Source organism: Peromyscus eremicus, chromosome X (assembly GCF_949786415.1).
Source record: "Peromyscus eremicus chromosome X, PerEre_H2_v1, whole genome shotgun sequence".
Classification (NCBI taxonomy): Eukaryota; Metazoa; Chordata; class Mammalia; order Rodentia; family Cricetidae; genus Peromyscus; species Peromyscus eremicus.
This window is the reverse complement of record NC_081439.1, coordinates 89,051,996-89,124,084: the sequence shown is the minus strand read 5'-3', so window position 1 is coordinate 89,124,084 and position 72,089 is coordinate 89,051,996. Positions and strand designations below refer to the sequence as shown.

General features: G+C 39.1%; 2 protein-coding genes across 4 annotated transcripts; one reads left to right on the top strand and one right to left on the bottom strand.

Moving 5' to 3' along the window:
• Nucleotides 1-16,335: 16,335 nt before the first annotated feature.
• Nucleotides 16,336-26,215, top strand: Psmd10 (proteasome 26S subunit, non-ATPase 10). 2 transcript variants are annotated; one of them, XM_059250070.1, is made up of 5 exons: nt 16,336-17,118; nt 20,139-20,237; nt 22,450-22,596; nt 22,688-22,775; nt 26,014-26,126. In XM_059250070.1, exons 1-5 carry the CDS (start codon nt 17,005-17,007, stop codon nt 26,019-26,021), a joined length of 456 nt encoding a protein of 151 aa, XP_059106053.1. In that variant the 5' UTR covers nt 16,336-17,004; the 3' UTR covers nt 26,022-26,126. The 2 variants fall into 2 exon arrangements, with proteins under 2 accessions (XP_059106053.1, XP_059106051.1); XM_059250068.1 differs by having other exon boundaries at nt 16,338-17,118; nt 22,688-22,854; nt 26,014-26,215.
• Nucleotides 26,216-36,651: 10,436 nt separating this feature from the next.
• Vsig1 (V-set and immunoglobulin domain containing 1) lies at nt 36,652-67,786 on the bottom strand. 2 transcript variants are annotated; one of them, XM_059250323.1, is made up of 7 exons: nt 67,608-67,786; nt 58,595-58,758; nt 49,265-49,463; nt 43,697-43,852; nt 43,190-43,309; nt 38,719-38,860; nt 36,652-37,180 (listed from the first exon to the last, which is right to left on the bottom strand). In XM_059250323.1, the coding sequence occupies exons 1-7, from the start codon at nt 67,657-67,659 to the stop codon at nt 36,838-36,840; spliced, it is 1,176 nt and encodes a 391-aa protein (XP_059106306.1). In that variant the 5' UTR covers nt 67,660-67,786; the 3' UTR covers nt 36,652-36,837. The 2 variants fall into 2 exon arrangements, with proteins under 2 accessions (XP_059106306.1, XP_059106308.1); XM_059250325.1 differs by lacking the exons at nt 58,595-58,758; nt 67,608-67,786 and adding an exon at nt 52,354-52,454.
• Nucleotides 67,787-72,089: the final 4,303 nt, after the last annotated feature.

Here is a 72,089-nt window from a genome sequence, read left to right as displayed (position 1 = left end):
GCAATCCCAATGAAGTCTTCAAGTAATTGTGGAGATGAAGTCCCAACTGACTATCTCTTGTCACCAAACAAAGCTTCTAGTACTGGGACTGGGTTATATTCAATTGGGTTTTTGGCCAAGCGAGTCCTGTGGAAATCCCCAAACACCTAGGCTGTTGCCAAGACAATAGGTTGCTCTCCACAAACTGACAGCAAGCCCCTATTTCTGAAGACAACATCCATACAACTCACTGAACATGGAGAGGTTGAGCTGGTGAATACATAGAACTTTCACCCCATCTTCCAGTGTCTTTGATGCAGGAAGGTACTCTTCAGGCTATCAAAAGAGAAATGTAAACACCAATCCCGCCACAAAACCTTTGATCTACAATCTGTCCTGCCTACAAAATATGCTAGGACAATGGTGGCACAAAACTCGTGGGAGTAACCAAGCAATGTCTGATGTGACTTTAGGCCCACTCCATGAGATGGAACCCATACTCCACACTGCTTAAGTGACCAAGAACCTGAGACCAGATATCCCAGAGACCAAGGGCAAAACCAAATACTACTTATCTTTTTAAAAGTAACAATAAAATGACTCCTAATGATATTCTGCTGTACTCATAGATCAGTACCTTGCTCAGCCATCATCAGAGAAGCTTCCTCCTGCATCACATAGGACCAAATACAGAGACCCACAATCAGACATCATGCAAAGAGAGACAGAGACAGAGACAGAGAGAGACAGAAACAAAGACACACACACAGACAGAGACACAGACGGAGACAGACAGACTGGCTGACCTTGGAACACTGAACTCTAAGTGGGATGCCTCCATAAAATCTCTCTGCCTCAGAGCTCAGGAAACCCCAGAGAAGATGAGGCAGAAAGAGTATAAGAGCCAGAGGGGATGAAGGCCCCCAGGAGAACAAGTCCCTCCAAATCAACTGAGCAAAGCTCCTGTGAACTCTTAGAGACTGTGGCAACAATCACAGGGCCTTCATGGGTCTGCACCAGATCCTCTGCATATATATTTTAGATTTCAATTTAATGTTTTTATGAGACTCCTGAATGTGTAAATGAATGGGTCTCTGATTTTTGTGCCTTCCCTTGGGCTCTTTTCCTTCTGTTGGTTTACCTTGTACAACTTTGATGTGATGGTTTCTGTTTGATCTTATTACATTTTATTTTGTTATGTTTGGTTGTTATCTCTTAGAAGCCTGTTCTTTTCTAATGAGAGACAGAAAGGGAGTGGATCCAGAAGGGAGGTGAGGTGAGGAGGAAGTGGGAGGGGAAACTGTAATCAGGATATATTATATGAGAAAAGAATCTGTTTTCAATAAAAGGGAAAAATAAATTAAAAAGCCTCAGACATTCACATAAAAAATGTACTTTACTCTTTTAAGATATAACTTTATAAGAAAAAAGAAAATGCTAAGTTTCCACATTAGATTTACTTCCAGAACTTACTAGTGATAAACAAAAATATATTAACAATATCCTTTGCCAATATCAGAAATTACAATATAATGAATTTATTCTATCTTCCTGTATACATACACATCAAATCTAAATGCAAGCAGTTAGGAACTTCAGGTATTAATTATAAATCTAATTATGAGATTTTTCCATTTATATCATTCTAAATCCTAGCTATATTCATGGATTTATTTTGAGTGTGAATCATGGCTTTATTGAACATGACAGCATCAGTTGGTTATTATCAGGGAAATGTATTGAATTTGTTCTTTAATAAAAAGCTGATAGGAGTGGCTAGGATATGGCTCAATCAGTCAAGCACTTGGCCTTGCAATACCTGAGCTTGATTCCTCAAACCCAAGTCATAAAGCACCATGTATGGTAGTTACATTTGCAATCCCAACGTTGGGGAGGCAGAGAAAGGAAGATCCCAGGGACTGGCCATCCTCTCTTGCCTAGTTAGAGAGCACCCAGTCATGACTGACCTTGTCTCAAAGGAGGCAGACAGTGTTTTTGAAGATGACCACTAAGGTTGTCCTCCAGTACCACACACAAGAGCACACACATGTATGTTCACTTACATACACATGTACACCCATATACACACGTGCATAAAAAGTATGTGGGGCAGGCTATTAGGCTAAGGTGGCTCCAGTGTCTTTGATTCCTACCTCAGCAAACCAGGCTCCAACAGAGTAAACAGGAAAATGAAAATTAATTTTAACCAATCAGTAAGGGAATTTACTAATTAGAAACGATCAACTAATCTCTGGGGGCTCTCCATTACAATCAATCAAACATTTACTTTGTCTTACATCCTCTCATGCTCCTCAGTGAAACTTAAACCTCCTGTGCCTTGGAGCTATGTTGTTGTTGGTATTTTGCTCTTTTGGGGGCCCACCACCCAGCTCCCAAATAAATCACACATGGAGGCTTGTTCTTACTTATAAACACTCAGCCTTAGCATGGCTTGCTGCTTGCCAGCTTTCCTCATCTTAACTTATTCCGTCTACCATTTGTCTCTGGGCTTTTCCTGTTCTTTTACTTTTACTCCATGTTGGGCTGTGTAGCTATGTAGCTGGGTGGCTGGGTGGCTGGGTGGCTGACCCCTGAAGTCTTCCTCATTCTCTATCATTCCTAGCTCCCTCCTCTCAGATTTCTTCCTCTATATATTCTCTCTGCCTGCCAGCCCTGCCTGTCCTTTCTCCTGCCTTGCTATTGGCCGTTCAGTTCTTTATTAGACCATCAGGTGTTTTAGAGAGGCACAGTAACACAGTTTCACAGAGTTACACAAATGCAGCATAAACAAAAGTAACACATCTTAAAATAATATTCTACAACAGAGCCACCCAATTTATAAATCAATACCCACTGAAACAGACTCTTCAGAATTTTAAAGTGCTCAAATGTATATTTTAAACAATTTTGCTCCCTAAATCTTACCCAAAGAAATTATAGTAGACTGACTAGAATGTTAAGAGTTAGATTCTATCTGGTCCACCAGTGATAGTCATGTCATCTCAGACCACTCTTCCAAGTTCTAAGATTATCTTTCCCCATCCATAAAATGTTGATAATACTTTCCCTCCTGGTTCTGCAATGAACAGGTAATGAGAAAACTAATGGGAAAGTGATTTATCACATAATCTTAAAGAAATGATAAGATGCCTCAAAGGAAACACATGTACCTGGGTGTGGCCAATGATAACTGAACTTAGATTTCGAAGCTTGTTACACATGTTCAAACCTTGCATTTCAGTTGAGTCAGGCAATACTCAAAATTTAACATGTCTGAGATGTTGAAACAATTATACTATAAGTACTGACAATGGATGCATAAAGGGAAATGCAATTAATAACTTCCTTGCTTGCTTTTTCCAGTTATGAGTTTTAGATGTCTCTTTAGCCATGCAAGAACCATTATATTCATTTCACTCATGAACTTTGAACTGCTTCTGTACTACCCATGAAATATACACAGTACAGTAGGGCCCCTTTAAGTCTGAATTTCACAATAACTGCCCCTGAAGACCATTCTAATTTCTACCCTTTGCCATCTACCATGAAATTGAAATTTAAAAATATTCCTCACTCTGTACTCCTTGTCAACACCCCAAGTGCTCTTTTTCGGAGCCTCAAATGGAAGGTGCCTTTTGTTATATCACATTTTAGAGGATTTTCTTTGATGAGAGGAAGTGATGCAGGCTAGAATTACCTCAGAATACTTCCTGTCACCATTTGCTCTTTTCAGTAGCCCTAGCAGACAACCCTCAATTGGATAGCCCTGTAGTATTAGGTTGAAAGAAGAAAAAACAGAGTGATCTGGTTCCAGGAGCTTCAAGAGCTCGTGTTCCTGGTGATGTAGTTCTCAGTCCCATAATGAAGTCTTCCAAATAACAGCAAGCTTGCAGATATCCAAAGAAAGTACCCAGAGACAGTGAATCCAGACCATCCCAAGAATCCCCTTCAGACACTAAGGCCAATGAAGAAGCTTATTGATGAGCCTAAGTAGATAGGAGGTGGGGGTAATTTTGCAAATGTAGGTTGAAAGCAGCAAAAAGGAACAAGAGTCAAAAATTATAAAAACGAGCCGGGCAGCGGTGGCACATGCCGTTAATCCCAGCACTCGGGAGGCAGAGCCAGGTGGATCTCTGAATTTGAGGCCAGCCTGGTCTACAGAGTGAGATCCAGAAAAGGCTCCAAAACTACACAGAGAAACCCTGTCTCGAAAAACCAAAAAAAGAAAAATTCTAAAAATGAAATATGGGTCTAGGGAGATGGGTTAGTGGGTAAAGTGCCTAACTCACACCATGAAGATCTGAATGCCAATCCTCAGAACCCACGTTAAAACCAAGCATAGTGTCATATGTCTATAGCCTCAGCCTTGGGGAAGAGCAGGAATGGATTTCTGAATCTCACTTGCCAGCCAGTCTAGTCAAATCTGTGAGTTTCAAGGTCAGTTAGAGACCTTGTCTGAAAAAAATAAAGGTGGAGAGCCATTGAGGAAAGATACCCAATATTGACTTCAGGCCTACACACACATACACATGCAAACACACAACACTACACACACATACACACACACACACACACACACACACACACACAGACCTAGCAAGAACACTGGGACAATTCAGTACAAAAGCAAACATGGAAAAAATAAATTTGCCTTAGAATACCGTGGTTCTATAGGATACAAAAATTTAGAGTCATAATAATGAACTTACTCAAAAAAATGACTAAATTATAGTCCATCTACTGCAGCAGTTCTCAGCCCATGGGTCATGGCCCCTTTGGGGGTCGCCTAAGACCATTGGAAAACACAGAAATTTACAGTATGATTCATAACAGCAACAAAATTATATTTATGAAGTAGCAACAGAATAATTTTAAGATTGTAGGAGCCACCACTGTGGTATTGTGTTGCCCAAAATATTGTGTACCTTAATAAACTTATCTGGGGTCAGAGAACAGACAGCCACTAGATACAGAGGCTAGAAAATGGTGGCACTCACGCCTTTAATCCTAGCATTCCAGAGACAGAAATCCCTCTGGATCTCTGTGAGTTCAAGGCCGCATTGGAAACAGCCAGGCATGGTGACTCATGCCTTTAATCTCAGAAAGCAGCCTTTAATTCCAGGGAGTGGTGGTGGAAAGCAGAAAGGTTTATAAGGCGTGAGGACTAGAAACTAGAAGCATTTGCTTGGTTAAGCATTTGGCTGGTTAAGCATTTGGCTGGTTAAGCATTCAGGCTTTTGAGCAGCAATTCAGAGACCCATTCTGGATGAAGACTCAGAGGCTTCCAGTCTGAGGTACAAGACCAGCTGAGGATCTGGCAAGGTGAGGTAGCTGTGGCTTGTTCTGTCTCTCTGATCTACCAGCATTCACCCCAATAACTGGCCTCAGGTTTGATTTTATTAATAAGAACTTTTAAGATTCATGCTACACACCACAACATGAGGAACTGTATTAAAGGGTCACAGCATTAGGAAGATTGAGAACCACTGATCATGGCCCATGCCTATAATCCCAGCACTTGGAAGGCTGAGACGGGACTGCCATGAGTTCTAGGTCAGCCTGGGCTAGAGAATGAAACCCTATCTCATAAAAATCCAAAGCAAAGAAATCAAGTCAAGAGAGTTTTTTTTCAATAAAGAGAATTCTATTCGGGCGATTAAAATGTTAGAAACTCATAATTCTCAGATTGGAGATGTGTGTGTGTGTGTGTGTGTGTGTGTGTGTGTGTGTGTGTGTGTGTTTGTGTGTGTGCGCGCACATATATAATGTATGTCACAAAAAGACAAAGACCATTTTTTTCTTCCCTTATATTAGATATCTAAAGATCTAAGCAGTCAAATTAGTTGAAATAAAACAGAATTGTGTTTGGTGGGGACTAGGAATGAAGGTCAGAGTGATTTTATTTATTCTTAATTCACTGGGAGAGAGGCTATAACTAACACACAATCCATGTTTTCTTTAAGCAACCACTTAAATGTTCTGGTTCTACTAAAACATGAAGTAGACTCACCTTTCTCTGTTCCTCTTACGAAATACAGCTAAAACCACAAGGCATCGTAAATAAATATATTCATCTCCCTTATATGTCTAAAAGGTAGAAAGGACAAGGTATTCTGGTTGCTAGGGTCCTTAGAGCCTAAGTAATACCATGGAAGTGAGTCCTCTGGGTTTTGGGTTTTAGTAATATCTGTTGAACCTTGTGACAGAGAAGTCAATAAATGTCCCTCAAAAAAGTTAGCTATCTCCAGCCAAAAGAACATGAAAGTGACAACCTACAAAGAAAACTTTTATTAGACAACAATTATCCTGTCAAATACAATAGAAATTTAACCCCAATTCTCATCACAAAATGCGATAACTAGATTTCTACCTTCATCTAGCATTAGTTACATATCATCTTCTCCATCTCCCTGAAATAGTTTTAGAAAGACAGAATGGAGATCCAGCACTTTTATCCATGCCAGGAATCAATGACTCCCCCAGTACATCATGGTAGTAGAGACCTTCCTCTTAAAGTCAGGGTAGTGTCAGTGGAGACCCATCGAGGGCCTTAAATTTCACCCCTGCGTAGTAATAATCACATCCCTATCCCTACATTGAGGATAAATGGATCATGAAGAGAGAACTTGACTCCCATCCCTACCCAGCAACATAAAAGTAATTCTCTTTTCCCCTGACTTGTCAAAACAGGAGAATGAAATAAGATCCAGAGAGTCACAATATAAAGATTCAAGGACACAGCACAAAAGTATTCATGATACAAACAACTAGGAATATACCAACTTGAGTGGGAAAAGGCATTTAACAGACACTAACACTGAGATGACACAAATATTGTAATTATTCCACAGTGATTTTTAAGCTACCCATCTTAAAACGATTCAAACAAGCAACTCTCAACACTGCAGAACCAATTTTTTTTAAAATGGAAAGTCTCAGTAAAAAATAAGAGGCATAAAAAAGAAGCACCTTTTTTTTTTTTTAGAATGGAGAAATACAATAATCAAGATGAAAAACTCACTGACTTATCTCAATAGAACAAAAGAAGGTGACATGGTGGGGATCGGGGGAATAATGGTGGAATGATAGAAAAGACTCAATGTGAACAGCAAAGAACAAAGAAAAGGTAAGTTGGAAAAAAGTGAACAGAGATTCAGGGACATATGGAACCATAACAGTACATTAAACATCCATGTCATTAGAGTTCTAGAAGGAAAAGAAAAACAGTGGTGTTTAAGAAATACACAAAATGGGGCTGGAGAGATGGCTCAGAGGTTAAGAGCACCAACTGCTCTTCCAGAGGTCCTGAGTTCAATTCCCAGCAACCACATGGTGGCTCACAACCATCTGTAATGAGATCTGGCACCCTCTCCTGTATACATAATAAATAAATAAATCTTAAAAAAAAAAAAAAAAAAAAAAAAAGAAATACACAAAATGTAATTGGAAAAAAATTCCACATTTCAGAAAAGGGTAATTTATTTTTAAATTGACAGGCACATATGCTTTACATTTATAGTATAAAATATGTTTTGACATATATAAACATTGTGAAATGGCTAAATAAAGCTAATTACCATAAAAATCTTCAAGATTTGGCAAAAAAAATCTGAGCAACAATAAACCCACCAGATACAATTGGGATACACAGAAAATTCTACGTAATAGCAGAATATAAATTTTCAACCTCCCAAGAGACATTCACATAGAGTCCATATCCTCAGTCCTAAAACATACACAAACAATTAGAAATATTTGAAATTATGCAGAATATATCTCTGATGACAATGGGACCAAAGAAAATACTTCCAAACAATTAGAAATTATGCATCCTGTCTCTAAATAATCCATCAGTCAAAAGGGAAGTCTCAAGGGAAGTTAAAAATAAATCTCGAACTATAGAACATACAGACATAATGACAGAAAAGAAGAACAGTTAACAGCTGTCAGGGAATAGGTGATGGGTAGTGACTGTAAACGGATAGCAGAAGAGAGATTTTTATACTGACAGAATAATTCCTGGTTGTGGTATTTGTTAAACAAATCTATATATGTCAAAATAACATGGCCTGGCTGGAGAAATGGCTCAGTTAGAAAAAGGCAAGCATAGGGACCTGAAGTTCAGATCCTCCAGAACCCACACAAAAAGCTGGACTTGGTGATGCTCATCAGTCATTCAGCACTGGAGAGTCAGACAGATCCTGTAACTCAGTGGCCGGCCAGTGTAGTCAAACTGGTGTACTCAAGTCCAATGAGACACCTTTTCTCAAAAACTCAGGCAGAGAGCAACTGAGAAAGCCACTGACATTGACCTCTGGCCTCAACATACACATACACACCCATGCATGTGTACCTACATATATATGAATATGAATGTGTGCATACTCATACACTGTACATATGAATGCACACACCTTGAAGCTATTCACACACATTATTCCACATGTTAATATTCTACCATTATGACAAATACCTGAGAGAAATAACTAACTGGAAGAACACATATGTGTACACACATACACAACTTGAAGCTATTCACACACATTATTCCACATGTTAATATTCTACCATTATGACAAATACCTGAGAGAAACAACTAACGGGAAGACAGCTGATTTTGCTTTCAGAGGTTTCAGCCCATGGTTGGCTGGCTCTGTTCTTGTGGGCCTAAGGTGAGAATGAAACATCATGTGGAAGGGCATGACACAGGAAAGCTTCTCACCTCCTAAGCAACCAGAAAGCAAAAGGATAAACAGGAAGAGGCAGAGATAAGGCATAACCACCAAAAGCATACATCTCCGTTTACCTGTTTCCTCCAAGCAGGCCCCACTTCCTAACAGCCCATTCAGTACACTCTCATCTAATGAATTAACCCTCATGGTCCAATCACCTCTCAACCAGGGAATGGAGCCATCAATACAGGGACCTTTTGGCAGAGGGACAGTTCCTATCCAAAACACAACATTTCAATATCAATTTCCTGGTTTTGATATTGCATTTTAATCTATGGCCATACCACCCTGAATGTGCCCGATCTTATCTGATATTGTATAATTCTGTACAGTGTAATGGATGAGGTAAACATAATGAAGAGCATAGAAAGCCCTTCTGTGTTCTTATAATTTGTTGTGATTCTTTTATTGTTCATAACAAAAACTAAGGAAACCACTTATAAATGACCTAGAAACAAAAATATAAATGCTAAAGAGTGATAAATAAAATGCTTTATCAAACTGCTATAACAGTATCTCAGTTTTATGATGAAATAGATTTTTTAATGGAAATATTTTTTTTTAATTTTTATTTTGCAATACAATTCAGTTCTACATATCAGCCACGAATTCCCTTGTTCTTCCCCCTCCCGCCCCCCTCACCTTCCCCCCAGCCCGCCCCCCATTCCCATCTTCTCCAGGGCAAAGCCTTCCCCGCAGACTGAGATCAACCTGGTAGACTCAGTCCAGGTAGGTCCAGTCCCCTCCTCCCAGGCCGAGCCAAGCGACCCTGCATAGGCCCCAGGTTTCAAACAGCCAACTCATGCCATGAGCACAGGACCCGGTCACACTGCCTGGATGCCTCCCAAACAGATCAGGCCAATCAACTGTCTTACCCACTCAGAGGGCCTGATCCAGTTGGTGACCCCTCAGCCATTGGTTCATATTTCATGTGTTTCCGTTCGTTCGGCTATTTGTCCCTGTGCTTTATCCAACCTTGGTCTCAACAATTCTAGCTCATATAAACCCTCCTCATTCTCGCTAATTGGACTCCCAGAGATCCACCCAGGGCCTAGCCATGGATCTCTGCATCCAGATCCCTCAGTAGTTGGATGAGGTTTCTAGCTCGACAATTAGGGTGTTTGGCCATCCCATCCCGTGACATAAAATAATAGGGACATTCTAACAGTGGCATCAAAAACAAATATTAAAATGTCTCATCTTGAAACACATAAATTATATTTTCAAATAGTGAAAAATCAATTGCAGAAAGCTTGGAGTAGGTTATTCAGGCCTTAGCTGGTAAGTAGTAAGAATGGAGGCGTTTCATGCCAGACAACTTAAAACCTATTCCCGTGGTTGTCCTGGAGTTATGTAGAACTGCATATATTCCCTGCATGGTATTCCCAAGTTCCTATCACTGTTTTCTCATTTCTGCCACGGAAGGAATATTTACAGTGAGTAAACTATTTGGTGATAATTAGAAAGAAATAAATGAGGGATAATTACTTCTCTCTACACAATCCAAAATGGTAAACACTAGCCATAAGAAGCTATTTAATTTTAAATTAAACAAAAATTAAAAAGCAATTCTTAAACACATTTTAAGTGCTCATTAGTCCTGTATGGCTAGGGGCACCAAAGTAGAACAGTGCAGATATAGAGAGTTCGGTTGTACAGCACAAAAATCATGTCATTTCCCCCACAGTTATGCAGGTACAGCCCAGAGCCCTCCGACAGGAATTGTTATTGCATTATCTGGGGTTTGTGTTTATCCATAATTGTATCTTCAGTAATATTTAGCAGTATGTTATAGCAGTTACATGCTAGAGCTTGAGAATAAAACTCTGAATTAGTATGTTAGCTCCAAGTTTTACTAGGCATGCTATTTTACATCTACAATCCTAGTTTTTATTGTTGTTGTCCGTTTGTTTAAAATTTCACTTTAAAAATGCAGGGCCTGGAGGCTACTAGTACCTATCTCAAAGAGTTAGTGTATGGAGACACACTATCTGATACTTGTGCTCCATAGATGCTAATTATTAGCATATGCTTTACTTAAGTCTGGAAGGCTAACTTGCTTGTTCTAGGACCTAGAATCTATGTGGCCAGCAGAAAAGGCAATAGGGAACAGTCAATCATATGAGTAGCAAAGAAGTCAGACCCTAACAGGGCCCCTTTGTCCCAAGATGAACATAAACAGCAACAGTATTGTTCCTCCATAATTTGGGGCCAGCACCACAAAAGACAAGACCTTTCCTGTAAGATCTGTTTATCATCTATCTTTCAAAACATAAAGAAGGAGCTTACACTTAGTGTCAAGGAACTCAGAATCCAAAGTTAACTACCACATCTACCAAATAAAATAAAAGCACATCATACTATCTATAAAAGAATATGCAAACAAATAACTCAGTATGGGATATGCTGGGTGTTGTTCTTTTCTAGGCTTTTTCTAGAAATCACATTGCATTCCTTGATGCATTATTATGATTAAATATCAGTATAACAATTCCTTTGGTAAATACAACAGGCCTCCATAATAAACTGGATAAATATTTATATATCACCTACTACACATGGAGCACATTTTCTACAATGGTCATTAGCAAACTACAGCTACAAGACTAAATTTAGTCCATCTGACATGTTTTCCTTGGAAAGCAAAATAAAAATGATGTTTATATTTTGAAACAGTAAGGGAACCACCTTCAACCACAATTGCTGAACACTGACTGGCATTAAAAATTAGCTTTTGCTGCTGACTTGATAATTTGTCTTAATTCAACCTAAAGTTAGAAAACAAAAATTCTAACTGAAGCAGGAGTAAAGCCATTGTAATGCTTAATATTGTCTGAGCTATCAGGGATGGCAAGATGTTTTATATACTTCTGGTGCTGGGACAAGTCAAAACGATGGAATGTCACTTCATACCCACTATACAGGCTATAATAAAAAGAAAGAAAGATATATATATATATATATATATATATATATATATATATATATATATAGTTAATTGTAGAAAACTTTTCATCCAAATGCACTATTGTGGGAAGATAAAATAGCCACTTTGGGAGAGCCTGACACTCCCTCAAAAAGTTAAATGGAGTTGCTCATATGGCTATGACCCAGATAATCTACCCCTAAATATGTACACAAAAGAAATAAAAGTACATGCCTGAACAGTAACTTACACATAAAGTATAGCAGCCATATTTAGAAGTAACAAAAGAGAATAATAACCCAAGTGGCCATAAACTGATGAATGGATAAACAAAATATGTAACTATCATAAAACAGAATATATTCAATCATAAAAATAAATGGAGTGATGATATAGTTGTATAAATTTTAAAATGATTAGATTAAGTGAAAAAAACAAGCCATAAAAGGCCACATATTTTTATTATCTTATTTGTAGTTAATGCTCATAAAATGAAACCCTATAGACTAATGTTTGTATACGGACAGCAAAGTAAGAATGACAGACATAAAGCTTCCTTCTTAGTTAAAGTGGATGATTTCAAACAAGCTTTGGGTAGTGGTAACACAACACTATAAATGCTTATAATCAATAAATGTACTTAAAAAATTACAGGGTCAGAAATCAGTTTAGTAGTTGTCAAGAACAGTGAGTGGGGGAAAAGAGTGGCCATAAAGGAGCATGTGAGAATTTAGGGGAAGTATGGAAATGTTTTATATCTCGACTTTGGTGTCGGTTACACAACAGTATAGATTTATAACCAAGTACACTGAACTTTTAATATCTGGACACAATGAGATTTATTGCATACAATTTATACCACAATACAGCTGCCTTTAAGCAAAAGTTAAAACGGGAACAGTATCCCTAGTCACACACAAATTTAGAACACATTGTTTTTGAGTTCACACTGCAGTTCTAGCAGCAGTCTTTAGACCTTAAGGCAAGTGGAAAGGTTATTTCTGTAGCCCAAGATCCACTTCCCTGTGCAGTTGAGGATCTTTCACCTAACCTTCAGCTGGAAGTGATTAATCTGCAACGTAATGACATCTCCTGAAGCAAATGTGACGATAGACTTATTTCTCAAGCAGCAAATATGGTCAGTTAAAATCCTATGCTCCTGTATCCCAGTCCAATCATAGAAAAATAGACCTAAAAAGTATCTAACAAGTACACTTCCAAATGACCAAGGTCATCAAAGCAAGCAAATGTGAGAAACTGCCACAAGCCAAAAGCTTCTAAAGATACAGAAATGCTGTGTGATTATACTATCATGGAGAAGACACTGCCCAAAGATAACTAATTAAACTGGAACAAAGTGTGGAGAACAGCTGATTAAAATATACAATGTAAGTTTATCCGTACACTGATAGAGGAGAGAATTAAAATTTTAATAATAAAAGATTCAGCAAATGCTGCGAGAACAATCTGGATAACAACCTTAGCTAACCTGATGTTACACCATAGAGAAAAGTGAACTCAAAATGATTCATAGACTTAAATGCAAAAGAGAAAACAAAATTTCCAGGAGGAAATAACTCATCAAAATCTTAGATTTTGCAGTCTAACTAGGTTCAACACTAAAAAGAAAAAAAGAATAAATTCAAACTTATCAAAAATCAAAATATGAGTGAGGTCTGGTGCTGATACCAGTAACAGCAGCACTTGGGAGCTTGAAGCAGGAGGATCACTATGAGTCCTGGGCAAGCCTGGGTTACACAGTAAGTTGCAGGCCAGCCTGGACTGCAGAGTGAGACCTTGTCTCAAAAAAAAAAAAAAAAATTGCCAAGCGGTAATGGCTCACGCCTTTAATCCCAACACTTGGGAGGCAGAGGCCGGCGGATTTCTGTGAGTTTTAAAGCTAGCCTGGTCTACAAATCAAGTTCCAGGATAGCCAGGACTGTTACACAGAGAAACCCTGTCTCAAAAAACAAAAACAAAACAAAACAAAACAAAATCAAAACCTTTCCCTCCAAAACACATACCATTGTGATACAGAAAAAGCTGAAAAAGCTGAACACAGAGGCACACACCAGTAATAGTGACTCGGGAGTCAAAGGCAGAAGGATTGCAAGTTTGATACTAGCTTGGGATACACAGTGAGACCATGTCTCAAAAAAACAAAACAAAACAAAAGGGGAAAAGACAGACTATGAATTGGGGATAAGTATTTGCATATCATATACAGGGACTTGGATTTAGACTATGGAAATAATTGTTACAACTCAACTATTAAATGACAACCCAGTTTTTGTTTTTGTTTTTGTTTTTGTTTTTGTTTTTGTTTTTGTTTTTTTTGGTTTTTCGAGACAGGGTTTCTCTGTGTAGTTTTGCGCCTTTCCTGGAACTCACTTGGTAGTCCAGGCTGGCCTCGAACTCACAGAGATCCACCTGGCTCTGCCTCCTGAGTGCTGGGATTAAAGGCGTGAGCCACCACCGCCTGGCGACAACCCAGTTTTCAATAAGCAAAGAAGCAGCTCCTTATGTATAGAAGATCCAGCAATGGCTTATAAACACTTAAAAGATGTTTACTACCACCAGCCACTCAATACGGAAATAAACATTAAAACTATAATAGATCATGTCATACCAACTTCATCAGCTATAATCTTTTTAAACAGCAAGGCACACACCTGAAATCCAAGTATTTCAGAGGCTGAAGCGGGAGGATTGTGAGTTTGAAGTCATCCTGGGCCTCACAATAAGACTCTCAAACAAAAACAAGAAGAGCCCAGTCGATAACAAGTGTACGTGAGGATGTGGCGCAACAAGAAGCCTCATGCACAGAATGTGGCTGCTGCCTTGGAAAACAGTTTTGTAACTGCTTTAAAAGTTAAACATCAATTGTCCTATTACCCAGGAATTCCACCTTCAGGTATCTAGAAACAAGAGATAAAAACAAATGTCCACACAATGATGTGTACACTGGTGTCCTAAGCAGCATTAGTCATAGTAGCCAACAACTAGGAGGGAAAAACCAACTAAATTTCCAACAATTGGTGAGTAGATACCCCAAAATGTATTACTCACACACTGTAATATTATTAGGCAACAAAAGTAAGGAAGTACTTACACATGTAACAATATGGTTACGTCTCAAAACTATTATGCTGGGTAAAAGAAGCCAGACTCAAAAGACCACATCTTACATGATTTAACTTATGTGAAATATTAAGAATGGGCAATTTTATAAAGATAAAGAGTACACTGGGCAGGAAGTGGAGATAAAGATTAACTGAAAATGGGCAAAAAAAATCTTACTGGAAGGATCAAAATGTTCTACAACTGATTCATTGTGATAGCTGCATAACTCTGAAACTAATAATCAATTAATACTTAAATAGGTGTATTTCATTCAGTTTTTGTTTTTGTAGTGCTGAGGATTGAAGCTAGGGCCTTGCACATGTCAGCTAAATGTTCTACTGCTGGGTACCCCTAGCCCCAGCTGACTTTTATGCTATGTAAGTTATCATAATCAAATTGTTATACAGGGAGGAAAAGGTAAAACTGGGTAGAGAATATGTAGGAATTCTGTACTATCTTTGCAACATTTGTTCTGAGACAGGGTCTTGCTTTATGTAGTCCCGGATGTCCTGGAACTCACTCTGTAGATCAGACTGGCCTTAAACTCACAGAGATCTGCCTGCCTCTGCTTCTCAAGTGCTGGGATTAAAAGTGTGAGCCATAGCACCTGGCTTTGCAACTTTTCTATAAATCTAAAACTGTTCTGGAAAAATGTTTACATTTATTTAAATCAAGATTAGAACTTATGACCTTCAAGATAGTTCCACAAGAAAGCCTGATGACCTGTGCTAAATCCCCAGAACCACATGACAGAAAGAGAGAATCAACCCCCAAAAGTTGTTCTCAGACTTCCACATGCATGCCAAGGCATGTATGTACACACACACAGAGGGTGGAGGTGGAGGGAGGGAGAGGGAGACACACACAATCAATAAAATAGTCTTTAAAAGAATGTGTTCATGGATTATCAATATTTGGTAGTAGCTTTCCAAATACTTTCCTATAGATTAAAATAGATTAAAAATATTGTTAACTAAAGAACATCTGGAATTGATTTTAATGATAGAAAATATTAACTTTAAACCTCAATTAAGCAAAATAGTACCTCCCTCAAATAATTCTGATCTCAGTATTTCTGTGTTAAAAATATATTCAACTATTATTATATTTAGATTTTCATCAATTAACTTTGTCATAACTTGTCTTCTAGACTTGGTTTTACCATTTGCCCACCAAAAGCCTAAAATATCTATAACCTGGCATTTTACAAGAAGTTTGCTAAACCCTGTTCTATATCACAACAGGAGAGACATAAACATGATCATTTTAAAAAATATATTTTTAACCTATTTTCTAATACCCTTTCAGATATGCTCTATAAAAGATAAGACTTGCATCTCTTCTGCTACAGCACTATTTGGAATTTCCTTTTTTAAAAAAACCCACATTGTTAGCTTAAAATCCTAGCAAGCCTCGATGTAATTGCCATTACCATGATATTAAAGTGACAACATCATACCCCGGTATCCCTAAGGTGACCACAGTTAAGTAGCGATGTCACCAGGCTACGGACTCACTGAGGTCTCTTAGGTATCAAGTGGCTCCTATGGCATCACACCCTGTCTTTAGCATCACTCTGGCACATCACCTCTGTATGGTGTCATGTGTAACCGCTGCTGTGGCAGAATCCTCCTCTGATGCCACTCTGCCGGGATGGCAGGGTAACTAGCCTGTGCTTCTTTCCACTCCTTGGACAGTGGTAGGGAGGGGGAGGGTAGCTACAGTCCGTGGTTCAAGCTCAAGAGGTAGTACTCAGCTCCAACTACTGTCCCTTCCGCCTGCCACTGAAAGTGAGGGCCCAGAGGAACAAGATCTTTAGGATCCCAGAACTCTCTTGCCCCGGTACAGTTTCCGTTTCATGTGGCCGATTTACTGGCCCTCCAACGACCACCCACCCTAGCTCTTTCACACAGTGCCTCCAGAAGCCGCTCCCATTACCTGACTCCATTCTCCAGCTGTCATCCTGGGCCAATTCCACCGGCAACTTGACTACGGCTTTCTCAGAGGATTCTGGGACTTGTAGTTCCACATTGCTAGGAGCCGGAACTGAGTAGCCGGCAAAGATGCCTCCAGGCCCGGAAATTCCTTCAAACTGCATTTCCCAGAAGCTCCGGGCTATTGGACGGGCAACACAGAAAACAGAGAGAACAGTGATTGGAGAACCTCTAGTTCTTTGATTGGTTGTCGGAGCAGGAGCCGTGAATGGGCGGAACTTGAGTTTCACGGAGATCCTGGGAAAGCGAAATGGAGGGGTGTGTGTCTAACGTAATGATCTGCAACCTGGCCTACACCGGGAAGCTGGATGAGTTGAAGGAGCACATTTTGGCCGATATATCTCTAGCTACTAGAACCGATCAGGTAAAACAGCCCGAAGGCCTGTCGCCTAGCCGCGGGCGTCAGTGAAACCCTGCATGGCTTCCCGGACTTGACTTGGTCCAAGGCCACTTCTGAGCTCCTCCCGCCCCTTCCTCCCTCTCATAGCTTTGGGTTAGCTCAAGACTTGCTCTCCAACTCTAGCCCCCAACAGACTTTTTGGAAGGGCGAGGGGGCGGCCGCTTTGCTTGCTGAATTTCTTACGTTTCTAGAACATCTCCTGCTTTTCTCAGAAATGCCCAGGCTTTGAAACACTGAGAGTTTTGTGAAGAAAGCGTTTTATGTGGATTTCTTTTTCTTTAGTTGTAATCCTATTTAATGAACCACGTGTAACTGAATGCCTATTTTGTGCCAGGAAGTTTGAGAGGAGCTGGGAATTTTAGTTAAGTAGAAAAAGTAGGCATAAATGAAATAACGACAAAACATGACTTCTTATGTATTGTAACCCCCCACCCGAAAGAACTTTACGTATTCATTTCAGGATGGAAAGGGAAGAATCTATAGGAATATTCGGAAAGGTTTTTGTATAGAAAGGGAGGTTATTTACACCGTGAAGAAAGAATGGGATTTCCACATCCAGTGGAACTCAGTGAACGGAGGTAAACAAAAGTAAATGGACAGTGGAAAGTGATTCTGTTCTGATCAACAAAATCTCATGTTTTCTACATGACTTTCTAAATCATAGATGGCCTCCTGTTTGACAGACATGGTGTTAAACACTAGTAACACAATGTTTAACACTTCCAAAATCTCCATGTTGTGTCTGTTTTAGAGGATAACTCGAAATGAAGAGACTGTTTTCTTTGGAATTTTCCTTTATTACTCAACAGGAGAATTCCCCTGTGTCCACCCAGTTTGCTTCTGTTATTATCTGGTAATATGGTTCAAATGTAATAAAATGAGTTATATTAAAACTTAATCCACTGAAAATGTAACCATTCTTCAATCAGTCAGTGGCATAAAGGAGTGTTAGTCAGGATTGTGAAGCTTAACACAACAACCATATGCAATTAATTTATGGACTTTATTTGCATCCATTTTTAAACCACCTGAAAAAAGGCTTGTAGGAGACAAGGAATTCTGAATGTGAAATTGGCTATTAGTTGTTTTAAATGAGTTAATGTTAATTTTATTGATCTTACTTCTTTTGTTCTTTAAGATTTGATCTCCCTATGTAACCCAGGTTGTCCATCTACTCAAGAGCCTCCTATACACCAAGTCCTGGAAGGTTTACATTCCATGACAGAGTTAACGTTAATTTTAAAAGTCTAATAATGGTCTTGTGGGTATTTTTTTTATGAAAGCCCTTTTTATTTTGTAGGTGCTGAAATAATTAGAGGTGAACAATCATGACATTTAGGGTCCTGTTTTCAAGAAACCTCAGCAGGGCCAAAGAGGTGGACCAGTGGTTAAGAGTACATACTCTTTTTCCAGAGGACCAGAATTCAGTTCATCTGGCCTCCCCATGCACATATGGTCATGTACACAAACCCACACACATGCACACAATTAAAAGTAAAATTACTCTTAAAAATGGAAACTCAAGTAACAACAATCTAGAAGTAAATACAACAAGATATTTTTCATTAAATCTAGATAATAGACGCATGTGGGTCTCTGTCATATTCCTTCTATTTTATGTGTATTTGAATTTTTCATAAAGTTTAACTGCTCTCTGGGGACATTGACAGGGAAGGCCACAGGTGTCCACAGAAGTGAGACTTCCAGCTGGCTCCCTCCCTGGGCACCAGCAGAAGTATCAAGTGATGGTGGTTCTACCCCTCTCCTTTTCATTCTTTGTTTGTTTGTTTGCTTGGTTGGTTGGTTAGTTGGTTTTGGTTTATTTCGAGACAGGGTTTCTCTGTGTAGCTTTGGAGCCTGTCCTGGAACTCGCTCTGTAGACCAGGCTGGCCTCGAACTCACAGAGATCCACCTTCCGCTGCCTCCTGAGTGCTGGGATTAAAGGCGTGTGCCACCACCGCCCAGCCCTCCTTTTTATTCTTAATAGAGCCTCTACCCCCAACCAGGCCACTCCCTGAGTGTCACAGTCAAGTTGCTTTACAGGCTCAGTGGTAGAGCGCTTGCTTTAACGTGCAGGAGGCCCTAGGTTTGACCCACCGGCACCCACACCCACACACACACACACACACACACACATTATACATGCATACATACAATCAACACACTGTATTACTCAAGGCTAAGAAGTATGGCAATCAACACAAATAGGGACTCTGAGAATCATGATTCCTACCTTGTTATTTAAAAAACACAATTTTATTGCACTGATTCTGTGGGGTATGTTTTTATAAAATAATCTCAACTATTTGTATGAACATTTCTAATTTCTTTCTCCATAACATTCATGTGTTCACCAGATGTAGTGGCATATGCCTGTAAACCTACCACTTAGGAGATGGAGGGAAAGGATTGAGAATTTGAAGCTAATGTTGGCTACATAGCAAGACCCTGACCAAAACAAAACAAAAATTCACATCTTCTTTGTAGAACCTCTCACTTGAAGTTTGTGTGGTAATAGAGATTTCACAGTCACAGAGCTTGGATAAATTATGTGACGCTGGATAAGTTGCTTATGTGAAGTAGTCTTAGTTTCTTTATGTGTAAAATGGGGGATAATAGGAACCATATAGAATGGTGAGGGTCAAAAGAAATGATGCATGTAAAAGTGGCACAGTGTTTCACAGAGACATGATAAACGTCGGAGTTGTACACAGCAAGTCTCCATTTCTGCCACTGTATTGAAACCAATGCTTTTATCACTCTATCCTGCCCAGAATTCCTTACATTTATTGGTGTTATTCACCCATGTTACTAATATCTGGGCCTCTCAAATGCTGGTAAGTAATATGGCTTAAGGTTACCTACCTGAGGACCTGGTGCTCTCCATTTCTTATGTTCAAACTAGAGGTTTGCCAGCATCAGCATTATTCTGCTTATTTGTCTTCAGGAATGTTGATAGCTGTGCTCCCCTGTTTCCCATATAGGACAGCAGGACTGCGTTGCACTGGGCATGCTCAGCTGGTCATACAGAAATTGTTGAATTCTTGCTGGAACTTGGAGTGCCAGTGAATGATAAAGATGACGTAAGTACTAGGCAAGTTTGATAAACCCTGGGTTATCTTTACACCCCAGCCTTGTATTTACTGAAGTCTGAATATTAAGCTCATAAACAAAATTGGAACCTTTATAAGTAGGAAGTTATAGTATGGCCTTAGTGAATAGGCAGGAGGCTAATGATTACATTATTTTAGAATGGTAAGGAAACTGTAATTCAGGGCTTATTATTATTATGAACTCAAAAAGACTGTTAGCATATTTATGTTAAAATTGTTGGTGAATGTTGCCTGACTAATAAAGGCCTAGGTGTATATGTGTTACGTAGAAACATTTATTATAATGATATTGGCTATATTAAGATAAGACTTGTGGGAGCTAGAGAGATGTTTCAGTAGCTAAGTTGCTGCTCTTGGAGAAAGGACCAAGGTTTGGTTCCAGTATGCTGCGGGCCGCAGGAATCTATCATAAGAACTCAGCTGGTTATGGCAAAGTCACTACCTGGAGGAATTCCTCCAGAGGAAACCAAATCCCAAGGAGTTTTTGGTGTTACTTGGCTTGTTGTATATCAGTTGTATTCTGTTATGAAAATCATGTGTGCCTTCATAGTTTTCCCAATTGACTTTTCCCTTAGAAGGGCTAACAGTGTGGACTGATCACTCTCTGGACACACACATTCCAGGAATTTGGAGAACAGCCTTAGGGAAGGCTTTCTCTGGAATTAGTTTATCTCCCTTAGCCACTTTCAAGGACTAACAGGAGACAATGCCCAGGTGGGCGCCCAACTTTCAATGATTAACAGTGATAGCAGCCCACAAACAAGTCTCCTGACTTAAGGTGAGTTCCACAAGGAGACACCGCCTAGAAGAGGTGGACGTTAAGTAATAGCTTTACACAATTTAGCTCGGACCCTCCTTTTATATACCGGGACTTCCAGGACACGGGGCGGAGAAGAGAAAAGAGAATGGGAGAACTAGATGGGTAAGAACTTGAAAGGAACAAACTGAGACGGGGAAGAACTAGATTGAAGGGTTAGAAGAGAGGACAAGAGGAACGAGATGGGAGATGAGAAAGAGCCAGATGGGGAAGAACAAGATGAGGAAGAGCCAGATGAGAGAGAAGGAGATGGGAGAGGAGCTGATAGGAGAAAGAACTAGATGGATGAGAACCTAGAAGGGACAGAACTAGATGAAGGAATTAAGATAGAACCTAGAGGAGGCAGTAGATAAATATAGAGAAATCAGGCAAGAAAGGAGCTAGACATGAGAGCAGAATAGAAGCTGTGTAGAGAGAGAACTGTCACAGAATAATGAAGTGTATGAATTAAGAAGTTTCGTGTACATAGATTCATTTCTTTTCATCAAAGATTAATTATCAGCTGGTTGTAGATTCTTCCCGGACCCTGGGAGGGGACTGTCAAGGGTCTCGACCCCCCTAGTCCCCGATACCAGTACCCATGTCGGGTGGCTCACAACGTCCTGTAATTCCTGCTTCAGAGGCCCTGACACCCCATTTTGGCCTACATGCATATACACACAAGTGAAAAGATAAGACTTGTAAAAACTGGGAATGGAGCCTGTTTTGTAGGCACAGGTTAATTTTCAGAGATGTTTACTAAAGTAATATTTATAACAGAAAATAAAAATTTTAAGGGAGAATGATTGAATAGAGCATGGTATACATACTTTGTGAGTTAACATGCAATCAATCATTCCAAAGAATGGCAGAAAAATTCTTAAGATGCTAAGTAGAAATTGTGGAAAACACACCTCACAGAATTTCATATACTCTGATTCTAGTTTTTATTTTTTTAAGTTATTGTATTAGAATTAGTCTTATATGTCATATCTGTGTTATAGGATTGTGGCTATTTTTAAATGATTGATTTTATTTTTATTTGTGTGTATCTGTGAGAGTATGCCATCTATGTGCAGTTGCCTTTGGAGGCCAGAAGAGGGCATCAGATCCCCAGAGGTGGGATTACAGACCTTTGTGTTCCGTCTGAACCAAAGGAAGGTCCTTTGAAAGAGCAGTACGTGCTCTTAACCACTGAACCATCTCTCCAGCTCATTTTTTCTTTTGTATAAATTTTTGTTTCCAAATTTTCCACAGTGCTTAATGGAGTGGGAGGAGAAGGTTGTTAAATTATCTATACAACTCTATAAACCTCGAACAAATGTTAATGTTCATACCTCTGTCCCTTTTCTCCTTGGCGTTTGTAAAAACCCACCTTTTATACAGGCAGGCTGGTCTCCTCTTCATATTGCTGCTTCTGCTGGCCGGGATGAGATTGTAAAAGCCCTTCTGGTAAAAGGTGCCCAAGTGAATGCTGTCAACCAAAATGGCTGCACCCCCCTCCATTATGCTGCTTCGAAAAATAGGCATGAGGTATGGTTCTGCTGTCCCCGCATTATTTCCCTTTGCGTTCTCAACATGAACAGAAACAGATTCCGCATTGTTTTCTTGTCCTCCTTTCCAGATTGCTGTCATGTTACTAGAAGGTGGGGCTAATCCAGATGCGAAGGACCATTATGAGGCCACAGCAATGCACCGGGCAGCAGCCAAGGGTAACTTGAAGACGGTTCATGTCCTTCTGTTCTACAAAGCATCCACAAACATCCAAGACACTGAGGGTAACACTCCTCTGTAAGTGACAAATAGCAGTCATTTTTATTCTGCTTACAAGTGCAATACAGGCTAAGAGCAAAAAAACAAATTGAAAGGATACCAAAGCATAATGACAAAAACTAAAATTGGCTATCATTTTGCTATCCCCCAAAAATACTAATAGCATTTTTGAATATTTCTTTCCAGTTGTTTATATGCAGATATATATATATATATGTAGCATATAATAGCAAAATTTGAGATGTAATAATTTTATGTTTTCATCTCATGGCACATTGTCAGCATTTTTCAATGTCATTAAATACATTTAAAACATTTATGATGGCTGCATACATGTGCCATGATTTAATCATTCCTGATACTTAAAGAGCTTTGAGCCTTTGACTATTTTAAGTAATGCTGCATTGACCGATTTGTTTAAGAAAATCTGTGCCCATATTGCTGATTGTGACCTTAGGATAGACTCTTAGAAGTTGATTGTTTCAACAAATACACATGCTTCAAGACAAATTGCTTCCAGAGGAGTTGTCTCATTATACCCTCCCAACAGCATCTTAACAGTACCTAGTACCTGCTCATCAGTACTGAATTACCCTCGTGTTGTACACAGTGTGACAGTTCATGGTTAGAACTGACATTTTGTTACTGATTTTGAAATTTATTAATGCCTAAAATTATGACATTTTGTGGCCTTTCTGTTCCCTTTCAGGGGAATTCATTCATTTTGACAGACTCTTTTGTAAAATCTTCTTTATTAATTCTTTGGGAGTTTCACATCATGTACCTCAATTCCATTTACCTCCTGATCCCCCTGTATCCTCCCCTCACCCCTACAGTGCCTCCCACAAAAGAAACAAAACAAAGTAAGCAAGCAAACAAACAAAAACAGTAACAAAACAACAAAACAAACCTCTTTGCTTCTTCTTCTCCCCCCCCCCCACTCTCCAACACTTCTTCATTCGTCCTGGTGGCATTGGAGGCCTCAGTGTGTCATGTAGTATATAGCCCTTTGTCATTTTGACAGACTTTTAAGTGCTCTTGACACAGTAAAAATAGGAACATTATGTCATAGCGGTTGAAAATATTTTCCCAGTCTGTCTATTTATTTGTTCCTGATTTTTCAACTATCACAAGTGACCAGTTACTGTGTAGACAAACCTATTCATTTCCATCACATGTAGAAAGCTTTTCTCTCATCCTGAGATGAATGAAGTATTCACTTCTGTGACTCTTAAATCTACCTGGGATTGATTAATGTGGATAACTTCAGGCCAACCTTTACTTTGTGTTTGTGTGTGTCAGTGTGTGTCTGTCCATCTTTGTTTGTGGTTTTTACATACCCATTTTTCTCCTTTGTTGAATAATGACCTTTTTCAAGTCAGAAATTCTGGGTCTTTTTGTAGTCTAGAAGAAGGCTGACTTTAAGACAGCTTTTGAAAGTATTGTTTTCAAGGGCTGAACATGGTAGCACATACCTTTAATCCTAGCCCTGGAGAGGCAAAGAAAGGCAGATCTCTGTGAGTTCGAGCCAGCCTGGTCAATATAGGTAGTTCAGCCAGGGCTCCATAGTAAGACCCTCTTTAGAAAACAAAAACAAACAATACTGACCAGCGGTGATGGTGCATGCCTTTAATCCCAGCACTTGGGAGGAAGAGAGACAGACAGATCTCTGAGTTCAAGGCCAGCCTTGTCTACATAGCAAGTTCCTGTGGGAGCCAAAGTTACATAGAGAGATCCTGTCATAAAAATATTGTTTTCTTTATTAAAAATAGATTCTTCTCTTATACATCGCAACCACATTTTTCTCTTCCTCTACTCTTCCTTGCTCCCCACTACCTCCCCTCTCCCCCAGATCCACTCCCCCCTCCATTTCCTCTTTATTAAGGAGCAGGCCTCCAAAAGATACCAGCCAACACAGCACAACAAAGTACAATAAGACAAGGCGAAAGCCCTCATAACGAGGCTGGGTGAGGCAGCCCAGCAGGCATAAAAACTTCCTAAGACCAGGCAAAAGATTCACACAAACACCCGCTCCCACTGTCAGGAGTCTCACTCTCACAAGCTAACAGCCAGAACATACACACAGAGGATCTGGTGCAGACCCCAGCAGGTCCCGACTTTCTGTTGGAGTCTCCGTGAGTGAGCCCTGCTCTCCTGGTGTCCTCCATCCCCTCTCACTATTACAGTCTTTCTTGCCCCTCTTCCACAGGGTTCCCCAATCTCTGAGGGGAGGGACCCCATGAAGACCAAGAAAAATAGTGTTTTCTTAATTCTTAATTTAAAAGTCTTTCTTGTAGGCCAAAGCGACTGTTTTTTTAATGAATAGTCTAGCTTATTTCTCCGTGTGTCATTAATCACATTGGCCTGGAAATAGTCTAGGAATTAGATAGTATAGGGTCCTTGGGAGAAAATAGGATTTAGAATTTCATGGATACTGTTCTTCAATACAAGTGCTGCCCCTTTGCAACTACATTAAGTATGCATATTAAGGAACTTAACCATCCTTCCCCTTAATTTCCTTCTCTGTAATTTTATAGTAGTAATTTCTTCCTCACTGGATTACTGTGAGGTTTAAATAAAATGCTGTATAAAGTGCCTAATACTTTGCCTGTCAAACTCTATATAAGTGACTGGCAGAGGTTGGTTTCTTTCCTCAGCAAGTTAACTGTTGACCTCTGTCATCAGAACAAGAACTTTAACAAACTCTGTGACAACTTTTACTGTAAACCAGTGCTAATTGTACCTTGATTCGTCAATGGAGATATACAAATCAAGTGAGATCAGATCTTTCTAAGAGTTTTTCCAAAAGTCACGCATTATTATAGAAGCAGAACGTGAATTGAAGCTTCCCTTAATTCTAACCCTGAATTATTACATTAAAGTGCTTAGAGTAAATTACCATTAATCTCCGTCAAATGAGGAAGTTGTGCCTTAGGCTAGCATTTAGAGCCAACTGTGTGTTTTAGTGGGACCAGGAGCATGATTTATGATCTGGTTTATAGAGCTATTCTAGTTAAGTTTAATTTCCAGTCTTTCCCATGCCAGTTGATTTCCCTTTCCTGATGAAATAACTTTCCAATATCACCACTGTCCAGGGATAAGCAGTTTAGACTGGAAATCCTAACGACTATATAGAACTGGTAGTGACTCATTCATCTTTGTGATCCCCAATTTCAGACACTTAGCCTGTGATGAGGAGAGAGTGGAAGAAGCAAAATTACTGGTGACCCGAGGAGCAAGTATTTACATTGAGAATAAAGAAGAAAAGACACCCCTGCAAGTGGCCAAGGGTGGCCTGGGTTTAATACTCAAGAGACTTGTAGAAAGTTAAGCAGCTCTCATTTATTCTTTGAGGGTTTTGTTGTCCTCACTGTCCTGGAAACTGCACAAGTTTCTGCACAAGGCATCTGGAATGATTGAAAGCATTTGCTCACCTTCAGAATCTTACAACATGTTGTATCGCTCCTGCTCAAGTCCCTGTTCTAAGCTTACAACCCACTGTTCAGGCAACAAAACTCTTGAGATTGTTCTACTGATGTCATTTATTGTTCTCCATTAAAGCTTGCTTAATTTGGAGTAAGTGGTCCTGTGGCTGTCATGAGTCTTGAGCATCCTCCCATCCACCTGCTGTCCTGCTGCGGCACAGAACAAGTCCAGAAACAGGCAGCCAGCTGTACTGTCAGGGGGGTTGAGGCGGGTTCTGTGCAGGTGACACAAAGCCTGACTTGTCTTTCGAGGTCACACAGAGACCTATGCCAAATTTCTCTTTCAACTATGAGGTTAATTTATTTTTGTTATGGCGGGGGTGGGGGTGGGGGGGAGTTCTATATTTTAGTGGACCAAATTTTAAGTTGAATTGTATGTTCCTAAAATAATGAAGAGGAAGAACAACAGCCTATGTGTCATGTACCTTTTTGACTAGCCATTCTCCTCCACAATAAGACATACCGTTTTTTTAAAAAGAAATTAAAAGTATCTATATTACCTCACCTTGTATTGAAAAGAATTGTCAAGCTTATTAAAGTGATATATATCAAAATATGTTTTGATTTGTATTTCAAGTACTACAAAACTTGTATTTCAAGTACGACAAGCAATAAACTTAAAAGAATCTCCCAATTTCTTTCAAGTCAGTTACACATTCACTTAAACCTTAAAATCTTGAGCTAAGATCTATTTTTCAGTTCAAGATAGTTCTGAAGTCAATAAAATTAATGGAGCTTGAACTGCAACTAAAATCCATAAAAAATAGTAATCTTTTGAATTGCCAAGTTAATGTAGAGTGAAAGGAAATTAATAATTATAAACTTGAACTCTATTTAGCAAAGCATCTTAATTGATAAGTAGTCAGCAAATGTAGTCCAAGTGACTCTTTGAATTTTAATTTTGTGCTGCAATTATTGCTTAAAAGATGGGATCTAAGTAAATCTACAAACTTTCATTAATTTGGGGTCAAAGACTTAAATGACCAGTAACTAAAATGAGTCTTTTACATATGAGCTGCATTATTGTTAACAAAACTTTTTGACATGAACATTCTGAGTGCTAATCTTTATTGGAATGAGTAAGGGAAGTATTTTCTTAGGAAAGGAACATTTGTTAAATGTTGGTGGGGAAAATGACGAAATTATTCATTTCTAGTGTGTTTTTTCCCAATAGGATCAGAAAGTAAGTCTTGTCCCATAGGGGCCAAAGTGGGGGGAGGTAAAGGCCTTTCCTTTTTATGAATTTTGAGATTTCTTTAATAAGCAGTACAGATTGAACCAAACTTCAGGAAATTGGTAGGCTCTTAGTATTACTTATTTAATTATATAAACCAGGATATTAATTATCTCTGACACTGATCAAATTGCTGCTTGTTCCTATAGGAAACCAAATAGCAACAAAGCTCATTCAGGTCAGTAGGTCTTGTAATAACAAAATCAACTCAGAGAATAAGATAATTCAATTGTGACACTAACCAAGAATATAATATAGACAAAATAAGTTAATTGAAACAAAATCTAAGATCTTATTTTTATGTGTGGATGCATTTGTTTTGAATCTGGGTTTATGTATGTGAATGAAGTCATTGCTGAGACCATAAGAGATCATTGGATTCCCTAGGGCTGAAGTTAAGTGCAGTGTGAGCTGCTTGACATGGGTGGTGTGAACTGAACTTGGGTTCTCTGCAAGAACAGGACCTGCTCTTAACCACTGAGCCATCACTCCAGCCCTGAAACTGAAAGATATTACATATTTAAGTTTCTATTATAGAAAATATTACATTTAGCATAATATATAAATTTAACATTTCAGTTAGGTTCTATATTGAGGTAAATTTGTGTCTCAATATGATAGGATGTCTTAGTTTATCTCTCTGACCCCCGACTATTTCGCTGCATAATTCCTCAATTACACCAACCATAATGAATTTCTTAACATGGTTATGTCTGGTTCTTGTCTGTTTTCATACTCTTTGATCATTTTTATTGAGCCCTCAAATCAGCCTGTTGGTATGTTGATTATAGTATAAAAAGTTCTTCACTTTGGGGATCATGGCTCCAGCTTTACAGTCCTATTACTGCCTAAAACTTCATGTATTTTTCTGTGTTTATAGTTTTCATCAAACCCTCAAAGGGAGCCATGATTTCCCCCAAAAGTTCCCCTGAATAATAATAACACCAAATCAATTGTCAGAAGATACAGTTCAACAATAGTAATAAGTCTCCATTTTCTAAGATTTTTTTACATCCATTCTCACTTTAATCTTTAAGACAGAAATCATTTCCATTTTGAAGATAAAACATGGAGAACTGCAGAAACAACCAGTCACAAAGCCCAGCTTCCCCAGAACCCAAACTATTTTTTGTGTATATACTCAAAACAATGAACCAAGTAGGTGGTATGCTGGCCTTTTCATAATCACTGGGATTAGTTGTAACACCTACCCTGTACTTTTCTTTAAATTTGCAGTGGCATGCATTTATTGGTTTCACTCCTGTGTTCCTAACATACAGCTCCTAATACTCTCTGGTTTCCTAAGTGCTAAAAGTAAAAGAGCACCTTAATACATAGCTCCTACAGCCTTTTGAATTTCCTGGGAGTCCAGAGCAACTTGTTTCAGTGATCAGATCTTGATGGGCCTCTGGAGCTTCAGGGTAAGTAGAGACTGTTCACTATAATGGACTATGATCAAAATCTTGGAACTTTGGGTTCCACCCTTCTAATACTTCCCCCATCATCTGGCACTGTGCTGTGGAATAATCCTCTTGTACACTGTCACTCAAATTGGTTTAATAAAATGCTGATTGGCCAGTAGCCAGGCAGGAAGTATAGGCAGGGCCACCAAACTAAGGAGGATGGAAAGGAGAGGGACAGAGTCAGGAGTCACCAGCCAGATGCAGAGGGAGCAGGAGATGAACATGCCATGCTAATAAAGGTATCACCACGTGGCAAAGCATAAATAGAAATATGGGTTAACTTAAAATGTAAGAGCTAGTTAGTAATATGCCTGAGCTATTGGCCAAACATTTATAATTCATATTCAGCCTCTGAGTCAGTTATTTGGGACTGGGCAGTCGGGACATGGAAACATCTGTTTACATATGGCGTTCTAATGTGTGGCTGAAATTTCCACATAAAACCTGACAAACCTTAAAAAGGGATTCTAGACACATAAGAATGGAGTCAAGCACGGCTTCTTGGTAGCTGCCTTTTCTCCAGTAAGCTCTGTTTGCTGACAATGAGCAGAGGTACAGCTCCTTTAAGAGACGGCTTCCTGGCAGCAAAAATGGGGCAGCTCTTTTAAGAGGCCTTGCTACCAAACACTGAAATGGTGTTTATGAACAGCCAGCAGCATGATACTTGGTGGCAGCATAGACCTAGAAAGTTCCCAGAGTTGGGGTGGTAAACATGGCTCCCAGAACTGGCAGTAAACATGCCACCACCATGAGACTAGACTCTCAGGGAACCGAGGGGAGAGGAGCTAGCACCAGCACACTATGATCTAAGTTACACAGCAGGTTTTTTGCTCATGCAGAGAGAAATGACTACAGATGTAAGGACAGATTCAGACAAAAAGAGCCTCTAAATGGGTTACAGTGTGTTTAAAAAATATATGTAGACTTGGGAGAGAAAAGAAAAGGGGTAGAGAAAGTCCTTGAAAAAGGAATAGAGTAATAAAAAACATAAGCCATATAAAGATGGAAAATACACAGAGGTCTGGATACTGTATGCTACTGTGCTGTTTTTAAATTTTTTGACTGGTAATGAACAACCGATAACTGCTAAGAGACATTTGGTTATGAAAATGGCTAGATAAAACCTACTTATATATTTTTAAAATATCTTGACTTCAAAATTTAAGTCAAAAGATGCGTTACTTTGGGAAAGAGATTTTGCTTTTATTTACACAGGAAATAAGAGGCTGTAGGTTCATTCTGGGTTAAGAAAAATCAGGTTTGATTGAGGAAGACCCCCTGAAAAATCTCCGATGGGAAGAGATGGCCTAGATGATCCAATGTTTCAGAGTGCCTCTGTTGCAGTTTCCTCTGAGTTCTGCATCCAGAACAGCTTCAAGGCTGCTGACTGAGATGATCCAGCCTCACAGAATACTCCAGTCAGGAATTGACCATAATCCTAATTTTTCTCAGGGTCCCCCAAAGATTACCTGTGCCCCCAGTCATCAGGAAGTAGTCTTCTAGAGAACTATGCCCACATTCCCAAAAACAAATTATGGATATTTACCATTGTTTAGGGGGTTGGTTACAGGTTGTTATTGATAATGATCAGAAAAAAAGATGAACAAAGGAGATTAGATCCAGGGATCTCACTCAAAGAAAAAAGGGGGATATAGAAATAGGATAAAAGTGTAGATTATTGAATCTACTTTTAAACCAAAAAAGCAACTACTAGTCTTAAATATTTTATATTGATATGGATTTTTGTATATTGATACAAATTTGAGGTTATTTTATTATACTGTATATATCTTTCTACTCTTAAGATATTTTTGTATATTGATACAAATATAAGACTACTTTTGTTAGAACATACTGTACATACGTTTCCACTCTTGTTCAAGGTATTGTACCTATTACAGCTCATTTAATAATGTAATGTAAATTTCTAGTTCTTGAAATTTATTATTATAAACTATTTAGGATAATAAAGAAATGCAGGTTGGTAGTTAGTCACCTATTACAATCAAACTTGTAGTCATGTGAGGTATGTTTTCAAGGTCAAACAGATATATTTTAGATAGACAGGTGGTCTTCATACACTTCGGAGATCTACAGAATATAGAATTTATGATGTTTTAATAACATAAGGTTCTTTTTTCAGAGGAAGGAAAGAAAGAAGCAATTTGTTCACTATGTCCTGACCTCCATCCACATAGCATGCTGAACACAGACCCACAGAGAGAGGAGGGGGTGGGGGAGAGAGGAGAGAGAGAATTATAAGCTGGAAATAGTTGTGGTTCACATGTGTATTACCGATACTCAAGAGGCTGAATCAGGAGGACTGTCATAACTTCAATGAACAACATAGTGGGCCCCTTCCATGAACAAACAAGGTCAAAATTCTAACTCAAGGTGGTGGAACACACCTGCAGCTGCAGCTCCTCAGGAGGAGGAAGCAGGAGGATCACTTAAGCCCATGAGTTTGAAGCCAACCTGGCTAGCATAGTGAGACCCCACTTCAAAAAAAGAAAACACCAGAGTAAGCGAGCAACAGCAAGGTGTGTGTGTGGGGGGGGGTGACATACCCTACAGTTCCCTTAGCTACTGACTCCTGAAAGAAACTTCTACCCACTGAAAATGGATAATTGTGGGCCTTCAAAGACTCACCCTAAATGGTTTAATTATATGTATGGTATAATTCTGACCTCTTCGTGTCTTACAGATTTACGAAGGCATCAAAAATTGTCATCCAGACAATCTTGCTAATTAAAATGTGGGTATATACTTGTTTACTCTGACAAAATAAGTACTTGTTATTGTATACATAAAATATACTTGTACATAATCTGTGCTTAATAAGAAGCACTGTTTCCTCAGTTTGCCAAGAGATTAAAATTTTTGGTTGTCATTGCTACAAACTTATTCTTCTAGAACAGAATCTAAATGTTTCTTTAGAAGTAGTTGTTGTATAGTTCTGTGTCATGGTGCTAATTGTTGCAGGCTCCATGTGTAGATGCCTCTTAAAGATTGATAGCTATCAAATATTTGTAAATATATGCATGGTTACTTAATTGTCAAGTTTGCCTCTTGTTTCTGTAAAGCCTTCTAGCTGACTCCAGTGCTTTACTTGCTAGCTATTTCTGTAGAGCCTTACAACTGTCTTCTAACACTCTACTAAGGACCATAAACAGCACAGTTGAGATGCTAGGACGTTACCTACAGGACAAGCAGAATGGATTTCAGGTATGCCTGACCTAAGACACTTCTTCTATACCCCAGTTCCTTAAATTGGGCTTAGAGGGATTATTGGCACTAAGTCCTTGACACCTGTCATTTACTCCCATAATGTGGGATCAAATCAGTCCAACCAGGACAAATCTCTCCCTGAAATCATGGGACTATGGAGAGCAAACCAGTAGTTGGTTAATTAGCAATGTCTTCAGATAATTTTGTTCAGAGACAATGGCAGAAGTTGAGAGAACTAAAGTAAAGCCTCAGTGGGCATGGCAGCACTTGCCTGTAATCCCAGAACTTAGAAAGCTGAAAGAGGAGGACTATAAATTTAAGGCCAACCTATGATGAGACCCTATCTCAAATCAACAAGCTGGAGCTGCTTATGCCAGCCCTTTCAAAAATAAAGTAAAGAGGTTATGAAAAATGCTTTTTATGTATGGCTACCTATCATTAACAAATGTTCTAACCTTGGTCCCTATTTAGTTTATTTTGTTTCAGACACAGACATATTCTACCTCAAGGTGGACGTATTAAGGCAGAAAGTGGGGAATTATAACCAGCCTAGCAGAAATAAAAGTATTCTTTGAGACATTAGTGTCTCTCAACCTGACTCTCAAACTATTGAAGCAATGGACCCAAAGACATTTCTGGGAATTTTCCCAGGAATCTTATGTTGTAGGAAGGAAGGAAAAGGGTCCAGCCAGAGGGAGAGTATTTCTCCCAGAAAGAGATTTCATATAGTTCTAACAATATAGCAGAACACCTTACAGGATGAGACTGAAGTCCAATGATGAGCCAATCATAGACAAGACCACACCTTGATACAGAATGCTTAAATGTGTATATATGTGTATTTAAGATGTGTGTCCCTTCATTTAAATTTTCACTTCACTTCAAGACCCTAAAGAGACAAACTTGGGGGATTTGCTAGATCTCTTTGTCACTATTCTCAAAGTAGCTACATTGAATACATCTTCCTTCTCTGGTTTCTACTTTTTTTTAAAAAAGCAAATACTTCTTGAGATGATTAACTTATTCATCAACCTGAATTCAATCACTGGATAATGAAATTTCATGTTCATCAGACAAGAAGAGTTACAGAGAAACCACAACTGAAACGGTGGTAAGGAAGGATGTAATTCCTGAGAGCTGAATCTTGCCTAAGGGATTAGCACCCAAGAAGTTCCCTAAGCTAACGGGAGTATGGATACTCACAGTTCCATAAAGGCCAGGAAGATGACTGACAGGGAAGACTGAAATGCTAGGGTTTTCACATGGACAACATGTACTCTGTATTTTAAAATTCTGGCTTTTCTTTACACTACTGTATAATTCCTTTTGTTGACTTCAATGACTTTCCAAGCCACCAAAATCATTTTGAATCAGTTTTGTCATACAGCACAAATAGGCATTCAAATCCCCCAGGAGAAAATCATCCACAAATTTACTCACTGTGCCTTTTGTGTTGATATTAAAGTTAACTGTCAATATTTGGGCTCATGGATTCTATAAGACTATTAAAACTCTATGTGACACCCTGATCTTGGCTGCCAATGAGAACTCAATGGTAAGACCCTATTGTTGAAGATACCATAACACTTTAGTCAGAGGACATGGAGAAATGAAATTGGTACTGACAAGGACCCACTCCAGGGGTAGATCTACTACTAGTATTTTGCTAAGTGGATATAATATCAAATTTCCTTCTAAATATGTATCTGTCTACCCACAGATTAGTGCAGCTCCTATACCTCATCAGAGAAGTTTCTTTGTGCAGTGCATGAGGCTAATGCAGAAGCCCACAACTAATAAGAGGGCAGGAATGCTCACTACAAATGGGATGTCCATATCAACCATACCAAGGCTCAGAGACCGTATTAGAAGAAGGGAACAGAAAGATTGTAAGAGCCAGAGGTCGGGAAAGCCCGGAGTGAAACTGTATCCTCTGGATATGATAAGACCACTGCATTCCTGAACATGCAACAGCTATGGTTACCTACATGCAACAGCTATGGTTACCTGCACAACACCTGTGCAAGAGCAATTCTGAAATCAGTCAACATTCTAGCATAAAGGGGAAATGGGCTCATGAGCCCCATCTTTAACTGAAGACCTTCAGTTAACGGCTTCTGGGAGAGGGAGATTTAGTTTTAAGGGTGTGGCCTCTAGTAGGTTGACCATACTCCAATAGATGGCCTCACACCCAGGAGTATATAGGCGGCACAAATTGGACTTAGTGGGTTTTTTTAAGAGACATTAAGTTAGGAGGAGAGGGGAGATGAGGGTGGATCTGGGAAGCATTTGGGGGAGGAAAAAGGGGTGAACATTATCAAAATATATTTCATATTCTATGAATTCCCCAAACAATAAAAATACTGTATTAAAAACATAAATCAACTGTATGTGACATCTTATGTGTATAAGCATTTTCAAAGGCTAGGGGTCCATAGTCTTCAGCAGACTCACAAGGTGATCTGTAATCTCAAAAATGTGAAAAAAATGTTAATCAACTATTCATCAGTATTCAGATGGAACAGTTCTAGTAAGTACAGGACTATTTAAGACCACCAACAGTGGCAGCCTTCCTAGTCAACACTGATCCATCAGAAATTTGGCCCTATGGTTATTGACTATTAGAGGTCAATTTCTTTTCCTGTGATTTACCCCATAATAGAAATGGGCAAGAAAAAGAAAAATAAATTTCAGCTACTTAGCCATTTTGGTAATTTTGGTATTTAATTTACAATATCTAAAATTTAGGTCATTCTCAGGACCTTCAGCAGTTTTCATCCTATACCCATCAGGCACTTTATATTATAGCATTGCATTATATTTCACCTGTTAATGGAAACATTGGTGCTTCAGAAATCCCCAAGAGTAGCTACTAATTGACACATCAAAGAAAATACACAAGTAAAGCTTGCTGTCTCTTTTCATGACGTGGCACAAGTAATAAACATTAGTATACTTCACCTTAAAAGGTATGTAGTGTCTATCTCAATTAATAAATGGGCATTATGTGGCTGATATGTAGAACTGAATTGTATTGCAAAATAAAAAAAAGAGTATAAAAGTTAAAAAAATAAAAAATAAAAAAATGGGCATTAGATAGATAGATAGATAGATAGATAGATAGATAGATAGATAGATAGTTTAGTCAAGGGAATCCTTTACATAAATCCTAGATGTGATGGAGAGCCACTGAAAAGTATTTAGTTGTGAAGAAATTCAGATATAAAAGTACATGCTATATGATACCATTCATATAAAGGTCGGAGAAAAGAAAAGCTAACTTTAAGAGATCAAAACAGATCAGTGGTCATCTAGGTCCAGGGCACAATGGAATTATAAAAGAGGACATGAGAAAACATTTGGGGCTGGTGGAAATGTTCTGCATAGATATGGTGGTTCTATGAGTGTGTACAACTGTCAAAACTCACCAAATTGTACAGTTAAAATGGATACAGCTTATAGTACATAAATTATATGCCAATAGTTATTAAAAAGAAATCTTAGTAATCACTAAATAAGATTTTATTGCGTATTATTTATTGAGCCTTAAAATAATATTTCAGTTATGATTGATTACACAAGTAAAAAAAGTAAATCTACCTGTAAATTTCTTCAGAGTGAGGTGTCAGTGAAATATGATCATGGAAAAGCTTTTTGAAAGTGAAAAAAGAATTTTATCAAAGCATTTACTTATTGTTTATCATTTATAAGAGTGATGCTTCTCTTAACATGGACTACAGAAATAATAAAACAGATTATTTAAATTGCCAGTTTAGATTATCTAAAATAGACCGTGTTCACTGAGAACACTATCCTAGCCTACTGCCAAAACAGGTAGCATCCAACAGTGATAACATGATAGCATGTTCAAAGGCATGTTCAAAACTGCCTCCAATAACAACACTTTATGTTCACCAAGAAAAAGTTTATTCTAAATTGTTTGCCTGTACACCACTTGGCAGTGAAAAAAATAAGTTATAAAAATTGCTATGCCCAAGTGTTTGACACTGAAGTGATTTAATAAAGATTTCATATGATAAATTGTAAGACTTAGTTTTAAATTGTATATACCAACTGATACATACCCTCTTATTTTGGGGAAATGTTTTTTTTTTTTTTTTTCTAATTTCCGGGCCAATGGTGTCATATTGTTTCCTTAGTGGTAAATATAAAAAAATGAACAGGGAAGACAACTAATCCTAAAATTAATATTCAAATGAACTCTATCATATTGTGTGCACATGTGAGCCATGAAAAAGAGTGACTACAAAATACAGAACATACTTTTGCAAATGCTTTTCCAACTGAATTAGAAATGACCATTCATCCTGGCCTTGTCATTTGTTATGTTTATGCATTAGTACAGTTTTAAGTAATCTCTACTAAGAACAAAGAAACCTGTACATTTCTTTAGTAATTGCCTTTATTATTTTGGATTAATGGTGAGTATTAGCAACGTTGTTAGATGAGGGTTGTCCATGATGGAAGGACAAACTGGAGGCTGGTTAAGTCCACCGAATTTTAAAGGCCAGGAATAGGTTCCTAAGTAAGAACTAACACACTTAAGGCCATACCTATCTATGCCTATGCCTTAACTGGATTTTTTTTCCTCCTCACGCAGAGGCTCAACTATAATTCCAGGCTGAGGCTCGAGCTCAGGCTCAAGCTCAGGCTCCGTCTCTATCTCCAGCTCCACCTCCAGCTCCGGCTCTAGCTGAATCTCCATCTCAGACACTGGCATAGGCTCTGGTTCAGGATCAGGCTGTGTGGTACTTTCAAGCTGGGGGTTAGGCTCATATTCTGGCTCTACAATGGCAGTAGTAGGTTCGGTGTTGTGGGCATCATGGATGGAAGATGGTAGAGCGGCTTCTAGCTGGATGTTTTCAGCTGGAATCGTTTCATTGTCTCGGGAATGGCTTGCCTTTGTCATTGGTCTGTAAGAAAGGATTACCAGAAAAACATTAGGGAACTTCAAACTTGGAAATTTCACATGACACTATACACTATAGCTTTAGTGACAAATAGGCCCTAATCCAGTGGTTCTCAACTTTCCTAATGCTGTGACCCTTTAATACAGGTCCTCATGTTGTGGGGACCCCCAACCATAACATTATTTTTGCTGCTACTTTATAACTGTAACTTTGCTACTGTTATGAATTGTAATGTAAATATCTGATATGCAACCCTCAAAGGGGTCGTGACCCACAGGTTGAGAACCAATAATTTAGGCCATCTGTTGTTCATTCTGATGTTTTCACTTGCTGTCAGACCATATGTGTCTATTTTGGAGTTTAGAAAGTTTAGATTTCAACAATATGAAAGTCCAAGAAAGACACGCCAGCATTTAAAAGGTGGAAAACTGATGTAATCTGAGAAGCTAATAAGGTATTTGAGGGTCAAAGCCATGGCTCAGTTGCATCTGTGTCTCCAACTCCTTAGTACAAGACTTGGCTCCTGATTGGTATAGAAAACGTATTTGTGGAATCAATTAGATTAAATTAATTAAATCAATTAAATATAAAAAATTAAATTAAATTAAATCCAGGGAAGGATACACCAATTCGTTATCCAATACCAAGTGGTCAGTCACAAAAACGGGAACACAGGTAACATTATACATACTGAACAAGTTGTATTTAGGGATACATATGTACATTATTAATGATATACATACATATCCCTAAATACAACTGGTCTATAAGATTACCAGAAAAACCTTTAATACAGTTCCTCATGTTGTGGTGACCTCCCAACCATAACATTATTTTTGCTGCTACTTTATAACTGTAACTTTGCTACTCTTTCATTAATTTCAATTAATGAAAAAAGAAGCTGTGAATTTGAAAGAGAGCAGGAAGGAGGAGGATATGGGAAAATTTGGATGGAAGAAAGGGAAGGAGAAAATGTAATTATAATCTCAAAAAAGTAAATGTAAAAAGAAGAGGGAAGGGTGAGCAAGTGGATGAGCATTATCCACACTGCAGAAGAGACTGCAGTATAGCTAAGAGCACAGGCCATGGGCCAACCAAATTCTGATTTCCCCGGGCCCTATGTACTTTTGCCTTCATAGGTCTCCCGTTACATTAAAACATGCTTGGTTTTTTCCCCCAGAGGGACCATCACAAATTAATTTTAAAAATAAAGGAACTGAAAAAAAATCATGATTATGTTTACAGTCATGTCGGTATGAAGATAACTATGTTAATATTATATCTTAAAACATTTTGTCTCTGACCTAAAAAGGACTTTTGTGATGATTAAATTAGTCGATATAAATGCTTAAAACAGAGTCCAGAACACAGGGCTCAATCATGCTTTTGGTAAAGGCAGTGAGAGCAAGCAGAATGTTAACCTTGCTATGCTATGCTGAAGGAGTGCTGAGGGAGAGGCTATTGAAAGTTACTTCTGAGGAGTGCTTGTATTCAAGTAAAGACAGCAAAGGCAGTGTGAACGTAGGTCACTAAAGGCTTACTCAAGTTCCGTGCTGGGGGTTAAGTCCCTCTTCCTTTGCTGTGACTTAACTTTGTTCCTTGCAAAGTACACCACAGAGATGATGACAGCAGCACCTATCAGGGCACCAATCAAGGCCCCAATGATGATTCCAACTTCTGGATCTGAAGGACACAGACAGATAGCTGGTAAATCAGAACACATTTTCTTCTCATATACATGCATTTGAGACCGGTGAAAACGATCCAGAAGACTTACAAAGCAAGAAAGTGACAGGTATAGGTGGAGGGGATAGAAACTCCCAGAACTCTGCTAGTTAGATCCTGATGGATGAAAAGTATGAGGCCCTTGGCTGTGTAGCTTAATGCTGACATGTATACAAGTGAAGAAAAATATGGCCACTTGGCAGGCAAGTTTGTTTTTAAAGCAGTATTTAGGGAATAAAGTTTTCAGTGTGCATTTATGTGGCCAGAGACATGTCATGGCAATCTGGAAACCAGAAACATGTTCCGTTACAGGCAAGGACATTTCATCAGCTTTCCTAGGACCTAAGTGAAATAAAAAAAAAGCTTCTCCACACACTCCTTGCTCATGAAAGAGTTGCCTGCATTCTAGCCACTGGGAAAGGATATGGCCATCTGGATAAACAGGCATCTGGTTTATTACATCAGTCTATGGAAAAATTGAATGAGTGTGAGACAATCCAGCTGAGCACCAGACTTCCAAGTCCGGAAGTGTCGTCCCTGACAGAACATGTCTGGGTCATAAGCCAGCCCATACCCATCTATTTCCCCTTAAACAAGGATCAACAGTTTATATTTTGAAAGGAGAAACTAAGTTTACATAATAAGTCCTTCACCTTCTTATGATTAAAGGAATCCATGTAGCTGGGCACAGCAGTGCATGTTTGTGATCCTAGCACTTAAAAGGCTGAGGCAGAAAAATCGAGAGTTCGAGACCAGCCTGGGCTATATACATGGAAATAACTTGTCTCAAAAAACCCTAAATAGGACAACTCAGCTATATCACTAAGGCTCTGGGAACACTGTAGAAGCGGGGATGGAAAGAGTGTAAGAGCCAGAGGATGGGGAGAGAAGCAGTCGAAAGATGTCTTCTGGGTATGGCACAGCTGCAGCACTTGAACTCATCACAGCTGTGACGGTCTGCACAAAATGGGGGCCCTTTAACATTTCGTCAGGGATGACTGAAGGACCCATGAGGTTCAACCCCTCTCTGAGAGACCACTGGCAATCAACAGCTGCTGGAGGAAGGAATGCCATTTTCTTCAGTGGTGGATCCGTTGATAAACGGACCTCACTCCAGCAAACCGTCTCCCACCAATGCTTAGGCAAGAAACTCTAAAGACAGCAGGCTACACATAAAAAGAAAACATGAAAGGAGGGGACTTGTTGAGATGGGCGGAGTGAAAAGGACTAAAATATAAAACAATGAAATTAAACAAAACACATGCGAATAACTTTAACAATTAAATAATTCTGAACTTTTACCAAAACAGCATTTTCTTGACCCACTCCAACCACTGTTGAGACGTTTCCAAAACTGCTCTTGCCTCCATATTTCTATTATGCTTGCTCTTAGGTGGCTCTCCCTTTCCCCATGTTCATTATTCCTTTCTGAATTTCCGAGCACTCCTCATCCTCCCACCACACTCTCCTAATACAATTATAGTGCTACTTTTAATTAAATATTAAACGTATGAAAATTAAATACTGTTCACAACTCAGAAACATCCATACTATGATTCTCTGTTGTACAGCATTTTAAAATGTTTTCCCTAAGGTTATTAGCTGCCTATTTTGGGGTTTTGTTTGGTTTTTAATACATTATCACTAGTTTTGAAATTGGGAGGAAATAATAAATTCCTTTCAATAGACTCAAACAGCAGCTCTCTCTTTATTGTGGTTCCATTTCCGAGTGATATTTTCTGTGGCTCTCCCTCTCTTCCTTCACCATGAGCCAATTGTCTTTCTACAGCTGCTGCTCTGCTTTTGTTCCCCACCCGACCTCTCCATTTGACAGAAACAATAGCCTTTGCTAGTGCCTCCAAGTGCCAGCTCAAATAGTACTTGGTCAGCACAGCTGCTCCAGATCTGTAACCATAAGTGTTCCTCTTATCTGTAACCATAAGTGTTCCTTTTACCTGTAACCATAAGTGTTCCTCTTTTGGTGTCTATACCTGTGTCCATCTATAATGTAGCATTTAGCGCATACAGTCATTGTTTGGCCCTCTAGCTGAACGGGGAGCTCCTTGAGTGAAAGACATATTTCTTCTTAACTTCTGTCTCTGCATCCCTTATGATGATCCACAGTTGATATCCAATGGGTGACTTAGGAAGGAGAGGACAGGAGGGCAAAGAAAGGAAAGGAGGCAAGAAGGAAGAGGAGAGGGAGGGAGGGAGGAAAGCCAGGAAAATGCTGGAGATGGTTGGAAAGAAGACTTGAGTACTAACCTTACATGGCTGAACATCTGCAGTGTGAGTCTATCTCTCACTGAGAAGACACCAATTGAGAAATAAAGAAAGACAACAGAGAGGGCCATAGGAAAGAGCTGGAAGTGATGAGAGTGGAGGGCAGATAACATGGCTCTAAGAATTGTCAAGTGGTCCCTAAGAGGTTTGGCAAGACATCCCTCATGAGGGCTTGTCCCAGGGTTGGCCTAATCTGTCAATGCTAAGGCTCTTAAGTATAAATCTCAGAGAGCAAATAACTGCCTTTCAGCAGGAAGATTGAGACTTAGAGGCATCCCAGCTCTGCAAGTTAGTAACTGGATGAACTTGAGCAAGTCATTTACCTCCCTGAGCTTCAGTGTCCCCTCCAGGAAAATAAGACCTACAATATATTTATTCTGCCTCCATAAACAGGGTAGTAGGGATGGTCGAGTGAGATATTGCTCATGTAGCACCTGGCCAAGTGTCTGGGGAATAATTTAATACTAATAGTAATAACAGTAATCACTAGATATTGTGATTGTAGATGAGATTGTCTGGTTATTACTGTAGGCAGATTTTTGTCTTTAAACTTTTGGTTTTATTTCTCACTAGAACATAGATATTGAATTATGGGTATAAATATGTTTTCCTGGATGTATATGTGTAACTTGGATCATATCCACATCCCTGTTACTTTCTCTCGTTCCATTTCCATTCTTCTCCTACTGGTCCCTTTCTCTTCCCTAACAGCCCTCTTCAACTTTCATGTTTTCTTAACAAATCTAGATTCTGCCTGTGAAAGAAAACTTGTGATATTTGTCTCTCTGGATCTGGCTTACTTCGCTCGATATGGTCATTCTCACTTCCCTTTTCCTGCAAACAACAAAATGCTACTGAACTGGAGTGTTTATTTATGGATGAATAAAACTCTACATTAGCCATTCATTGGGTGATAGCAATCTATGAGTTTGTAGCTTGGGTGTTGGAACACTGAAACAAACACGTTTATCCCGCTATCTCCGTGGCTGAGTCGAATTCTTTTAGTTATAGACCCAGAAGTGATACAGCTGGGTCATACGGCAATTCTATTTTTAGTTTCTTGAGGAACCTCCATTGCTGACTTCCATTGTGGTTTCTCTAGTTCACATTCCCACCATCAGCATATAACGGTTCCTTTTCCTGCGTATCTTTGCCCATATTTGTTGTTTGATTTCTTGATGACAGTCATATGACTTGGGTGAAATGGAAGTTCACCATAACTCTGATGACATTTCTATGATGGTGAAAAACACTGAGCATTTTTTTTCATACACTTGTTGCCTGTTTGTAATTCTTCTGAGACCTGTCTGTACAAAACATCTGCCTATTTATTGATTAATTGATTAGATTATTTGTGTTTAATTTTTTTTCAGTTCTTCATCTATTCTGAGTGTCAATCCTCTGTTGGCCAAATGGCTGTAAAAGATTGCCTTCCATTATCTAGGTTACCTCTTCATTCGATTTGTTGTTTTCTTTGCTGTGCAAAAGCTTTTAAATTTCATGAAAGAGCAAGCTCATTTATCAGTTCTTGCTATTATTTCCTGGTCTACCAAAGTCCTTGTCAGAAAGTCCTGCCTGTGCCTTATCTTGAAGTGTCTCCCTGTGGTTTCTAGAGGCCGATCTTAATAAGGCAGTCAAGAAGCAGGAGGTCTGTAAGTTGTATATTTGAAAAAGATAGCTGAGGGGCTAGCTGCATTTATCAACTGCAGGAGAAAGAGCATCCTAGACTGTTAATAATACTGCTGTTTTGATTTGTCAAAGACTAATACCTACTTTCTAATGTTTGTGTGGTGCTTAAATAAACTACTTGGCGAACAATTTGGGGAACAGATTATTATGTAAAAATGAGAGATTTGGATGGCCATTCATATCAACTTACCAATAGAGCACAGGAATCTCCAGAGGCAGGAAGGACTAAAGAGAGATCCTAATAAATCTGTTCAACTGGTAGACTCAGGCTACTTAACTGAAGGGTAAAGTATGAAAGCTATATGGTCAACTCACGTGAAGAGGTTAAGTCAATTTCACAGGAACTATTGCCAAGACTGTTTATGGCAGTGCACTGGTAATAACCTTGTTCAAAATTTGTCAGATTTCCGATAACCAAAACTCCAGTGGCCGAGTCTGTCAAAACCAGGAAATGGATCATTAAGATCTCTTGTCATGTCAGTTTGCACTGTTTAAAGCCCACCTGCTTTCTTACAATGGCCTCTCTTGAGAGGAATAGGATCCAACTAGGTCTCTTGCGATGCTCTACAAGTAGCCCACCAAAGACCCTCCATATTCACCACCTCTCAGCTGAATTCTAGACTCTGGGAGGCAGACACATCACAATCATCATGTTAGCAGATGGGTATCATTTTAAGCACATCTCCACTCCACATACACACAAACACACACCGACATCAAGGGAAGAGATGCTTGAGAACTTCAGACAGGCATCCAGCATCACATACTGTTAAGTGACCCAATCACCAGGCCAGGCCAGCAGTTATGGAAGGTAATACTCACTGAAATTTTCTTTTACTGGCACAATGGTGTTTCCCTCAATCTTATACCAGTAATACACGGGAGATGGCGTTCCAAAGGCAGAGAAGCAAGACAAGGAAATAGGGTGGCCTGCTTCTGGTCTTCCTTGGATGGTACAAAGGGGCTTGGAAGGTTTGACTGTAAGGCAATAACAAGAAGTAAGATTCCTGCAAGAAAATGGCACTCTGTGACACTGGCAGCCACTTTCTTGCGTTCATTGTACAGAACTTATGTTTATTTAATTTTATTCTTTAAAAACCTTTTGGGGGCAGTTTTCTGGTTGGGCCACCAGATGGCAGTAGAGCACTTCAGCTTCAGGGACCATCTAGTCAGGAAGCCATTAGGATTCAAATAGTGTCTCTTCTGTCTGCCTCTTCCCCGGATTTATAACCATGCATTTCCTCATTGTATCCTAAAATATGCCTTTATTAAAACAGCCAAATGAAAGCAAACTCTGAGTAGAAACATAGCTTGTGTTTAAAAAAGCCATCTTAAATGAAAACAGAGCCTTAAATACTTTGAGATAAAACCTTTTTAGAAATTCTTTTTAAAATATTCCATTAATACTACCTTTTTTTTTTCTATTTCTTTGTGAGGCTAAGGCAGTTTTTCATTTATTCATCTATAGCTGACTCGAAATTGCTAGAAGGTTTGAATTTGCCTGTGTTCCTCCTCAGCAGAGGAGACCCATTTTGCATCCGTGCTATATGATGATGTAGTCTTGATTTTTCTGCCACTCCACAAGCATTTAGCTATGTGTCTTCTGTCTACCCAGCACTGGACTAGGCACTGCAGATTCAACAGCAACATTGTCACTTCTGAAGTGGGATTAAGGGTAGTGAGAGATGAAATCACAGAGCACTGGGGGCTGCGTCAGGGAGGGCTCTATAGTCTACGTGTTTTGCACTGGGAACAGGGAGACCATGGAAGGAACTTAAGAAAAGGTAGTAATGATGGTCTTTCTAATACTTCACATGGAGCTCTCTCTGATACGGAGGGTTCCTGGACCAAGGGAAAGGTGACTCAAGAGGTATGAAGAAAATAGAGTCACAGGAGCTAGTGAGCAGATAGCTACGGAGGATGACGAAGAGGGTAAGATGTATGGTGATTCCCAGGCTTCTGATTGTGTCCATGATCCCGCCACCACCCAAGAGAAAGAATTCATGTAAAAGAACATGTTTTAAAGGAAAAGATGAGGAGGAAGGAGTGATACTGGGGGCAGTTTGGAACATGCTAGTTTTTCAGCTGTTTGTGACAATACCTGGATGGAGAAGTTCTGTGAGTAGCTGTGAATCACAGTCTTCCCATTCTCCTTACTTTGTGCCGTTTGTCTGTTCTTAATAACTTACACAGATGATTATTGTACGTTCTTTGCTTTCCAATTAACAGTCATCCTTTTCTTTTACGTTTGGCTGGTTAGTTGGTTGGTTAGTTTGTGGGTTTGAACTTGCTATATGGCTGGAGATAAACCTTCAATTCATGATCATCTGGCCTCTACCTTCCAAGTGTTAGAATTACAGGCATATGCTACCACCATACCCAGATCTTCTTAAATTGGATTATAAAAACCATCCCTCTAGCAGCTAACACTCTCTAACTTATGAAATTTATACCTTAAATGCTTCAGACTACTCTTTGGTTCTCCTGGGACACATGATCACAGATCTGGATCCACACAGAACACCAGCTCTCCAATGTAACCCTATAGATATTTGGACAACTAAACCTCAAACTGTCTCACCTATAAAATATGAATAAGAAATGATCTAACCTCTGGCCAGCCGAAAGAAAATACCACAAATAGGGCCTTGCACACAGAATTGCTGTTGGCTATGGACTGGACTAATTTTTGCTATTGAAATCAATCTTCTAACAGCTTCTGCTCTCGTAACCCTTCTCAGACTCAAACCCTTGTACATATGAAGGAGACGGGTGTTATAAGCACAACTCTTCAAAATGCTTCACTATCCTTTGAAAACTGGTGTCATCTGATTTAAAGCATTTTTTATTTAGATTTCCATCCTCTCTTCCTTATCAATGGCTTTCTGAGATGAGAAAAACTTGATTCACCTACCTTAAACTAGGCCATTTAACCATGATCACGCTTAGTGTCTTTAAAAAAAAATGGTCTGAATGTTATAGTCCCTGTATAAGAACAGAACAATCTGAACAGAAAAACACGGGTATTTCAACATTAAACCTCAGGCACTAGGACTAAATTATAGACAGCAACCTAGAATAACTGGTACTCATTCGCCGAGTCTAGATTTAAATCCAGATTAGGCCTCTTCTTCTTGTGCTTTTTCTCCTTCTATCTCTCCATTTTTTATTAGGAACAAAACACTAGGTGACTCATTTTGAGACAAGCTGCAAACCTATATATCTTCTAAAACTACTGAATCAGAATTGAGCTGACATTTCATCCAGTTAAAATACCCCCAAAGAGCTAGTATGTTTTACTGGCTAAGCCATTGATCTACCCGTTGGCTTTATTGCTTTCATCAGAATTGGGGTAGAAGGAAAAGGCTCATCTCAGAAGATAAATGAAATGCTTCTGTGTGTTCACAAAGCTCCTCTAAATTAATAATTTTTATGTGCCAAACTGCAGAACGGAGATAGTGCTCATACCAAATGTACACATAATAATTATTCAGAGTCTATCTGGGTATTTTTCAGAGATTGATTTTCCAGGGTTGTCATAACTAATGGAAAGCTCTTAAATGAATGGCCATCCAAACCACCTGCTTCTTTGCCCACTGCTGCTGTCTTCACCTGAATTGTACCCTGCCATTTCAGCCTGTGCTCTGCTTGACACACTCTTGAGCATCCTTCCTCAACCAGCACAGAAGTCTCTTTCCCCGAGAAGCCTTCTCTAGCTCCCGTCTGTAGCTTCCCCATGCCTTCACAGCTTTCCTCCTACTGAAAGCTTTCATACAATCTGTCTCTTTCACTAGATTGGGTTTTTGGAGGGCTGGGACCCGATCTTTTACAGCTTACTCTTTCCATTGCTTAGAACAGTAACTGAAGCATGTTCTCAGGCTTTGATTAAGGAACTCTTGAATGCAAAGCAAATACACGTGATTGATAGCCATGCTGGGTGAGAAATGTCTCCCAAAGATGCATTGCTATACTCTGCCCATGTTCACAGCTGTTTACCTATAAACATATATGCATTATGGATGTAGTATAACATTTTACATAACATACCTGTGGGGGTAGTGTAGCATTTAGAAAGGTAACCAAGAAAGGGTACTATTAGGTGATGAGAAAGGATGGAATGCAGGCAAAAGAACACACGACTCATAAAAGAGAATGTAAAGCTAATTGTTTTTTCTAGTTTCAACTCTCTCATAGATTTTTTTATAGTGAATAAGTTCATAAAAATGTAACTGACAGTGAGAGAGGAAAGGCCTAAGCATGGCCATTCTGACTTTTCATACGTTCACTGGGTTGCACTGAGTTTGGGCCAGAGCAAGTGTTGGAGTGGTTACCGTAATCTAGCTGTGTGGCATTGTTGTTTGTGAGTTCGTTACAATAAGGAGATTTTGAAAATGTAGTGCTATAAAGAGCCTTCCTCAGTGGAGCATCAGTAACTCTCCCTACCACTGGTCCCCCGACCCACCCATCTCTACTTTGCCCAGGCCCAATCAGGGTGCTCATATGCAATGGGATTCAAGAACTGAAAACAGACTTCAAAAATTTAGAGATTATTTACTATCACTAATTTCTGAAAAGCTGAAATTCATAGGATAATTTTGTTCTTTTCTGAATTAATAAGAATAGAATTTTTTAGTATTTCTGTGGAAAGAAAGCCATAGATTGTTCAGTATCTTCATTTTATGGATTCTGGCTGCTCCAAGAAAAAGCATGATGAAGTCATGGCAAGACTTATCTGACCCAAAGACTCATAGAAAACAAACCAAAAACAGACTAGCTCAAGCTATCTTTAGCTTGTGGAAATTCACTGGGAATCCTCTGAATTTCCAAGTTAAGAATATTAACCTTCTTGTCTAGCTTATCTCAGGGCTATTTCCAAGCCTTTTCATGAAAATTGCTTCTGCTCAGATCACCCCAGAGACACAGGGGCAACAGAAAATCATTAGAAGATTAATCCCTCAAATTACTTGAACATTAAAAGGCTCTTTAATCCCCAGCACCTAATTGGATTCTCATAATAAATCAGTAAAGAAGACAGACTTAAAACCTATCTTACAATGGTGGCCTGCATTGTATGAGGTCACTGAGAACAGAAAAAGGCCTAGAACCTAAGTTCACTGATTTTTCGGTCTCATGGTTTTTGGCAATCTTGCCACACTATTTTTCCCCAAAAGACTGATCTTCTGAACTGCCACATAAGCTGTCCTGGGAATAGGTGCATCTATTCCTACACCATACTGAGCACAAGGCTCAGTACAACAAAATACAACTGACTGAGCAAACCCTCTCTTAAACATTAGCCCCAGAGCAACATTTCCCTCTCTTTTCGGAGGGTAAATTCAATGGCACACCTCATGGTAAGCATCAACTGGTTCCTTTTAGAATCACATGGGTAGCAAGGCAACTGAGGATAGTTCTCGAAGATGTGCACCTTGTTGTCGTTTGTTGTTTGTTTGAACCACTTAACTAGTTAGTCACTGATTTGGCCTAGTGCTTCCTTTCCAATGATGCATATCCACTTGGGCTGCTGGGAAGGGCTTCAAGCCTTTTCCTCTTCCCTCTAATACTTTCTACTTTAGAGTCTGCAAATAGGTCCTTAGCCCCTGCTGGGTTCTCAGGAGTCTGAAAGATCCCCAGAAATCAAGCAAATTGAGTACTCCTCAAGGGCAGAAGCCATGTCTCTGTCACTACTAAGCTTTTATTTCCTTCCACAAAGTAGGGACACCACAAATCCTGAATAAATGAACTGTTCCAAGTCTACTTTGAGAGCAAATGTGACTTGTCCAATGTCATACAAGAAATATGTGTTCATCATAACAATTCTTGATAATGGCTTAACAAGTAACATTTTTCCAAATAGCAAGATAAAAAGTCAGTTACATAGCAAGCTCAAGGCTAGCTATGGCTCCACAAGACTCTGCCTCAAAGTAAAACAAAACTAAATTAAAGATAAATATAAACAAAGTAGACTCTTCTGCCTTTGTTTGAAAAAATGATTTCATGGTAAGATTAGTGGTAGCCTTGGAAAAGGGAATAAATAGGTTGACAGTTGCTTCTTGTAGCTAAGTGTGGCTCTAATTGCAAGTTCCTCCCAAAAGAGTTACTGGTGATCATTTGGTGGGCCAATATTTGTCTCACTCTATCCTTCCAAGCCAGGGATGATACTGTTTCTGTACATTTTATGGTACTGTTTAGGTATCATTATACAGATTGAGTTGGAAAACTATGTCTACTAATAAGCTAAAACTTAAATAAAACAGTCTCTGATAATAAAAGGAGTAGAGAGGACAATTAGCCCCAGGGACATAATTGACACCATAACCCAGTGCTTTGACTTATTTGCTGTCTTAAGTTGCTTCATGGGAAGAAAAGGCATGAGAATATTGCCCATACCTAACACAGTGACGTCAAGGATGCCTTGGTTTTTGCCGACAAAATCTGGAGGATTGTTGACATCACAGATGTAAATTCCACTGTCCGCTGGTTGCATACGCAAAATGGTGATCGATGCATTACCTGGATTAGTCGACCTTATAATTCTGTCCTTGAATTGCCCAATAGCTGAAGCTTGTCCACCTTCAGAGTAGAAAATCTAGGGTAAAAAAAAAATAGTAAAACTGAGAACCTGAGAGTATCCAGGATGAGGATAAGTTACCAGGAAGTCCCTTCTACCTGTGGTCCCTGTAGCCAAGATTTCTCAGTTCAGTGGGGCATTTAACTTTCTGACTGCTGTTGGTAGCCATTACCTCATTTGCCTCCAACAGCTCTGTGATGTCACTAGCGCAGGGACTGGGAAGCCTATTTTACAGAAGAGGGGACAACTGGAATTCAGAGGATTTAACTTCTAACCCTGGGCTAGGAAAACAAGACACTCACCTGCTCACTCTACCTGGTAGAAACTCTTCTGCATATGAGATATATCTCAAGAGATATTACCACTATATGAACTTCTGATTCGAGTTTACCTTGCCCACTGAGACTGCTCTCCCTAAAAGTTCAAATGTTCATGTTCCTTTCATGCATACACACCTCTTGGCTAAGCACACTTGGATTCATTCTGTTTGTTAGAAGGATAAAGCTTCAGGGCAGACTATTCCCTGAGAAATCAGTTGGTCTCATTCTCTCTTAGTGGCTGTGGTGGGATAAAACCAGGCAAACCAGTAAAAAAGGCTTACAGTGCACTAGGCCCATGTTAGCCCATGGTAATCTTTCTCTCCATGTCAAATAAGGGAACTCAGAACTTCAGATGACTCATCTGAAGGCACAGGATTCATTTGTTGCTGCTGTTGTTACATTTACAATGTACTGGACTTGAGTCAAGCAGTGACATATACCTGTAGTCTCAGTCTCTTGGGAAGCTGAAGCAGGGCACCATGATTTTGAGGACCACCTAAGCTAGATAGCAAGATGATTCTTAAAAACACTCTCATGCATGCTCAAGCAAGACCAAATCTCCCATGGAGAGGGAAAGTGGGCATGAAGTCCACTCTTCCTAGCTGAGGAGCAATTGGTAATTGATAGCTGCTGGGAGAGGAAAAGTCAGTTTTAAGAGTGTTGTTCCTGATAAGTCAACCACATGCCAATGGGAGGCCACCCGTTCAGGAATATATATGCAGCACAAATTGGATTTGATGGGGAGAAATTGAGAGGACACAAAACTGGGTGGGTAGGGAAGGGGAATGGATCTGGGAACAGTGTACGGGGGTGAATAGGATCAAAACACATTGTACAAAGAAAAGCTACAAGGAGTCAGTGGCTGCGGAAAGAGGGAGAATCAGGATTCCCTAGGGATGAGCCCCCTAATCGGTTATTCAGTAGCAAGTGGCCAGCTCTAAAAATGTACACGTATGTACAACACTATATGGGCTCAGCGGGTTGTATTTATATGTTTACTTATATATGTGTAATAATAATAATTAAAGAAAAAACATGAGTTTGAGAGGGACCAAGGTGGAAGGGAAGATATGGGAGAGGAAGGCAGGAAAAGGAGGGAAGAAGTGATTGAATACGGTACACATATACAAAAGTTAAAAATAATAAAAAGATACTATCATATAGCAAAATTGTTAAAAAAAATAAATTTTACAATAAGATAACTGATTAAAGAAATATCTGAATTCTACTCCCATCTCCATTAAATTGCATGGATCTTAGGTATTAATGGCAAACATAGGATAAGAATGATGTGGTAGAGAGAAATCTGGCTGAGGTGTCACATGACCTAGGTTTTCCCCACAGCTCTGCCTCTGACTGTGATGTAGTCACATGAGGCATCCCCTAGCTATGCCTCCATAGCAACTTGCTGGGTGATAAGAAGCAGAGATAGCTAATCTCTCTAACCTTTTAGTTTCCACATGTGAACGAGGAGCCAGAGCAATGTTTTCCAAAGGAGGACATTGATTTTCAGTGATGTCTATCTACATGAAAACCCTCTAATGTTAATATGTTCAAGAGAACACATCTAGCATACCAAATATGTAACGTTATGGATATTATTGCTTAGGTGACACTCAGGTTTTAGGAATTTAAAAGTCTCAGTCAACATAGAAATTATTAACTAAAAAATCGTTTCAGGGACACACAAATATGACAAAAATTATGAGGCTGGGGCCTGAGTGACTACAACTTGGGAATCACTAGATGAGGTAATAAGAGCTGAGTTCCCTTCACAATATACATATTCTGTGTACACAGTTTGCTAAATTAATATAAATGTGTGTCATCCCAAGACTGCTGTTTATGTCTCATAAATTGGGATTGCTTTAGTCTAATGAGACAAGTTATTTTCATAAAAAAGCTTCTAGATGGTTTTTCCATTTCATTTACTTCATTAGCCTCACTTCAAAGAAGAAACTGAAGCCAGGGGAGGTTTTAAAAATGGCCCAAAATGAACAGTTGAGGGATGGGTGTGAAACTGAATGAAGAGCACTTGCCTAGCATGTATGATGTCCTCCATTTCACCCTCAGTCGGAAAAAAAGGGGTGAAACACAAAAGCAAAACAAATTTAAACAGGAGTAAAACCAGTTCCCCTAATTCCTTGCCCAGAGCTCTTTACCCACCCAATCTATTAAAAAGAGAAGAGTCAGAAAAACCAAAAGAAGATATTGTCTAGTGGGATTCACAGCTCTTCTCCTTTACACAGAAAGGGAATACATTTTAAAGGAAGACCAACAGGCAGACTTTTAAGGGAAAATTTTCTAAAAAAATAAGCACAATTAAAGCGAAAGCAGCATACTCTCTCCTTTGTTTTCTCAAACATTCTTTCCTGCCCTAAGCACAGTGTCCTACAGTTCATTTATTCATGCCTCCCGAACGTAACCCTTACGTGGCAATGTTTGACTAGAAACCAGAAAGCTACAATTAACTCAAGGTATTCAAATGAGACAGGTGTAGATTTAACTTATCAAAGGACTTTGCTACATGGCAGGCAACACCAAGTCTATTTACGCGGTAACGGGCAGCATGAGATCCAGTCTCTTACCTGGGACACGGCCTGCTGCCATCAGGACAGCCCTTTCCAACCTAAGCCTCTGACCAGTGCCTCTGCTCCCAAGAGGAGACAGGCCAGCCCTGCTTTATGACATTTGATGATGTCACAATGAGATACAACATTAATCCTGCCACAGAAAGCAGGGCTTTCTCTCAATGTCTCCTCTTCTTGCCCTCTTTGCCATGCTGGTGGCCGGTGGGTAGAGTCACCAAAGCCTATTAGTGATTAGATCCTCTTTGAGATCACTTAGTTCACGACACTGAGGTTCAGGAGCCAGCTGGATATTAGAAATATGAGAACAAGGTGGGACAGGGTCTAGAAGTAGGGGTAGGCTTATAAAGGCCAAGGGGACCATGGTATACTGAAGAGCTGGCATAACCTGTGGAAACAAAATGCTGGCCCAGCCAACCAAAATACATCTGCTGGCCAAATCGGCCCCGAGGCCTCTAGTTTGTAAATTCTGATTCATTCTCATCTATTACAGAGGACACTGAGGCCCTAATAGAGGAAATAATTCTTTCCAAGGTCACACAGTCAATTTATAGTCAAATGTGGAATCCAAGCCTCATGATTCCCACTGCAAGCATTAAGTAGCACTCTCAGTCCTGCCCGAGACAACGGTGATGATTTACCTTCCCTTTGGGACCGTTCCATTGCCTAGGACCATCTCCCTTTCCTACCTCATGCCAGTTGCTGCCATTCCCTGGTCTGCTGCTTCCTATCCTAAACAGTTTGGCCATACGGTGCACTCCGCATTCTCCAGCTGCACTGCAGGCTCCTTGGTATCTTTACACAGCAGCCTTCCTCTGCCTGCCACGCCAAGTTCCTAGTCACACAAGGCTGCAGCTGGCAGCCAGTTGTTTCCTCCATGTTGCGCCACCCACTCTCAAACTAGAAGCTTGATGTCTGAGCAAGAAGGCTTGAAAGGATCCCATCTGCTTTCTATTTGAGTGAGAGTTGGGTTTACTAAATGCCATTAGCTTTCAGAACTGTTTTCCAGGTTCCTTTGGGAGATATGGAAGCCCGGGAGTCCACAGCTAAACCACACATTCTTTCCTTTTCCTCCCTTCCAGCTTCTTGCTTTCCAGCATTGTTTCTAAAACAGCTAGACATGGGTGGGAAAGTGGCAAAGGTTTCAGGCCCAGAATTTTGTCTTTCTGTACTGTGAAGGCTAGGATTGTACACAACAGAAATAGAATACTGTAAGAAAGGCTCTCTTGGTATTTGCTTGAGCTGTCCACTGTTTGAGTGACTATTGTGTGTGCATTTTGGCTGAAATAATGGGAGATCCCTGCTTAGGTGCACTTCTTCAGCAGAAATGAAGTCCAGACTAGACAAACATTAGTGAGAAGAGATGGAAGACTTATAGTGTTCTTCCCTGACAGCAACAGTAGCATTTGGGACAATTGGTTCTGTGGCTCTGTGGCATGTATTACAGAGCATAGCAGCTCTAAGCCAGCACTCACCAAATGTCACTAAGGGCTGAAGGTCCTCAAAAATAAAATCAATGCCCTCTCCATTATTCAATTCCCCTGAAGTCATTGAATACACAAACACACCCCAAGATTGCCGAACCATTTGAAATAATATAACCTACAGAAAGGACAGAACAGTTTTAAAAATGTAAGAAGTCATAAAATATGAAGACACTAGGTTCTGGGGAAGAAGTTGTCCAAAGTGTAGACATGTCATGGATATGAGGATGGTGAAGGATTTCTATTGTAAGGACTCTAGCGGAGCACTGTCTAACAGACCCATGCTAAGCGCATCAGTGTGCATTTTATTCATGGCTAAGTGTTGTCTCTAGCTCTAGCATAACAAGCCAGATAGAAAAGGGAAGAATCTATGGCCAGAGGGGCACCAGATCTTCCCAAACTTCCTTGGTAGCCTGCTTGTGTCAGGTGAGTTTTCAGAGGAGATTGCCCCCTGAGGGATGGTGTGAAGCTGTCCATAGTTTTGGACACAGGAAATTTCTGAAAGGAAGACCAAAAGGATGCTCTTTGTCCTCAGGATCAGAGGACTTGTGGAAAGAGCATTTTCCATGCACCAAAGGGACCTCTCTAGAGAGGGTCTTCAATGAGACACAGTATGTGGCCCTGGGTACTGAGAAACACTATCCCCCAGAGTCAACTGCTGTTTAATGCAATGATTTTGAGGAGAAGGAGAGAGACATGTGGCAAAAGATGGCCACTAGCTTGCTTAGAGCAACTATAGGGCCCTGAATCTTTTGGGGGAGGATTGAAAGAGTTCTAGGCATGAGCATGAGAAGGTGAAATCAAAAAACTTCTCTAGGTTTTATTTTATTTTTTAAAAACTATTTATGAATATGCATGTGTATCTGTGTGTGGTTATGTGCATGGGAGTGAAGGCACCCAAGGGGGCCAGAATAGGGTATTGAGTCCCCTGGATTTAGGTAATTGTGAGCCATCTAACATGGCTGCTGGGAATCAAACTCAGGTCTTCTGTAATATCAGCAAGCTCTCTTAACTGCTGAGCCATCTCTCAAGACCATACTTTTCTAGTTTTTATTAGCACAAATGATACACACCTATAATCCCAGTACTTAGGAGGCTGAGGCAGGAGGATTCGAAGTTCAAGGCCATCCTGTACTCTATACAGGTCCTGTCTCAAAAGCCAAACCACAACAAAACAAACTTCCCCAGATTTATATAGGGCTTGCACTAATCTGTATTGTTACCAAACATAAACTCTTCCATCCCACTCCTAAGGCAGGTGCTAGTGGAGGGATCTAGTAGTACATCAATGGGTTTTCTTACCTGAGAGGTCCAGCTACATCTTCCCCGAGCGTCTCTTGCATGCGCCATTTTTAGACACTGACTGACTGCCTTTTCCTCCATACCCTCAGTGTTGGGGTGCGAGCCATGCTGTGTTTGAGCAGAAATGGGTGGATCTGAGAGCTGAATGCTACATGCTATATTGCCACATCAACCCAGGAGTTGAATTAAATCACTCAGTGGTCAGTCTAGCAACATCTTACTCCCATATGTCACAGAATGTTCTATAAACAGCAGTCTCTATTACAGATACATGTGGGGGGATGGTGGCTTGAGAGAGCATTTCATGTATCACAGGCTGGCCTTGAACTTTTAGGAAGTCATTAATGACCTTGAATTTCTGATCCTCCTTCTTCCACCTCCTGAGTTCTAGCATTACAGGCATGCGCGACCATGCCTGGTGTATGTGGTGCTAGGGAATTGAACACAGGGCTGCATGCACACTAGGCAAACATACTATCAACTGAGCTACCTCTACAGCCTAGTGGTCTCTTTTTAACATCTGCAAACATCCCACTGGCATTCACTAGATGAACTTACAACATGTTCTACAGAAGTTTAAATGTATGAAAATGGGAAGCCACCTGGAGTGAAAGCCAAACTCTATTTTGAAAAATGCTATCTCAACCCAGGATGTCTGCAAACTCTTAGCTGAACAAGTTCTGCTCAAGAATGAGAAGTAGCAGAGAAAAGGGTTTGGGCTCTCCCTCCAGCCATTAGGGATCTGGTAGGGAGAGCAACTGAGGGTCCAAGGCCAGGAAATTCCTAGAGCGCTGTCATAGCTGAGTTATACAGTTATGCTGAGTGTACCTTGTTGGGCTGGTTTTTCTGGTCCCTCTGATATAGCTGGGACATGGATGAGATAATTTTGAGAAACCCAATTTTATGAATGGTGATATTAATGATAATAGCTCATAGTCACTGAATGTTTGCAGTATAGAAGGCTTCCTAGTGTTTCATAAGAACAATCTCCTTCAATTTTGTTTTTCATTAAAGCTGTTAAGATAGGTGAGTAGCCCCATTTATAGGCGGGAAAATTGAATCTCTAAAAAGTAAAGTGACTTGTCTAGGGTCATCCAGCCAGCAAATAGGTGGCAGAGTGAGGAGCAGAACTGACATCCATCCAGAAGTTTTTATTGGGACCCCAAACTGATCCCAAAGAAAAGCCCATGTATGCATGGTAGAAAAGGAGAGGAGAGGGAAGAAGGGGAAGAAGAGGAGAGAAGAGGAAATCCAGTTATCTTGAGTAGAGTCTCAAAGAGGGCTGTGATGGGGATGTGGCAAGGGTAAGTAAGCTGAGGGAAGATGGGGAAACAGGAGAGAAGAAAGTTTGTGTTTGGGTGAGTGTTTTTCACCCTCCTTGTCCTCAAGCAGCCCTGATCCTCCTTGTCCTCCTCAGCACAGGTATTGCAACGGTCTCAAGCATTTTTCATTTGATCTAGCAGCTCAGGGGAAAGAACTTCATTTGATCTGGCAAGTAAAGAAAGCAGTTCATCAAATACTTGTCAAATGATTTTTAAAAGGCTCTTCTAAGAGAAGGAAGGCCCAAGCTCCAGCCAAACTCACTACAATTGCCTAAAGCTTTTTCTCCTGCAGTCTCTTCCAAAGAAAAGTTTATTGCTAGTCACAATCTTCTCCCTGCTTCTAAGTAGCCAGAGTTCAATCACGAGTGGCTCTGTAAAGTCTAGTATCAGGGCATACAAAGTGAAGAATCTGCACTCTTGAGCTCAGATTCGCTTGGCCTGGCCTCCAGGAAGTTGAGGACATCTTGAACTGTCTATCAAGCACAAGACATTTCAAAAGATGCCGAGGTCTCTCTGAATGCAGCTACCACTAGAAAAATGAAAAGGACAATGTGTTGACAAGACTACTAAGAAATCACAGTTTTAAAAGAATGGATCATGTGATTATTGCCATTTTAAGTGAAAATAACCAGTGGGAAAAAGCAATTATTTCTTAGTTGACACAAACATATCGGGACACTTTGGGTGATGGAAACTGGCAGCATTAGGGAGAGGGCTTTATAGTTTTCAAGTGTTTTCATATGCCTTATGTCAGATCATTCCCCATGAGTACTATCATTCTATTGTATTTTAAAGAGAGGGAGCGGCAGGGAGTGATACTAATATTGTCTAACCGTAACCAATATTAAACAAAACTGTTTAACTTTAAATACAGGGTAGCAATGATGGAATCTCCTTGTGGAGAGATAAGGAAATGTTCACAATCTCAAGTAGAGAAATTCTGTACCTACAAAGTGACAGGGACAGCTGAAGCTTAGCTGGTCAAGATGTGGCTCCTCCAAGCTAATACCTTCCTTCCCCTCCACTTCTTTTTTTGGGGGTGGAGGGTTCGAGATAGGGTTCCTCTGTGTAGCTCTGGATGTCCTGGGACTCACTCTATAGACCAGGCTGGCCTAAAACTCACAGAGATCCACCTGTCTTTGCCTCCCAAGTGCTAGGATTAAAAGCATGCACCACCACCGCCCGGACCTTCCCTTCCACTTCTGCTTCTAGGCCACCCTCCCTTACCTTCCTAATGAACAAATCTCCCCTTTCCCCCAAAGCCCAACTCAGGTGCAGCTGACTATTCCAAACCACCGTTGTTGGTCCCTTCACTATTTGGGGTCACGAATCATTTTGTGAACCTGGTAACAGTAGACCTTATTCTTCAAGGGATGTATAGAGGCATGAATGGTAAGTGTGTTTGCATACACATGTGCACAGATGTACACACACACACATCTATGTAATACGATTTTAGCTCTTGGGATAATTTTCAGAAAGAGTAATTCTCAAAGCCAAACAAGGAAAATCTAGCGAGGCAGTTTGCCTGTGAAATCATCTTTCCCCATAGGTGCTCATCCACTCTGTTCTGGCAACTTCTCCCAAAACCTTTGTCCACCCCTTCCATCCTTTGTCTTCTGACCTCATGCTGCCCTTGATTACATAGGGTTCATTACTACCACAGCCCTTCTCCATCGATCTGGGGAATCTCAAACTGTCAGGACACAATCTGGAACAATGAGTGAATTCCCTTGACAGGCAGATCCCAGTTATTACATTCGGCAGATTCATTAGGGTTTGCATGTGAACTAGAGTCTTCTGGAAATAACAGGGAGATATTTGGAACATACCTTTTAAAAGCTACTGCTTACTTCACCTATGAGGAAGCCTGTGGTTATTCTGGAATACATGGTACACATGATGCTGACTATTCAAAATTGAGATAACAGACAAACATAAACATGGGAACACAAAGACCAAGTCATTTAGATAGACTGCCATCCCTAAACAGCTATCTAAAAATTCGGTGTCTCAAACTTTGTCATTGTTCTCACTAGCTCCTTCATATTCCACTGTTCCTTCATAATTCTCATCCCAACAGTTTTCAGAGAGAACTACTAAGCGGGAGTAATTTAGTTAGAGAATTCTTACAGAAACTGGCTCCGTGTCCTTATTGTGGAAGAAAGACCATTGGATTGTAAGCTTGTCCAGGGACTTCACAGTGGTGGTATAAAGGCAGAGAAGAGTGGCATTAGATCCAACAGTCACATTCACGAAAGTGTTTGGGATGGTCACTTGCACCATACTAACCTGACCTGAAAAGATAATCATCAGATAATTAGTAGTACATACATTCTGATGGCATTTTCATCACAAAATACAAAACATCCTGTTTAGAGACTCTAAGATGGGGAAGAGAGTAGAATGAAACATACAGGAGACCCGAGGCAGACAATAGACACAGGAAAGACTTTCTAACTCATAATTTTCTAACAAATTATGACAAGAAGATGATCAAAACCTAGATGATGGTGAGATAATAACACTGGTATTTCATATATGGTAATTCACATAAGGATCATGTTATATACAGCTTCTTATGGTTTTACTCAGGAACACTAAAAGGTTTGAGTATGGAGAACAATCAACCCAGATTTCCCATGAGAGAGTGGTTCTTGAATACACAGCATTTATTTAAAGAACTAGGCAAGTCAGAAGCAAAGGCTTTGCCATGGCTTTCAAGGCCCAAACTAGGAAAACTCTGGATGAGTTAACTGTCCTATACCTAAGACCACTGTATGTGGTGGGGCTTACTGGGAAATCTAAATCATTCCATGGTAGTACGAAGATGTCAATTTTCTTTCACACGTTCATCCTTTTATGAGTATGTACTGGAGTGAACCAAAATCTACATAATAGGTCATAATGTTACTGATCTGGTGACTAAAGGAATATGTGTTGTGTATTTTTCTAATTTTTTTGTTTTAATTTTTAACACAGAAAATGTAGGTAGAAATATTGTACATTGAGAAATCATTTTGAGAGACCTCAGTAACTTTTTGTGATGTTGAAGCCAGAAAACAGAGGCTTGTGCATGCTAAGTAAGTAGGCACTGTACTTCTGAGCTACAAGTTCATGCTCTCATTACTGGTTTGTGTTTGGTCGCATTATACTGAGATGCCATGATTTGTATGATTTCACTTATTTTAAATTTAGGTTTGGATGGCCGAGTATGTGGTCTCTCTCAGTCCACATTTTGTAGGTGCTTGGGGAAATTGTCCATTATGCTATTGGTGGGCTGTGTGGTTTATACAAGAAGATGTCATTTAAAGCACTGCACAAGGCTCTGAGTTCAATTCCCAGCACTGCAAAATAAAAGACCAAACAAATCATGATGAATATATGAAGCATAACAATCTACTGCTGTCAATATTTTACTGGTTGGAGTGATATGTGTAAATTTCACTTACGTTTTGGTCCACTTACCTTCTCAACATTTAAATGTCATTGTCTCAAGTAGAAGATAATGGTAAAAGAGAATGCTGTAGTTTTTCTTTCAATCATCACATATGATATACAGAAATCATAAGTTAGAGCAGACAACTATATATATATATGTATATATATATATTCATATTTCTGCCATTTCTTTTGTTCTTTCTGTCTCCATAATGCTTTAAGACCTTTCCTTTTGTCGGCTTCTTTATTTCAGAAATAATTCTTTTAGCCATTCTTCAAGGGTACGCCTGCTAGGTGAAGATATTTTTTCTACCTTTGACTGAGAATCTCATTATTATTTTCCCTTAATTTGTGAAAGATAGTTTCACTAGATACTGAGTCTATTCTCTGTCATCTTTGCTGTACTACTGAGACTATCAGCATGTTTCTTATTTTTATTATTGTATTTTTTTTTAGTCCTATAATTTCCACTTGGGTTTCTTGGGAAGACAAATAATCTAATTTTACCTCAAAATAATTCAAAGTAGAGGAAAATTGAGGGTGAAGTTATACATTAAAAAAGTCTCCAGGACTGGAAATACGGCTTGGGGGTAGAGTACTTGCCTAGCATGTGCAGGGCCCTGATTTTGATCACCAGCAATGCAGAAAGAAGTCTTCAGAGAAATAGATGACTACAGTGTCTGACTCTTATTGACTTCCTTGTCTCTCAATTTAAAATGAACTGAAAGGTACTTGTACACATGGGGTGCATGTGTGGTATCCTTGATGTTGTGATATATTACACAGTAATTATATCATTAACTGATATAGCCATCATTTAACACATTTACCATTTTTCAGTAATGAGGTCATTTAAAATGTATTCTCTTAGCCACATTGAAATACATACTATATAATTACAATTAGTAAAGAAAAGAGCCATGGATTTGAATTAGAGAGGGATAGCACATATGGGAGGGTTTAGAGGAAGGAAAGGGAAGGGAGAAATATAAATAAATTATAATCTCAAAAATTTTTTTACAAATAAATACACACTATACTAGCTATGGTCACTTTGATATGCAATAGGTTTTTAGTTTACATTTCCTGTCTAACTAGAACTCTGAATGTGTTGAACATCAATATTATGCTAAATACTGGAGAGACAATGTTGAACAAGAGTCCCAATCTCCGCCTGCCATGTCAAAGCAACAGAAAGCCATTTCTAGCACAGGTCAGAGTGGTAGTGAATGAAAGTTAATGATATAAGCAATACAAATCTGATTCAAACATTTCCTAATTTTATAATAGACACATATGTCTGTAATAATTTGAGATTTATAAAAGCTCAGAAAATACATATTGGAATTCAGACAGTATTTTCAAACTTTAAAGTGAGACATTTTTAAGAACACTTCACATTGCCTCACAACAATAATTGCAAAGTAAAATCACCAGACCACTTTATTACCCATATTGCCAATATTCAGCACCATAATTAATTCTCAAATTCTGAGAAACAGATAGTTTTCAGGCATTAGCCAACCTTAATACATTGACAAAAACATCAGCACTTAGAGCTATGGAATTGATGTCAGTGTTTAATTTTTCAAATAAACTTCATTATAAAAACCTCAGTCCATGCCAGGCCTGGTATTTTTTTCTCTGCCTGCTGCCTGTGGATCAAGATGTAAAGCCGTCAGCTACTGCTCCAGTGCCATGCTTGGCTGCTTCCTACCATAATGATAATAGACTAACCCTCTGAAACTGTTCAAATTGTCCCAGCACTGGCTAGCTAGAGCTTGTTCAGTTTGGCTTGCATCTCTTTGACATGCATCAATCCAAACTTTATCAAGGAACATCACTTACACACTAGTTGTGAGATTTAACATTTTAAATATATTGTATGTTTGGTTGTTCAAGGACATCATACTCCAGAAGTCTCTGTAATAAAGTGAACCATAGGCAGGTGTATTGTTTCTCTGCTCTACAGAAATCAATGAAACAAGCAGGATGCCTGAATGCAATATGGAAAATGATTTAGTAGAAGCATATTTGATAGACAGACAAAATGCTGAGTTTGTAAAGAAGTAAATAAGAAAAGAGAGCATAATAATGAAGAGAACTTGGTTTTCTCAGACAATATAAAACTCATTCACACAACAGACACTTAATCCACATGCCTGAGACAGAAACACTTTTAACCTCTTTTTTCCTTAAAGGTGAAGTGGGGCAGTAGTGGTGCACACCTTTAATCCCAGCAGGTAGTGGCAGTCAGATCTCTGAGTTCGAGGACAACCTGGTCTGCACAGGAAATTCCAGGAAAGGCAAGACTACACATAGAAACCCTTTCTTGAAAAATAGCAACAACAAAAACCAACAAAACCAACCAAAAAAAAGTAGAATTAGATCTATTTTTTAAGACAAAAAACCCAGAGCATTTCAGGTATCAAATTATCAACAACAGCATTAGACAGAGAACATGTCTTTTATTCCTTCACACTGGAAAATTATGCTCTGGTGGGAAATTTAAGGAGCTATGATTGGGAAAGACGTCATGGGAAGAAACTCTGCTCAGACCAATGAACACTAAAAAAAGTGGATATATCACCACAGAAGCAAGTGTTTAAAATCCCAAGTGTAAATTAAGAACTAATGAATATCTTGTTTGTACAAACTGGCTCTTAAAGGCTGAGAAGAAATATGTACAAAAGTTAGGAGGCCTAAGGTCCCAGGACATCAGAGAGAGACAAGTCAATCCCTAAATGATCCCATCACAAATATTGCCTTTCAATGACAGTAATGAAAGTGGAGGAAAAGATTCAGGAATATTCCAAAGAAATCTGATGAAATAAAATATCTAGAAAAATAAAACACTGACAAACAAGAGTCTAAAAAACAGGTACCTATACTTACACTTCTGATGAGCCTTCAGAAATGGATTTTTCTTATACTTTAATTAAAGAACCATCAATATTCTTAAATGGCATCCTTCATGGAGGCTGGAATGATGGATCAGTGGTTTAGAGCATTTGTTACTCTTAAAGAGGACCCCAGTATCCTTTCTAGCACCGACATGCTGACTCACAATCATCCCTATCATTCCAGAAAATCTGATGCCCTCTTCTGACCTCTATATCATCAGGAACATACATGGTACACATACATTCATGTAGATAAATCATTCATGCACATAAAATAAATAAATAGATGTAAAAACTTTACAAAATTACTTCCTTCATGGTACAACTGTTCAATTCATCTGTTTAAGGAAATTCGATATTTCAGTGCTTTGTAAAACACTCTAAACATCAATATTTTATCTATTTTTAAATGCATCATACTAATCTATACAACACGGCACATAGTTTAGAGGAAATGCGCACATGTCGGGTATTCTTTAACACCAATAGTATATTGAAAAGCATATAATTAAGTATACCAAGAATCTTCCATAGCCTTGAAATAGGATTAGTTGAGTAGAGTGGCAATAGCCAAATGGAGCAGAGATTTCAAACAACTGCAATCATAATAACTGAGTCCTTGAAATACAACTGCCCAAATCACTTGGATATTCTAGGACAAGAAACATAAATAAATATATCCCCAAATGATACAGTGTTTTTTATCCCAGAACATCAAAATGATTTCTATTATCATTAATTTTGCCCTATTCAGGAATTGTGGGTTCATGGGCATTTAGCTTCTAGTTTTAGTTATAATCTAAGTATTATTTATTAACTCATTCACAATTTTTGGCATCTGGCCATTCTTTCAGTTGGTTCTTTGAAGAGCCCCACAAATGTGCTTTACTAGCCTGGGTCAGTCTTCTCTATTTTCTGTCTTATACATAGAATAAACCACTTCTGTAAACAGCCATATATATATATATATATATATATCTTTGGATTGGAGAGTGTGATTGGAAATAAAGATCTGGATGGTAAAAAAAAATGAAAGCATTCTGTTACTGCATATTATTTAATCATCTAAGATCACCCTCTAGCTCATCACTGTCCAGCAGAACTTTCTGTGATCATGAGGATGGTGGTGGCCATGGAAATATTCTGTCTCCACCCCATCCAATTCAGTAGTCACTACTCACATGGAATGTGGTTTTGAAAACCGATGAAGTCATGCTATAATTTTACTTAGCTTGAATTAATTTAAATTTAGATAGTCACATGCAGATAATGAACAGGGCAAATGTAGTACTAACCAGGAAGCAGTTCTGTGAGTATCAGGAGAAAAAAAATTCTTTCTTTGGATTAAATTTACTTTATATTGAAAATAATATTTAAAATTGAGAAAATAAAAATACCCACATTAACCAAATTGTGAATAAATTACAGGCTAAAGGTTAATACCCAATTTAAACAAAACTCTGGCTTACAATCTTCCTCATTGACTTGACTGAATTAATAAACAAAGCAAAAACTGCATATGTGGTTGAAATGTACATGACTGCTTCTAAAAATAAATGTTTATCATCTAAGGAAAAGAATTCAAGATGCGTATGCTTAAATTAATCAACATTCTAAAGAGTTTAAATGTGCTCTATTTTGGTGATGATTATTCATTCATTTATTACCTACAATGCGGTCCTTGCTTATTTAGAAGATTAGACTACTACGGTGCCACAGCAAAAATACTGCCCAATTGGATGTATTTACTAGGTGCATTTCAAATGATTTCATTTCTATCCCCTTCCATGTAAAGTTGCTTCATTTTTTAGTTAAAAAAATATGATCATACAATTTTTGTGTTTGATTTCAAAACCAATATTCAAATATATTACTTCTTTGAAATGCATACCTCCATTAAATGAAAATAAGGGTGACATATATTTCCAACAGGTGACAATTACGTATCACAAGGAGCTAAAATGATACGCATCAATTTTGCACAAGAAAGTTTTAACTAAAATTAGTTTTGCTGAAATGGAAATTAAAGACCTTAGACATCACTGAGAGTATTTTGATTAAAATAACGTCTTCCTGATTAGCTGTGCAGAAATTTGATTTTAAACGTGAATATGAAAATCATTTACAGATGTTTGGGTTTGAGGGTGGCAAATTATTCTTTCAACATGTTTACTAGGTTCCTTGCAACATGCCTGATACAAAAAATAAATAGCCTTTTTAGGAAACAAATGCAGGTTGAGCATGGAACTGTACTTTTATAGAGACATTATCAGTTTTCCTGTAGCCGTATCATCAACTAATGGCTCAGGATCAGTAAAGTGACTTGGATGTCTATGAATAACACATATAGATTACCTAAATCTTCCTTTATATGCCTTCCATATGAAGGTGACTACAGCAGATGATATTATATTATACCCCATTTCCATGCTACCTGCTGTGCTATCAGATTTTGCTTTGGGCCAGCTAAAACATATATGCGTAAATACACAACATATGTCAAACAGTGATGACAACAACAAAATCACACCATTAATTAAGAACAAATACCCAGGTATTTATGGCTCACTGTGACTGGACCATCTACTGAAAGTTACAATCAAAATCCTAACATCATGCTAAATCATTGTTTAAATAATAGAAAAATGAGGTACAAGGTATAGGCCCCATTTGAGTGTAATATATATTACTTTTTAAAATTTTTTTCATTTTACATACCAACCCCATCCCTCCCCTCCTCCTACTTCCCCCACCTTCCCCTACCCAACCCCCATCCACTCCTCAGAGAGGGTAAAGCCTCCCATGTAGAGTCAACAAAGTCTGGCATATCAAGTTAAGACAGGACCAAGCTCCTCCCCCTGCATCAAGGTTGAACAAGGCATCCTACCATAGGGAATGGGCTCCAAAAAGCCAGTTCATGTACCAGGGACAGATTCTGGACCCACTGCCAGGGGCCCCACAAACAGACCAAGCCACATAACTGTCATTCACATTCAGAGGGCCTAGTTCCGTCCCTTGCAAGCTCCCCAGCTGTCAGTTCAGAGTCCCGTGAGCTACCACTAGCTTGGGTCAGCTGTCTCTGTGGGTTTCCCCGTTATGATCTTGACCCCTCTTGCTCATTTAATCCCTCTTCCCTCTCTTCGACTGGACTCCAGGAGAGCCATTATGGAGTTAGGGAGAAACCTGGTGCCAGGGAAACTCCTAGGAATCCACAAGGATGACCCCAGCTAACACTACTAGCAATAGTGGAGAGGGTACCTGAACTGGCTTTCTCCTGTAATCAGATTGGTGAATACACTAACTGTCATCATAGAACCTTCATCCAGTAACTGATGGAAGCAGATGCAGAGATCCACAGCCAACCACTGGGTAATATCCATTCTTATAAAGAAAAATAGATAATGTACTTAAATCTGGGTGGTAAGATTATATTTTATTTATAAATTTCCATATTCTCAAATATAGTGAATATCCATTATATTTATCATCAGTAAAATTAAATATATATATGTACATACTTATAATAAAAGTCATTCATGTATCTGTTGTGATCCTATGTCTAATATAGAACAGGGTAAGGCTTTATTACCTTTTTAGTCATAATTATGCTGACTAAAGGTGTGCTCATAGAGGGTTGGTACAGAAAACCTATGGTTTGACCCAAACTAGCTAACAAACGAATAAAATGACCAAAATTTTTCTCACCTATTAAATAGAAACAAAACTCTATGATAAAGTAACTTAAGTAACGTGTTTCCGGCTCTATGACCAGGATAGATCATGGAATAAATTCAAAATTTCTTTCTGGTGACTTCTGACTCCATATAACATCTTTGTTTAAACATTTAATAATGCATATTTAAAGATTTACTACTAACCACAAGACAGTATTACAATTAATGTTTTTCCGAATCATAAAATATCAAGAAAATAAAATCAAAATCTTTAATCATATCACCCAGAAGTAATTATGATTATTATATTATCTTCTTTTAATTTATTATAATTAATGTTGTGTGTCATGACTTTTCACATACTTTATCTTGAGCATGTTTTTGTATCATTAAATATGTTTATAAAATTGCATGCTAATGACAGCCTAACATTACTCATGACTTAAAAGAGTTCCCTTGTTTGAGAAACAATATTATTGTAGTTACCATAAACTTAACTTACCATCAGAACCGATTCAAAATATACAAGGCATTAGCTTTAAAAAACTCAGCCAAGGGACTTTCCAAATTAATTGCGTCTCCTGAGCTTAATAAACACCCGGATTTGAGGCTCTAAAATTGATTTTGTTCTGCTCAAATCCCTAAAATCAACCATATTGTTACATGATAAGTCAATTGTATAATTTCTGCAATACATTCCTACAACTTGAAAACTACACTTCGTAGGAAATCTTCGCTAACCAAGCACTCCATGAGCCTCTCTCTCCTCTCTCCACAAATATTCTCACGTAGTCTTGAGCCCCAGCTTAGGGGAAACACTGAACTAAAACAGAAATTTTATCTTTAAGCACAAACTGTGCTTTCTGAGTAAATTCACATGTTCACCTTTCGAACTAAATAAAGAAAACGGGAAAACAAAGAAACTGGGAAACACATTTCAGAAGCTGTGTAAGCCAATTTTACTGCAGACTGACCTCCCAATCATCAACACAGAACATATTTGCTAAACAAGAGTTCTGAAAATAACCAGCACACTAATCACAATCTCTTGGAAGTCTGGGAGAAGAAGATTTTTGTAAAAATTTGCAATTTTAGTCTAAAGAGAAATTCGACTTCCAGTTGCCTTACCTGCAAGGCAGTTTAAGATCAGAAAGACCTTCCAAAATGCGAACACCATCATTCTGAGAATCGCTTGGAGCAGCAGGTGCTAGTCAGGAGTCTGCCTGAACTAGGCTGAGTTTCAAACTGGCTTCTTCAATCACACCGAGGTTTGCCTGGCTTATCTGCTGGGCATCATCAAGCAAATAGGCCTTTTCCAGCTTGCTTATTGGGTACAGACCTCTCTCTGAGCAGATCTGTGTTTATTTGAAACACTTTTCCCTGGGTGTGTTCCCTTGATATATTTGCTACTGTGTTAATAATAAACTCATGGATTTAAATTCTTCCAGCTCTTTGTACAGATTCTCTTAGGTTTCATTGTTTAAAATCAACCTTATTAAAAACTTGTACTTGGAGGAGAGAAGATATAGTTGGAAGAGAACGTATGCAAATATAATTTGACGAGGCTAATTAATTTCAAATAGTTCCACGAAGATATAGTTGGAAGAGAACTTATACAAATAAAATTTGACAAGGCTAATTAATTTCACATGTTCCACGAAAGTCTTAGAGCATTGATCCACTAAGCACCTTTCATAAACTAGGTTAGTAAATTGGTGATACAGTCTTTTCAGGGGATTTGAGGTTCAGAGGAAGGGCCCAGGGACTATGAAGTAAAAACGTATTCATTCTATGGGAACAAATTCAAGGCACATCACTTTTTTTTGAAGGACCACCAGTATAAATACGTTCTATCAAAACTGGAAGTAAAATTCCATTCTCATGTCTCCGAAGTTAGAAACACGGTAACACTCACTAACCTAATGTGCAAAATCAGGTAAGTCTGCCATTAGATGAGTCTGCATTTTTGCAGAATTAAGTTACTTTATAGATGCTACAGGGTTTCTTCAGTATTTAGAGGTTCACTAGAAGGGCATGGGAAAATGTGAGCATGAATTTCAGACAGAGTTCCTCTCATGCTTAAGGAATTCTGAGAAACCTAAGGGCCTCCCTGAGTCCTGCTGCTTCCATCTCTACAGTGACTCTCAAATTTGTCCCTTCTCCAACCTGCTGCTTCCGTTGTGATCTAGCTTACAGCAGCAGCCTCCTGAATACTCTTCTGGACTTTTTTCTCCTTCATCCTCTATACCAGTCTCAGGCTAATATCCCAACTCTAATGATGCATTTTCATTAACATTCTCTGTGGACTGCCAGCAACCCGAGAGTCTTTCATCTGGATTCCCAGCTTTTCATGATCTAGTCCTCATTACATCTGAACTACAGCCACAATAAATGCTGCAAAAATTTATTGCTCAAAGTGCTTAGTCAGATAAAAAGCACTCATTTCAAATGATATGTTTTATGAACTTTAACTTACAAAAAACTATTTTACTTCCAACTTTCTTTAGCGAAGTGAATTCCTCCCTCTTCAGAAAACCATTTCACGTCTATCAGACCTAACTCCTCCTTCCAGACTTTTCCTATCCACAGCCATGTCTGACTTCCATTCCTCAGAATTTTCTATTCCCTCACTTTGATGTCTTAGCATATTCTTAGACTTAGACCTCTGTCGTAAATTTACATTTTGTTTGGAGGCAATCAGTATTGGACAGTTGATACTTAATTATTCTCTGTAGTTTCCTTTTTATTAACTGAGTCTCACCTAAATCCAGTGACTGTGAGCTCTTTGAGGGAGAGTGAGACCCTTAAGGGAGAAAGATCAGTCCTTACACAGGAAGGTCATAACTTAAGAGTGTGTCCAAAAATGTACCTAGTAATCCATTATTATTGCAGAAGCAATATGATGAGTCATATTCCCAGACCTATACAGATGTTACTTGAGAATCGGCCTAATTCTGGGTATTAGGCAATAGAGAATGGGGAGAAAGAGAAGAAATAGCAGGTGGCAGAGTTTAAAAACATGTTTTCCCCTTCAAGGCAGGAACTGTGCACAAGATATTTTTCTGCAAATAAGTATTGCATGTCCCTGATACCTCCTTTGCTTTCTGAGCCCACCTTCACAGTCCCCTGAGTTCCTAGGTTGTCATTAAGGGAAAATTCACTCCGCAGATATCTCATACTCCAAATTTCTTTTTTCTTTCTCTCTGTATTCCTCCAGGAAACAGTCCTTTCTGTAAAAGAAGATCCCAGCTTCAAGGCAGGAGAAAACAATGAACAACTTGCAACCTTTTTTTTTTTTTCACTATTTGATGATCAATTGCTTCTGTCCTCTAAATAAATTTTGGATCATGAGAATTAATCAATGTGATGAGGATAAAAAAGTATAAGGGAAGTTCTGCACCAGAGGACAACTCGTTGGGTGGCCCTCTGGAGGCCTTCACCAGTTCTTATGAGCCCTGGTTAAGCCTCGGCTTTTAGAAGTCTCCCAAAGACCCATCGTTTTCATTTAGAAACCACTGGCATTTCTATTGGTGTGGGAGTGGGGTAGAGAAAGAGAGCTTGTTTTGATTTAGCCATTTTCTGTTTTTTCTTTCCTGTCGAGAATTTCAATATGTGAGTACTTTATTTACATCATCTCCACACCCATCTCCCCACTCTATTTCTTCCTATTCTCCCTTCCTCTCAAATTCATGACCTAGTCTTCTTTTTAGGTATGGTGGTTTTCAACCAGGGGCTTTCTATGTTTCCTCCCATGTTCCATATGTGACCATAGTAGAGTGTCAATATAACTGATTGCCTGGTTAGTTTGTATCAACTGGACCATAACCTAGACATATCTGGGAAAAGGAGATCTCAACTGGGAAAATGCCTCCATACTTGGCCTATAGGCAAGCCTACATGACGCTTTCTTGATTAATGATTGATGTGGGGGGTTCACAGACCACTGTGTTCCTGGGGTGTATAAGAAAGCAAAGCCAGGGGAAGCAAGGCACTAAGCAGCACTTCTCCATGGCTTCTGCTTCAGGCCCTGCTTTGAATTCCTGCTTTGGCTTCCTCCACTGGACTGTGACCTGGGATACATAAGCCAAAGAACACTTTCCTCGGGTTGTTGTTGTTGTTGTTTTATCTTGTGTTATCACAGCAATAGAAACCCTAGGGCATTCATTATAACTAGGATACTTGGTGGAATGAAAAGGGCATTATTGGCAATTATACGAGATGGACAGGGTAAACTGAGACAGACCCAGACAAACCTGGATATCTAGCCACCTAGCCATAGAGGAATGCTAGACACTAAGCATGGAAAAGCTTGCTGACTAATGCTACATGACTAAAGTAGTTGGCTTTAAGATTAGTGAAGTAGAGTAAACCTATCTGTATCGGGATAGTTCACACAAAACACTCTGGAACATTCAAGTAAAATATCTATACTGCTGCTACATAAAACTCAGGAGTTCCATTAAACTCTAGGAAATCATGCAAATTACCTACTTGGAACTGAATTTTTATGTTGCTTGGCCACTGCTCAAAAGAAGTGGTCCATTAACTGGCACATAAAATATGAGTCTTCACATTTTTAGAGGGCTTTATAATTTTAAAACTGCTTTTCCATTTTCTTCCCATGACTAGAGATAAAATAAGTAAGGCAGGTATTATCTACATTTTCTACATGAGAAAACTGAAGTTCAGAAACATCGTGTTTTTTTCCCAAGGCCACACAGTGTTCCCATCACACTCCACAGTGGCACACTGATTATATTGTAACAAATGTGCTACTGCCTGTCCAGTTCTCTCTTGGGAACTTTCAGAAAAGTGTGGTCTCGTTACTCCCTCATTTTTTTATTAAAAATTTTCATTTATTTTACATACTGACTACAGTTTCCCCTCCCTCCTCTTCTTCCATTCCCTCCCCCACCTCCCATCTACCCCCCATCCAGTCCTCCTCCATCTCCATTGAGAAAGGTACTCTCATTTTTAACTTAAAAATTATAAAAGTAATTCATTTAGAATGCAAAGGAATTTTAAAAACAAAGGGATGTACAAAAGAAAATCCCACCACTAGTCCTTCACCCACATGTTCAGTTTCATCCATATACTCACAAGCAACAGGCTGTTAGCATTTTCTATGCAATTTCACACAGAAACACACAATGAACTTGAGTGTGGTAGCTCATATGCCTTTAATCCCAGTACGTGAGAGACTGAGGTAGGAAGATTTCTGTGAGTTCAAGGCCAACCTAGGCAAGAGTCTGAGATTCTGTCTCAAAGAAACAAACAAACAAGCAAAACCTAGAAACAAAATCCTTTCAAGAGACACACGATAATTTTTAACAGAAAATTGATCATGTTATGCATATTACTCTATAATTTGATTTTCCTACATAAAAAGCATCTTTATTATCTTTGCCTTTATGTCCAATTACATCTTCAGGTCTGCCCTACTTGTTTTGAAGACTACATAATATTTCATAGTATAAGCATACTATACCTTCTTCTATACCAATAGAAAATTAATAATAGAATAAATCATTTCCATGTTTTACTACTATGAACAATGGTGCAAAGAACATCTTTTGCTTATATTTTGCCCATTCATATGACCATTTTTGT

Excerpts from the sequence above, each read along its gene's own strand:
- Vsig1 (XM_059250323.1), bottom strand. The coding sequence starts at position 67,659 with ATGATGGTGTTCGCATTTTGGAAGGTCTTTCTGATCTTAAACTGCCTT. Across the intron at positions 49,464-58,594 it reads AGGACACGGAGCCAGTTTCT|ATTTTCTACTCTGAAGGTGG; the intron begins GTAAGAATTCTC and ends TTTTTACCCTAG. Across the intron at positions 38,861-43,189 it reads AATTGACTTAACCTCTTCAC|ATCCAGAAGTTGGAATCATC; the intron begins GTGAGTTGACCA and ends TGTGTCCTTCAG.
- Psmd10 (XM_059250068.1), top strand. The coding sequence starts at position 17,005 with ATGGAGGGGTGTGTGTCTAACGTAATGATCTGCAACCTGGCCTACACC. Across the intron at positions 20,238-22,449 it reads CAGTGAATGATAAAGATGAC|GCAGGCTGGTCTCCTCTTCA; the intron begins GTAAGTACTAGG and ends CCTTTTATACAG. Across the intron at positions 22,597-22,687 it reads CTTCGAAAAATAGGCATGAG|ATTGCTGTCATGTTACTAGA; the intron begins GTATGGTTCTGC and ends CCTCCTTTCCAG.